Source organism: Bufo gargarizans, chromosome 11 (genome assembly GCF_014858855.1).
Source record: "Bufo gargarizans isolate SCDJY-AF-19 chromosome 11, ASM1485885v1, whole genome shotgun sequence".
Classification (NCBI taxonomy): Eukaryota; Metazoa; Chordata; class Amphibia; order Anura; family Bufonidae; genus Bufo; species Bufo gargarizans.
This window is the reverse complement of record NC_058090.1, coordinates 86,301,885-86,373,973: the sequence shown is the minus strand read 5'-3', so window position 1 is coordinate 86,373,973 and position 72,089 is coordinate 86,301,885. Positions and strand designations below refer to the sequence as shown.

The 72,089-nt window shown below is 42.8% G+C and overlaps 1 protein-coding gene across 1 annotated transcript; it reads left to right on the top strand.

Annotated features, from left to right (window-relative positions):
* Nucleotides 1–18,119: 18,119 nt before the first annotated feature.
* Nucleotides 18,120–66,603, top strand: LOC122922031 (serine/threonine-protein kinase PAK 6-like). Its single transcript, XM_044272445.1, has 9 exons — nucleotides 18,120–18,239; nucleotides 34,439–34,651; nucleotides 36,157–36,759; nucleotides 43,140–43,604; nucleotides 46,314–46,447; nucleotides 49,158–49,284; nucleotides 55,015–55,140; nucleotides 55,669–55,803; nucleotides 58,512–66,603. Exons 2-9 carry the CDS (start codon nucleotides 34,448–34,450, stop codon nucleotides 58,677–58,679), a joined length of 1,962 nt encoding a protein of 653 aa, XP_044128380.1. The 5' UTR covers nucleotides 18,120–18,239; nucleotides 34,439–34,447; the 3' UTR covers nucleotides 58,680–66,603.
* Nucleotides 66,604–72,089: the final 5,486 nt, after the last annotated feature.

Below are 72,089 nucleotides of genomic sequence, written 5' to 3'. Positions count from 1 at the left end.
ATGGATAGAAACTGACATGAACAGAACACGGACAGAAGCCAGAGGCACTACAGGACAGACATGGGACAGGATACATCGGCAGCAGTTAAGCGCTGCCAGGCTCTCAGACGCAGTTACGCACTGCTAGGCGAACAGGGAACAGACCAGGAACATAAAATAACATAATACAGGGCAGGTACAAACAGAACAGGACATGGCATAAACAAGATACAGAATACATCAATAAAAACCTAGGCGGAACCATACAAACGAGCAGATAGTAAGACCCCCTGGGTCAGCAGCAAGGAGCTATACCTAGAACGGAACAGGACAAACTGACCCCAAGCCCCACAGCACACAGGAACTTAAGGCTGCATAATAAGTCACCTGAGAAGCCCCACCCAGCCACAGAACAGGGGAGTTAACCCCAACAGAACCAGAGTCCAGAACAGACCATAACAGACAACCGGCATACATGGAGACACCTGCAGCCAGTATGCCAGAGCACAACCAACCCGTGAAACCACAGACAGACTGACATGGGGATAGCAACATCCACAGGCGAGTTCACTGACCCCGCAGCCAGCACGCAGTCCCAAGAAACCAGCCTGCAGCCAGTACGCAAGGGTGCATGCAGCCAACGTACACGGAAAGCACTGTGACACTTCTCTTCTAAACTAAGGTAACAGACAAGGGCCCAGATTTACTAATGTGTCTGCACAAAAGAAAACGGTCTAAAATGTGGCACAAATTAGCACCATTTGGCACATCTAGGGCTTCTGCATTTGTTTCTAACATGCTCGACAAGGTTTCTGGGGCTTTGAGGAAAGGAACGGGGCCTACTATGGACCGTTTTGCACCAGAATTGTGGTGTAAAAATCTGTCTCAAAGTTAGTCAACCAATAGTCGGTACAGAGTCAGAGAAAAGTGCCTATACCTTCACCACATTATTCATCCAGCCTGATCCCCTGCGGTAAATCTGTGGTAAAGAATAAATCACAGCAACAATTCTTTCTTTGTTCACACTGTGTTTCTCATTTATTTCGGAACAGTAAGAAATGCGGCAATACGTGTAAACGTTTTCGGCTCGCAGGCCTTCATCAGACAGTAAAGACATAGAAAAGAACAGTACACAATTGGACCAAAATTAGGTATAAATGAAAAATAATAAAAAACGTACTACAATGACTGAAATAATACAAAACTGAAATAAAATAAATGACATAAATCTACTGTCTCGTAAGTTAGGAGGAGAGACCTTTAAAAATGTGAAAAAGATAAATACCGGATTTGTTTTTCCGGATGACAACCGGAGAGACTGATTCGGTATTGCAATACATTTGTGAGAGACAGATCCGCATCCGGAACCATCTACAAATGGTAGCCGTTTGCACACAAATTGCTGGATCCGGCAGGCAGTTCCGGCGACAGAACTGCCTGCCGGAATCCAGCGACGCTAGTGTGAAAGTACCCTTACTGAAACCAGCCTTAAAAGGGTTTTCCGGGATTTTAATATTGATGAACTATCCTCAGGACACCCAGCACCCCTGCCGATCAGCTGTATGAAGAGAAGGCCATCGAAATCGCAGCGGTGAGCAGGTGTAATTGCAAGCCGTCCTATTCACTTCAATGGGACGGCTCGTTCCTATACACATGAATAGGATGGAGCCGTTCCCTTTCTTCCCTTGGGGCACACTCTAAACTTTTGGGTTCTCCTGCCTAGTGGTGGCTGGGGTGCCCCTTGATAGTGGATGGTTGGCAGGGTGCAAGGCAGGAGGGCAGGTAGAGGGGTCAGAAAATGATGGTTACAGCACATAAAGTCTCTCTTTACTGACCAGATCATAGGAGTTGCAGTAAATATAGCAGCAACAGGCAGTGGTCTGAGGTATATCACAGAGTAGGCTTTTCCCAAAAATCCTCCCTGAGACACTTTGCAAACTTCCCAAATAACCACAAGCATGCAGTTCCGTTCTCATTAACACTTTCTGCAATGTCCATAATGCACCGTTTGTCGTCCGTGATCCGTGGTTCCAGTCCGTCAAAAAAATATAACCTGTCCTATTTTTTTCACGGAAAACGGTTTGCGGACCCATTCAAGTCAATGGGACCGTGAAAAAACGCGGAGGCACACAAGATTGTCATCTGCGTCCATTTTTTTCCTATCATTTGCATGGCAAACTTGACTTAGACTTTTTTTTACTTTCCTTCATGTCTGGTGATCTTCCAAAAATAAAGGAAGACATACGGAAACAAAAACGGAAATAGATCACGGAACAACTGAACCGCATTTTCCGGAACGGAACACAACAACGGTCGTGTGCATGAGGCCTTAAGAGTAGTCTTTCAATTCAGTTGTTCCTGTGGCAGAATTCAGTCTCAGGGATGAAGATTCCCTGGACTGGGCCTAGCTGTGAGTAACTCACACATGCACTTCCTCTAGGCCTGCTGAGCAAAGACTAACTAACCAGGGGGCCCCCGGCAACGTAAGACTGACAGTTTTAACTAATTGCTGCCCATATTACAACCATTATGGATTTATAATGCACAAACAAAAGATAATACTTTACCATTAGCATGCTTAGACAAGAAAATCACAACATTTACCCCTCTAGTAGAGAACTAACCTTTTAGCAGTGATCCACTGGGTCACTGCACCTTCTGATCTACGGAGTACTTACCCCAGGGTAAACAGTGCTTTATGACAGAGTGCATGAGTTATGCCAGTAAGATACCGTATTATAATTCTAGTATGGACATAAGGCCTCATGCACACGACCGTTGTTGTGTCCTGTGTCCGTTGTTCCATTTTCTGTGATTTTCTGAGGACCCAATGGGTCCGTGGAAAATTCGGAAAATGCACCGTTTGTCATCCGTGTCTGTGATCCGTGTTTCCAGTCCGTGAAAAAAATATGACCTGTCCTATTTTTTTCACGGACAACGGTTCGCGGACCTATTCAAGTCAATTAGTCCGTGAAAAAACACGGCTGCACACAAGATTGTCATCCGCGTCCGCTTTTTTCCTATCGTTTGCATGGACACGGATCACGGAACAATGGAACCCCTTTTTGCGGTCCGTGAAAAAATACTGTCGTGTGCATGAGGCCTAAGGGTAAGGGGCTGTCAAAGAATATAATATGATGGCCTGTCCTGAGGATAGGACATCAATGTCAGTTTGGTGTCAGAACCTGCCCCAGAAGTCTATGTCAGAACTGTACAGCTCCATCCAATGTGTAGTAGATGGAGCTGGTAACTGCAGTGCTGCACCAGTGTACTTCAACAGTGGACAGCTCTGTCCACCACACCGTGGACAGAGCTGTGTAGTTCTTGTATAGACTTCTGGAGCCGGAGCTACTGCATAATAGCTGATCCCTGGGGTGCCGGGTGTCGGACCAGAAAACACCTTTAAAGGGCCTACCTCACTTGTGACTTCTGGCTGTCTTCGCTATCTTAGAACATTACATTTCCCTTCTGCTGTGTCAGTGATAAGAGTATTGACCAGGTCTATGGATTTATCATTAGCTCGTGTGACTATACTGTGTCTATGTGCCCAGTGATGATAACTAAAAACACTATCAATAGCAGTTGCGTAGAGAAATAATGGAGCGGCATGGCACATACTCTGCCCGCAGGGGTCCCAGCGGTCGAACCCCACCGATCAGTTAATTATCCCTTATCCTGTCCCCTTTCTGAATTCAGCGCATTTGAGCTACCTGAAAATCAATTTTGTTAAATCCTTATTTCTGCTGAGACTCTGAAACCTGATTACTATTTGACGCCTGTTCAGCGCCTCATTTACCCCCTAGGCAGATGAACGCATCAGCTGTACCTGGCACATGGCCTGTTTCCTTCACACAAGCGTACTGCGGGCACATTGTGCCTAAATATGTAAAGATACATTCCCAGCATGGAAATAACTTTTTCTAGTGTTTCAACCCTGCAAATTGTGGATGTCAATGGCAGCACAACCACATGAAAATTAACCCGCAGTGATGTGCTCACAATGGGGAACACCTCTACCATTGTATGAACGACACCTTACAAACAAAAAATAAGTTTAATTTGGCATGTATTACATAATACATTTGGCGTGCCGTACTCGACATACTCCAGTTGTACGTGTATGCTAATATTTTATTATGCAGGTCAATACTAACTTTGGCAGGACCATCACAAGCTGTCCAGAACAAGTTAAATTCTGGTTATTATTTAAAAAAAATGTTCCTAATTTCTCTCGTATAGTTTTGTAAAATCAAACGTCAGCATTTTTTTTGTTGCAATTGTTACCTAAAGGGATTTGGCCATATGGATGTTATACAGGGGGTGGGGAGGGGTGTCACACATGAGCACACCTATTTATATTTCAGTGTCTGTCATTTATTTCAAAGGGGGCTATGTAATAACCCAGTTTCTCCTGCAGGTGGCACACCAAGTTTTATAGCTGATTCACAGAAGTTGGCAAGTTGGCATTCATTTTACACTTTGGCGCCTGTTATGTAATGTTATGGATGGCTTTATAGTGAATTGGAGAGATTATCAAAATTGGCATAATGATAAACTGGCTTAGTTGCCCATTGCAACCCATCAAATTCCACTTTTCATTTTCAAAATGAGCTTGGAAATATGAAAGTTGAAAAACAGTTTTCCTCCTCACCAGTTAATAGAACTATACTGAAGCCATGCGGCAAACATATAAATTAATTTCATATTTATGGCATTTCCCTCTACACCTGCCAGGCTAGAGGAGCCTCCGTGTTCTTTACATGTGCACATTACATCCACTCGCCCAGGGCAAGGGGATACGCACATCTACAGTATATTACTCATTTAAATGGCTGTATTTGATCTCTTCATGTATTTTTAAAGGGTAACTGTCATGTTTTCATCAAAAAATCAATTTTACCATATGTTACTGCTGCAGTAGCATTATGCATAAAGCAATCTTTAGTTTCTTTACATACCACAGTTTTTCTTGAGTTTTTCCCTTAGTTACGGCTGTTTGAACATTTACAATATGAGAACCTTCTCAAGATGGCTCCTCTGCCAGTTCTCTGAGGCCAAAACTGCTTTCCCTCACTTCCCATACACACTTGCTGTAGCCAGCCAATCAGATTAGATTACTGAGAGACACGCCTCCTCACTCTGAAGCCTAATGCAGGCATGCAGTGTGAAGGACCGCCCCTCCGTCTTCCTGTCTTTTTAGCCAGAGACAGACAAGCCATAGCAACTGTCTTTTAAGGGGGCAGAGGACATTAATGAAAGCTGTTATTATAAGGTAATTACAGATCTTTTGTTAATCACAGACCAAGGCTCCATTCAGACGTCCGTAGAATGGGTCCGCAATTATCCGGAACAGGTGCGGACCCATTCATTCTCTATGGGGCCGGAAGAGATGCTGACAGCACACTATGTGCTCTCCGCATCTGCATTTCCAAAGCGCGGCCCCCATCTTCCAGTCCGCATGTCCTGAATGGAGCCTAACTCTGTGACATGCCTAGCTCTAATAAACTAGCAAATAAAAAAAATATGACAGTTACCCTTTAAGCTAAAAACAAAATTAGAGGAAAACTTAAAGGGGTTTTATGAGAGTACAATTTTGATGGCCCATCAACAGGATAGGCCATCAAAATCAGTGGAGGCCCGACAAAAGGCACCGCCACCAATCAACAGTTTGAGGAGGCAGGCGCTCCGATCATTGCTGTGGCCTCCTGAGAGCATACCAAGCAATGCGCCGTATATTGTATAGTGGCGGTGCTTGGTATTGTAGCCCAGACACATTCACTTGAATAAGACTAAGCTGTGCCTAGCCCAGTGATGGCTAACCTCCGATACTCCAGCTGTGGTAAAACTACGACTCCCAAGATGTACACTTGTTTGGCTGTTCTCAGAAGTCCATAGAAATGAATGGAGCATGCTGGGAATCGTAGTTTCACCACAGCTGGAGTGCCGGAGTGTAGCATCAGTGGCCTAGAGAGAGGTAGTGTCGCTCACCAGAGTGCTGCAGCCTCTTCAAATAGCTGAAGCCCAGAGTTGATCAGATATTAGTGACCTATCTTGAGGATAGGGCATCAGTATTTTATTCTTAGAAAACCCAAACTGCAGTCCAAACCCCTTTAATAATGTTTTTCTTCTTCCATCTGCCATGATCTACACCTGGTTGTAACGGTCTCATCCACACACACACACAGGGGGAAGGATAGTGACCACTGCGCTCCATCCTCACCCCTGGCCCTGCCTACTTGCCTCACGAGTCCTGATGATAGAGGACAACTGGACGACAGTCCCTTACTTAGGATATGTGCAGGGAAGACAGACAAGACAAAATACGGAACGTGAACGGACCGGGTCAGAACGAAGAGAGCTACGCAGTACAAAGGGTTAAGCAAAAAATACCAGGAGAGTAGAGAAGTACCAGAGGAGTCCACAAAGAATCGTCAGGTGGGAGCCGAGGTCACAATACCAGGACGGATGCGCAGTACAGGAGGAGCAGGCAAAGGATCGTCAGGGAACAGGATCAGGGGAGTATTCAGTAGTCCAACAAATAGCCAGGAACCTAGAATTAACAGGCAACCTGTGGCCAGCAGGCTGCCTGTATTTATAGTGGGGAGTGAGGGTCATGTGACGTGGCCAGCGTCACATGACCGACAGACCAACCAGTCGAGCACCGAGTGATCAGCTCGGCGCTCAAGGCAGACCTAGGAGCAGGGAGCCTCCCAGCTAGCAAAGCTGCCCTGGAACGAGGTCAAACACAGATCCTCGCTCCCGAAGCTAAGCAGCAGGTCTGCGGCTGATGGGAGATCGAGTGCGCCTTCGGCACCCCGTTACACTGGTTTTGAGCTCCTATGGCTAAGTACATGACCATATATGTGGATATTCTGGTGGAACAAGTTGAGCCATTGTCAGATGGTGTTTTTTTTCTGCTGCATCCCCTGTTGTTTTAGAGTCCCATTATCATAGCAGAACATGGGCCCTCAGACTCTTCTCTGGCCTTCTGGTGGGCCAATCCATTTGCCAATGTTACCATGACATGTTACTAGGACACCAGCTTGACTTTACCATTAATCCTTTCCTGTATCTTCTAGGACTTGTTATGCTATCTCACGATCTTGAATAGCATCCGCCTGAATAAGAAATTTTGCTTTCTCCTTCAGAATTTATTAGATTTCAGGATTAGGCACGTGGACCTGAGTCAGAAGGAACAGGTACAACAAGTTAATACAAAAGATTAGATCCTAGTAAGGGATAAAAGCCTGAGTCACTCTGGATGCAATTTCACTCTATGAGGAGTCAGCAATCTATCCAGTCACCAAACTGGGTCATCCAGATCAATTCTAACACCAAATTTCATAGTGTTCATGTGAGTCACCAGAGAACGTGATGCAGAGGTAGAATATCCAGCGGGAACGGATGACGTGGGATCAGTGGAGCCGTTAAGCAGTCACAGCAGATTATTACATTGCTATGTTAAGGTGCAAACCCGTGAATCTGAGACCTGTAGAAAGCACATGTTCTGTTCACAAATTCTGGGTATATGCTCCATAAAGCCAGGCAAAGACTGCCGACCCAGTGATTATTCGACTGACAATGGTCTGCCCCAACTTAAAAAAAACCTCTGAAATACTAATGCAAAAAAAGCAGTTTTCCGCTATGTTTTCACCCTTTTTAGTTTTACTCACAGTTCTTTGTTTCGTCACTTTATGCGGGTGGGCAGTAGCTCACTGTATGTCACAATCAAGCACCTGCATCTCTGTGGTTTTGGAAGGTCTTCCTACATCCTTACACCACATAGAAGATAGTCCATCACATATGGTCACAGAGATACATATGGAATGTAATCGGACCAACATTTCTTTCTATACTGTCTAGAGAGAGATATAGCTATATATTTCTATGAATTTAGAAGTAGGGACGAATGAAAGAATGCTTCACTATGAGATCACTATTCTGGTACCAAGAGGAGGAGAGCAGGGAAGCTACTGAGCATGTCCACCTCTGAATGCAGGAGAAGTGTGGATCAGAAGGACAAACAGCAGGGGACATTACCAGAGAAGAAAATGTAATGTACGTAAAAAAAAAATATCTGTTTCTTTATTCCATGTATATTGAAATAATACTTCATTTCAAAGGCCCTAATTCATTTCATGGGATAACTCCTTTAAGTTAGCCATATACATTTGATGTATGGTGGATGAACTTGCAGGGGACTTGCTGACCATCTAATGTGTGTATGGGGGTCTCCTGACTCTTCCTTTTTGGAAAATATCAGTGAAGCTAAAGATCAAGCATGTTGAATTTCAACTGTTAAATCCTATTGTTCCTGGGGAGATAGTGCTGAATATGGAGTTGCTGTATTGTAAAGAAGCTTTTATAAGGGCAGATCAATGATATAGGAAGTCGATCGCCGATCGTTTACTTTCATTTTCACTGGTGTGGGGATTCGCTCTGGTAGTTATGATTAGCGGGTGCAGCACAGAGGCAAAGTACAAGTTCTTGGTTCAAAACATCAGTGTTTATTCACATGTGAAAGCAAAACAAAAATGCAAGTTGCTTGGTGATCGTTCACACACTTGAAAAGTTCATATACAAAACAGTCACCTTTTCTCCTGGGTGTTACTTCACACCCTGTTGGAAGTTCTGCTTTGTCAAGTCAACAGGCAGGCGTTAGGCGGCCTGTTCACCCTCACAGAGGTCTGAGACCTCCAGCCCGGCTCAAGCCGCGGATCCCAACACATCCCTCAGATCACAGCACACAGACCTCCTGAGCTCCACTGTCAGACAGAGGTAATCCCCCCCACCTGGCAGTGCTGGCTGGTTTTTATGCCTGGCAAAACCCGGCCTGGAACATGGGGAGTAATCACCCACCCAGCACTTTGACTACTCCTAGTAAGAGCCATCCTGGATCAGCTATTACAGCCATACTAAGTATCAAGGTGTCTAACAGCAACTTCTGCTGACACATAAAAACCAGCTCTTACTCCACCGAGGCCAGGAACCTCGGTGACACGTACCTATCATCCACGATGATTCATTGTACCTTCTTACAATGGGCAATTATTGGGATGGGTTTGAAAGAACGATCATTCTTGAGATTATTCGTTCCAACCTCTTTTCTGTCTGTCAGCAGGACATCCCGGTTTATATAGGGAGATATGATGTTGTCATAAAATATGCAAACAACCACAAAGTAGTGTTTGCTGATATGTCAGCTGATTGCTAGGCATGTGCTCATCTCCTTATTTAGGCCTTCTGCACACGAACGTGTGCGCCTTGTGGCCGTGCTGCGGGCCGCAATGTACGAACACCGACCGTGGGGCAGCCGCAGTGGATCACGGACCCATTCACTTTAATGGGTCCGCGATTTGCCGGCTTCGCAAAAAGATAGGAGATGTTTTATCTTTTTCGCGAAACAGAAGTACAGAACGAAACCCCACAAAAGCACTCTGTAGTGCTTCCGTAGGGTTCCGTTCTTCCGTTCCACACCATTCCACATCTCCGGATTTGCAGACCTATTGAAGTGAATGGCTCTGCATCCGTGATGCGGAATGCCTACGGAACAGCGCCCCTGTATTTCGGATCCACAAATGTGGTCTGCAATGAAGTGCCTTTTGCGCTGTGGCATTAGAAGAATTTTGATATCTCTGACTTTTTACTCTAACCAGACTGTCTATTACTCTGTAATTCCTCTAGCGCCGTTCTATGGAAACAGTAGGTTTAAAGAGCACACCAAATGCTTGAAATAACTTCTTTGTCATGTTAAAGAAACCAATTTGAAATGATTCGAGCTTTGTGGCATGGTGCATTATCCTGCTGGAAGTAGCCATCAGAGGATGGGTACATGGTGGTCATGAAGGGATGGACATGGTCAGAAACAATGCTCAGGTAGCCCGTAGCATTTAAACGATGGCAAATTAGCACTAAGGGGCCTAAAGTGTGCCAAGAAAACATCCCCCACAACATTACATCACCACCACCAGCATGCACAGTGGTAACAAGGCATTATGGATACATGTTCTCATTCTGTTTACGCCAAAATTCGGACTCTACCATTTGAATGTCTCAACAGAAATCGAGACTCATCAGACCAGGCAACATTTTTCCACAGTCTTCAACAGTCTTCAACAGTCCAATTTTGGTGAGCTCGTGCAAATTGTAGCCTCTTTTTCCTATTTGTAGTGGAGATGAGTGGTACCCGGTGGGGTCTTCTGCTGTTATAGCCCATCCGCCTGAAGGTTGTGCATGTTGTGGCTTCACAAATGCTTTGCTGCATACCTCGGTTGTAACGAGTGGTTATTTCAGTCAACGTTGCTCTTCTATTAGCTTGAATCAGTCGGCCCATTCTCCTCTGACTTCTAGCATCAACAAGGCATTTTCGCCCACAGGACTGCCGCATACTGGATGTTTTTCCCTTTTCACACCATTCTTTGTAAACCCTAGAAATGGTTGTGCGTGAAAATCCCAGTAACTGAGCAGATTGTGAAATACTCAGACCGGCCCGTCTGGCACCAACAACCGTGCCACGCTCAAAATGCCTTAAATCACCTTTCTTTCCCATTCTGACATTAAGTTTGGAGTTCAGGAGATTGTCTTGACCAGGACCACAACCCTACATGCATTGAAGCAACTGCCATGTGATTGGTTGACTAGATAATCGCATTAATGTGAAATAGAACAGGTGTTCCTAATAATTCTTTAGGTGAGTGTATTTCTCTCTTCAGTATCTGTACTCTCACTTTAAGTTATTTAAGCACTTTATGATCTCTCTGAGAGGTATATCTGAGGTCTAACTAATAGTTCACTTGCTGAATTTGGTCGCAGTTTGCAGTATGCAGTTTGCAGTAACTATTTGCAGATTGGTTGATTATGATCTGGTATGGTTGTCTGCAATTTGGATTGCAATATGGAATTAGAATTTGGATTGTGAACTTTGTAGTTTGCAATTGAATTAGGTGGAACTGTAAGTAAACAAACATATAACTGGTTCAGTATACAGTTCTAATCACTATATAAAGAACATTATAGGAACATTATATAACTGTTTGAAATACCTATTTTGGCCTCTCTGCTTCCATAAAACACAGCTCTTAGTGGAGTGAATGTCTGTTCAGCTTCTCTCTCTGGTGAATAATGATTCCAGTAGCTCTTGTCAGGGGAATTTCCCACACAAGCTATGTGTGAGGCTGGCTGTAATTGGTCAAAACTCCTGGGCTGTGTGAGGCTGACTAGGATTGGTCTAGACTCCTGCCCAGCAACAACAGTTTAACTTTATGCTTTCTGTTGTTTCTGCTGTGTCATTGAGCTTACCTCACGTCCATATAATGAATCTTAAAGGCATATTATATTTTCTGCTTCTGTGAACACAATATATAACAGTTATATGACATCCAAACATGATGTCACTGAAAATAACTCTTCTTTTGTCTTTAATACAAACATAGGAACTGTATTAAGGTTATTGGCAGGTTTAGCTGTATAAAAATATAAGCTATATTAGCAACCTAGGACAGGTCTTAGCTGGCCAGCTACACTCCCACCAAAATTACCTATAATTCTATGTTCTTAGTGTTAGGACTTGAACATAAATTTGAGGAATTTTCAATCAGGTTCTCAACTTCCAAGTGTCTTTTATCACTGTCAAGTAGAACAACTAACTTCTGTATAGGACGTTCCAACTTCAATGGAGTAGTTAGACGTTTTCCTTTTTTGTCAAGTTTTGAGTCTCCTATTTGTAACAACACTCTTCTTATTAGTTTGTCTTCATCCTTTTGAACTTCTAGAACTTTGGCCTCAAATTTTCAGGTATGAACTCGTCCCATCCCAACTTCTGTCTGCATAATTCTTGTAGTATTTCTTTTGCTCTGAGGATTACTGGGGCCAAGAATCCCAATGGATCATATATAGAAGCCACTGCGGAAAGAATGGTGCGTCTAGTTGCAACTTTCTCTTCAATAGATAATTCGAAGAACCTGTCGTTCTCTACATTCCATCCCAATCCAAGTACGTTCTTAACTGGAAGATTATCATAATTGAGATCTACATTCTTCATTGTTGATGCACGTTCAGAGTCACTGTTGTTTGAGATAAATTTGTGAAGGCGCAGGTTTCCTCTTGCACATAACGCTTGTCTTTCTTTCACAAGTGCAAGATTTCTGTTATTTGGCAGACAAGGTCGGTCTCTAAAGGTAAGGGCATTTCAAGATGACCTTGTTGATTCTGCTGAATACTTTCTTCTAGAGTGTGTACGAACTTTATGGGATAAACTCTTTCTTTAGAACTTATGTCTGAAAAGTCGAATTCAAGGATATTGATTACTTTTGCTGGACTCACAATTGGTAACTCTTGGACAGATATTCGATGACACAATCCTGTCACCTGTCTTGAGTTTGCGATCTGCTGTTTTCCTCCAACAACACCCCATCCTAGATCAGTTTGAACAGTGTAGGGTTCATCCTCCTGTGATTACCTTTCATGGTACCAAGGCTTCGGGACAATCATAGCCTTTCAACAGTCCAACACCAAACTCCTTCAATTGGGGACATTTCATGAGATATAACAGATAGGTGTTCCCATTTATTGGCTGTTTCACAGGTAGGTATGCGATCTCAATCTAGAGGTATATCGTCTTTTGTATAAGCTGGAGGTAGATCTAATGTGAAGTTTGAATGAAGTCCTCTAACTCTCAGTCCTTTGATCCCTTTGACTGTTCACTACTGTGTCTCTCCCCATCATTGTGGTGAATTTGAGCTTCACTGGTTCTGGAGCCACTTGTAATTTCTTGAAGATTTTTTCATCAATGAAGTTAACGACACTCTGGGCATCCAGTAGCGCATAGGCGTATACCTTCTTGTTCCCTCTTTTTGGATTTGAAATGCACACTGGTACAACCATTGATGTGCTGTTGCTTTCTCCTTCCGTCACTCTGCAAGAGAATACCGCTACTTTCTTTCCTTCCTCAGTATCCTTAAGTATTGAGGATTTATCTTTCTTTGGACGTTCTTCATGTAGTGGTGTAGGATGGTGTCCTTTGCAAACGCTGCATGTGGACTTTTCCTTACACTCCTTAGTAACATGGCCTTTTCTTAGACATCTGAAACACAGTTGGTTATCCAGTACAAATGTTTTCTTTTCATCTGGGGACTTCTCCTTCAATTGTTGGCACTTGTGTATGGAGTGGTTCTCTCCACAGAACATACATTTGAAGATAGTCTGAAGATATGTTGGTTCTGTCTCTCTACTGATCCCAGTAGTGACTTTGGACTTGTTTTCATAGGTATCTGGACCTTTATCTGCTGTGTAGGTTGCAAAGCTAGTTGCTCTGGCACGTCTTAGCTCTCTTGCAGGCCTTTCTTCTAAGGATTGTAAGATGTAAGATGATGTTACTGGGTTACATGCTATCCTGTGCTTCCTCATTGAAGAACTCAGAAAACTCTTTAAAACTTGGGAAGTCCTTACCTAGATATAACTGTTTAGTCACATAGCGATTCCATCTAGAAGCCACTTCTTCAGGTAGCTTAGTTAGCATCCTGTGGTTTTCTAGATAGTCGTTCAGTACTTTCAGTCCTTAAACATGTGAGATGGCATTGCTGCATGCTTGCAGGAAGTCACCATACTTTTAGAGTCTGAAGTGTTCTTTAGGACCTATTTTAGGCCAGTTATTCAGTTTCTCTCTAAAGGCTCTTTGTACTAAGAAAGGATGACCATATCTTGCATTTCATTTTTCCCAAGCTTGCTTGTAGGCTTCTTCGTCTTTTCTATAGAAGTTACCTTCAAGAACTTCCTTGGCTTCTCCACCAACATACTTCTGAAGGTAGAATAATTTGTCGACTGGACTAAAGCAATGATGCTCAATGATAATTTCAAAGCTTGCCTTCCACTCTATTAACTTCAGTACGTTCTCCTGAAAATACAGTGGGTTCCGGAACGGGAAGTCTACTGAGGACTGTTCTCTGTGGTCTTGCTCGGACAATGGTTGTAACATTCTCTTGATCGTTGCAGTGACATCTAGGAATAGAATCATCCAGTTCTATTTTATCACTTAGTTCTGAATAAGGGGAGTCCTCTTTTTCATTTTTTCCATTAGAGATAGAAGGTAGGTTCACACACCTTTTTCCTAACACTAAACTAGGTCTCTCGTTGTCTTTCTGAGCAGGGATGGAAGGATAATGACTTATTTCCTCACTAAGTGCTGGAGATTTCCTTCCAACTGACTTAGTTGCCCATAGCAACCAATCAGATTCCACCTTTTATTTTCCAAAGGAGCTGTCAAAAATGAAAGGAGGAATCTGATTGGTTGCTATGGACAACTAAGCCACTTCCACTTTACACCAGTTTGATAAATGACATGCTGTGTGGGAAAGTGATTTCCCATTACGGACACTGCTTGTTTCACAGGACCACACATATAATGATTTATAATGCTGTGTGTCTCTGCCTAACCTGCATTAGGGCTCATGCACACAAATTTATTTTTGGTACTCATTCACTTCAATGGAGCCGCAAAAGATGCGGACAGCACACCATGTATGTCTATTCCGTGGCCCTGCAAAAATATAGAACATGTCCTATTCTTGTCTGTTTTACGAAAAAGATAGAACAGTTCTATAGAGTTCAGGGCGTTCCATTCCGCGTTCCATTCCGCAAAATGCAGAACACACACAGCTGTTATGCAGATTCACAGTTTGCGGACCGCAAAACAGCCAATGGTCATGTGCATGAGCCCTAATCCTGCATCAGATCCACATAAACTGACAGGCTACGGTTTTGCATTGTGTAGCTGATTCTTTGAAAATTGAATCTACTTAGCTGGTACTGTATTAGGACAAGGATTTGCCATGTGTAATAGGGAATGTGTGCATTTGCTCCTAAACTTTGTATGGACAGAGGTATTGCCCCCTAGATACAGTGCTTTGCAAAAGTATTCACCCCCCTTGACTTTTTTCATATTTTGGTGCCTCACAACCTGGAATTAACATGGATTGTTTGGGGATTGGCATCCTTTAATTTACAGAACATGCCCCCAACTTTGAAGAGGTTTTTTGTTTTTGTGAAGCAAACAACAAATAGGACAAAATAACAGAAAAAGTCAATGTGCATAACTATTCACCCTCTAAATTCAATACTTTGTAGAGCCACCTTTTGCGGCAATCACAGCTCCAAGTCACTTTGGATAAGTCTCTATGAGCTTGTCACATCTTACCACTAGGATTTTTGCCTATTCCTCCTTGCAAACCTGCTCCAGCTCCTTCAAGTTGGATGGTTTGCGCTTGTGAACAGCAATCTTTAAGGCCCCATGCACACTGCCGTGTTTCACAGCCGTGTGCGGGCCGTGGAACCGCGGCCTGGATCCCTCCTGAGAGCAGGAGCGCACGGCGTCACTGGTTGCTATGACGCTGTGCGCTCCCTGCTGCCGCCGCAATACAGTAATACACTGGTATGATCTATACCAGTGTATTACTGTACTGTGCCGGCAGCAGGGAGCGCACGGCGTCATAGCAACCAGTGACGCCGTGCGCTCCTGCTCTCAGGAGGGATCCAGGCCGCGGTTCCACGGCCCGCACACGGCTGTGAAACACGGCAGTGTGCATGGGGCCTAAGTCTGACCACAGATTTTCTATTGGATTGAGATCTGGGCTGTGACTCGGCCATTCCAACACATTTACATGTTTCCCCTTAAACCACTCAAGTGTTGCTTTAGCAGTGTGTTTGGGGTCATTGTCCTGCTGGAAGCTGAACCTCCATCCTAGCCTCAAATCACGCACAGAGTGGGACAGGTTTTGCTGAAGAATATCCCTGTATTTAGCACCATCCATCTTTCCCTCAACTCTGACCAGTTTCCCAGTCCCATCCCCCCAGCATGATGCTGCCACCACCATGTCTCACTGTGGGGATGGTGTTCTTTGGGTGATGTGATGTGTTGGGTTTGCGCCAGACATAGCATTTTCTTTGATGGCCGAAAAGTTCATATGTTCCTCCATACATTTTGGGAGACTCCCACATTTCTTTTTGCAAACTCACAACGTGCCTTTTTGTTTTTAGCTGAAAGTAATGTCTTTCTTCTGGCCACTCTGCCATAAAGCCCAACTCTATGGCGCGTACGGCTTATTGTCGTCCTATGTACAGATCCTCCAGTCTCTGCTGTGGAACTCTGAAGCTCCTCCAGGGTCACCTTAGGTCTCTGTGCTGCCTCTCTGATTAATGCCCTCCGTGCCCTGTTTTGGTGGGCGGCCGTCTCTTGGCAGGTTTGCTGTTGTGCCATGTTCTTTCCATTTGGTTATGATAGATTTGATGGTGCTCCTGGGGATCATCAAAGATTTGGATATTGTTTTATAACCTAACCCTGACTTGTACTTCTAAACAACATTGTCCCTTACTTCTTTGGAGAGTTCCTTTGTCTTCATGGCAGTGTTTGGTTAGTGATGCCTCTTGCTTAGGTGTTGCAGCCTCTGGGGCCTTTCAAAAAAGGTGTGTATATGTGATGACAGATCAAGTGACACTTAGATGGCACACAGGTGGACATCATTTCACTAATTATGTGACTTCTGAAGGTAATTGGTTGCACCAGAGCTTTTTATGGGCTTCCTAACAAAGGGGGTGAATACATACGCACATGCCAATTTTCTGTATTTTTTTATTTCAAACAATAGTTTTATTTATATATTTTTCTCATTTCACTTTTAGATTATTGTGTTCTGATCCATCACATACAATTCAGATTAGAAAAACATTGAACTTAAGGCTGTATTGTAACAAAATACGAAAAAAGTCAAGGCACTGTATATGTAATGCATGGATAGATTTGAAGCTAAAAATGAAAATTCTGGGGGAGATTTAACAGAACTGGTATAAAGTAGAACTGGCTTAGTTGCCCATAGCAACTAATCAGATTTTGACAGCTCCTTTGGAAAATTAAAGGTTGGATCTGATTGGTTGCTATGGGCAACTAAGCAAGTTCTACTTTACACCAGTTTCATAAATCTCCCCCTCTGACTTTCCAACCCAGCCTGGCAGCTAGCGGCAGACTGGAAAATGAAATTGTCCCTGGAAAAAATAAAAATAAAAAAAAGTGGCCCCATGTTGATGCGGAGGATTGACAGAAGGTGGGGCGATACAAGTAGGCGAGGTCAGGAATACCACAACACAAAAACTTATACACCACAATGCATAACAATATATTGCCCCAAAACCTGTCCCTCTGTGGTGGCCATAAATTGTCCTCCTCTTCCAGTTGTCTCTAAGATATGGAACAGGAGCAGTGTCGGACTGGGGAGTCTAGGGCCCACCAGTAAAATTACTTTGGCGACCCACCGTATGGATACATTAAAATATTACCTGCTCACACTGCAGCAAGAGTCTACCAGATGATTAAATATGGGGGTCCCTGCAGCAACGTTGAGAAGGTAGGTCCTGGGGAGAAGAGGACACTGGTCATCTCAGCTCTGACAGTGTCTATAATAACAAACTAGGGAGTTTCTTTAATAATCTATCAAGTTTTTATATGAACATAGGCTGGTTGAGGTGCTGTACATTAAATACATTTATGTAGTACACTTGTGCAAGGGGTAGGAGACTAGGGGCCCACCTTGCACAGGGGCCCACTGGGGGATTCAGGAGGTTTAGGAGATGAGATGTGGGCCATAGCAGCTGAATTCAGGAGGTTATGTGTGGTCACTATCTGGGTACATCAGAACCTGATTACCACAGTCAGTGGCAGAGAGGAGGGCTTCGGTGGCACCCTGGGCATCGGCCCACCGGAAAATTTCCTTTGAGGGTCTATGGCCAATCCACCCCTGAATCTTGGTTAGGGTATGGCTACACGTTCAGGTTTCCTGATGCAGTTTTAGAAGCCAAAGTCAGGCATGGATCATAAAAGGAGAAAAATTAGAAAGGACAGATAGGACTTCTCCTCTATTTTGAATTCACTCCTGGTTTTGGCTTCCAAAACTGCATCAGAAAACCGGTGTGGTCATACCCTTATAGATTATAATGCACTAGTAATCTCCCCTGAGATCTTGTGAAGCCCGAGAAGAGTGCAGCATGCATGTCAGTTTGTGAGACATCTGCAAACCTCCTATACCTGTCTAAGATACGCCCCACCCTGTAATCAAACCTAGCGAGGTTAAAAAAAAAAATGTACAAACATGTCAGGTTTCCTCTCTCCACCCCACTCTCCCATGCTCTCTCCTTCCTTCTCCGTCTTCCTGTGCCCACATTGCCGGAGTGAGTGGATTATTTTATGCCAGTGATCAGGTGCCTCCTGCTGTCCTCAGGTAAGTGACTACTTTCCTTCTCAGCAGGGTGGGTTTGTCTTGTTGGGATTTTGCCTAGTTCCTCATTGTCTGCCCGGTGTATACTTTCATTGTCTGTAGGATTTGGGCTTTTTAACGCCAGCAGCTCCAGAGTGCAGTAGAAGCACGGAGAGGGCACATGGCATCCCGGTAGAAAGATCCTAGTCTGGCTCACGAGATTACAGGGGCCAGAGACGTGACATCCAGCTATACTGCCTGTTGTAACATGCTGGGTCTGTCTTGTAGGTATTTAGTGTCATCAGTTATACCGCAACAGTTATGCATTTTCTGCTAAAAGGTTGTGAATCTAAGGGCTGATTTACACGACCGTCCTCGTTCTGGGAAACGCGGCAAGTGTGTCGGACGCATCTCCTGGAATGACCGAGGCTCCCCTGACCTGACCTGACCTGAATGCATCATAGTCATTTATGATACACTCAGTACATATCCGATGGTGGGATTATTGCACATGACGATGTGAGTACAGTATAAGAGACCCGCCACCAGACAGGAACTGACTGTATCATAAATCACTATGATGTAGTCGGTTCGGGTCCAGGAAATGCTGCCTACACACGTTCATCACTACACCAACCGGATGGGTGATAAATGATGGATTGTGATTATCCGAATGCTAGGACCACCTTCGGATCCTGAGGGGCCCACGAGTCCCTACTCTGAATGGGGCAGTAGTGTGCATGTCAGTCCACTGCTGTGTTCATGTCTATGGGGCCATACCTCCCCTATGGGGCATGACCGTATGTATTTTGCGGTCCGCAAATTGCAGATCTGCAAAACATAGATATAGTCCGTATTGCATTCGCATCTTATGCGGACCCATTGACTTCAGTGGGTCCGTGGCCTACATTTTGTGCTCAAGTATAAGACGTGTTCTATCATTTTGCAGAATGTCCATACAGATGCAAAAAGCACACAGATCATCCGCACGCCTTTTCATAAATTAGACAAATCTTGTGTCGCAGGGGAATCTAAGACCGGCGTAAATGTGCCCTACTTCCTTTTTTTTTAAGTGCTTTGTTTTGGCATGAATTTTGCACCCAAAAAATTAAAATAAAACGCACAATCATGCCGTTTTCCAGACTGCACCAAAAAAGGGTATGTCATATCTTGCCATGGCTTCCACACTGACAATGTTGGAAACCGCTGCAGGGGTCTGCTTGCAGATTAGCCCAACTGTACGAGGCTATGGGTACATCCACATGTACTGGAAATTTCCCAGTAAGAAGCCTGTGTGGCAAAACGGCGTTGGGAGGAGGCGTGTGCTGTCCGCATCCATTGCTCCATTCTGTGGTCCGCAAAAATTATGAATCCGGTCCTATTCTTGTCCGTTTTGCGGCATTTCTATAAAGGGCCGTCTGTTCCGCAAATTGCGGAAGGCACATGACGGCATCCGTGTTTTGTGGATCCGCAAAATACGGCACGTTCGTGTGAACAAGCCCTAACGCTGTGGATTTTCTGCACAAAAATCTGCAATGGCAAATCCACAGCTAATCAGTCAGGTGTGCACATGAGCGCGTGCTCCCCTGTGCCCATGCTGCGCAAATTGCAGACCCATTCAAGTCAATGGTTCCCCGGATCGTGGAACCATTGACTTGAATGGTTCCACGATCCGCAGAAAAATAGGGCGTTCTATTTTTTTTGTGGGGCAGAGCCACGGACCGAAATCCCACGGAAGCGCTCTCTAGTGCTTCCAATCTGTGCCTGTATCTTGAGGATTGCGCACCCATTCAAGTCAACGGGTCTGTGATACGGAGAGCGCACAGTCGGTGCCTGTATATTGCGGACACGCAATATGGACACGGGGCACACATGCTTGTATGCATGAGCCCTAAACCTCATTAAAAAATTAAAATACATATGGTATATATACTCGTGTGTCCTGCATTTCATATTTCACGTAAACCTTCAGTTAACATCTGAAACTGGCATTTTTACCACAAAAAAACCCTAAACTAAACGCTAAAAAAATGAAGAAAATTCCAGTAAAATCCTGCGAGCAGCCTCGATAGTGTAGGTGTCGGGGCTCATGCACACATATTTCAGCTCAGCTCTTTTATACAATATCGGTGTATACACTTCAGTGTCAATAGGGTGTGTCCTGGTTTCAGACCTTTGCTCCTTATGTATATAAAAGATAAAAACTGCAGCGTAACCACAGGAGAACAATTGTGCGAGACACTTTTTCATTGTGCAGTTTTAACGTGGGTGACTTTTGTAGAATAGCGACAAACCCGTCACATATTGCAATACGCGCATAATACCGTGCGTGATAATATTATATACATGATTCGCTTGTTTTCTATCTTTGTGTTTTACTTTCGTACCTTAGTTCCTGTACACGGCGCAGCAGCAGTATAGCTGTAGTTATGTCGCTCTTGGTTGCTAAGCAACCATTGTACGCAGCGTTGTGCTGGCAGTTCTAGCTGGCCTGCTATGCTGAAAAGTAGTTTTCAACTTGCTTAAAGCGGTTTATTTTTTTTTAAACATTATTTTAATGTAAAAATGCTGGTTTTCAGTGTAATTTTCAGCTTGTTTCCTTTTTTTACACTGCAACTTTTTGTAGCGTGACTGATTGATTTTGCAGGGAATCTGTCACCAGCGACCCCCCCCTTCCCTATCAAACTGTTTGTATGGTCACAGAGCTGTGGTTCACCTGATGAAAATGCTGTTTGTTTTTTTTTGTTGATACAAGGTTCCGTTCCTGAGCTAGGCTACTTTTTCTTAATATGCAAATTGGATCTTTGGTGCAACGAAGGTGTCACCGTTGCTCTTGTTGCACACAAGCTCAGCTTTTTGCTGTACCACTGTTTAATCAAAGCAGCGAGGGAGGGGATAGATATAGAAAGGAGCAAAGCTTGGGTGCAATGAGAGCAAGGGCGACACCCTCATTGCACCAAAGGCCTAATTTGCATATTAAGAAAAAGTATGATAAAGCATTCTTGTGAACTGCAGCTGTCGCTTAATAGTTAAAATTAATCAGTCATGCTAAAAAAATAAAATAAAAAAAAAGGTCAGGGTGTAACACTAGCCTTAGGCCTCATGCACACAACCGTAGGCCGTCAGTGTCCGTGCTGTGGACCACAATCCATTTGGACTTCTAAAAAATAGGACATACGCTATTTTTTTGCAGTGCGGAGGCACGGCCAGAAAGCTCCAGAAGAGCTCCGTAGTGCTGCCATGGGCTTCCGTTCCGTGCCTACGCAACGCATCTGGCGGTTTGCGGACCCATTCAAGTCAATGAGTCCGCATCTGTAATACGGAGTGCACACGGCCTGTGCCCGTATATTGCAGACCTACCGTTTGCGGTCCACAATCCGGACAAGGACTGCCTTAGTCTCATGCCTGTTCACACAACCATAGATAGTACATTTTTTTCATCTCCCGTCTCTAGCAAAAATTGTACATGGACTGGATAGTGGGCTGTGTGAGGATGGAAGATCTCTACTGTGAATGTTCATTCTCAATAATTATTCTCACAATCTGGCAATGTGAGAGGGCCCAGTCTATGTGTGGATTCATTTCCCTTGGTGTGGTTTTCCACCAAGCTGTGAATACATCCAAATACAAGATAGTACTATAAAATAATTAATGAAAATTATCAGTATTTCAGCATTTCTACCTTGCAGGACCTTTCCTCAGGCCCTGCTGTTGCTTGACAAAGGCCCTGTGAGGCCAAAATGTTGTAATTGCATCAAGATGAGATAAATATTGATATTTTGCTCAGACTACTTTGACTTTGGGACCAAACGTAAACAGTATGGGGACAAAAATCGTATTAACGATCATTCGTTCCCAAAGAGTACAACGATTGGCAAATGTAAATGGCAGTTAATGAGCACCGACTGGCTTGCTATATTGGTGTTGATTGGTGCTTGGTAGAAGCAGAAGATCTGCCCCATGTAAAAGGACTTTTAGGGTACATCCACATGATCAGGTTTTTAGATGAGGTTTTGGAAGCCAAAACCAGGATTGAATTAAAAAAAAGAGAAGTCTTATCTGTCCTTTATACCCTTTTTCTCATTTTTATGATCCACTCCTGGTTTTGGCTTCCTAACCTTCATCCAGATACCTGACCATGTGGGCGTACCTTTATGTTGGCCCATACAGTAGAGGTTCCAGGTCTCTAAATGTATTGTCCTTCACGGTTATACATTATAAAGAGAAACTGAGAAACCCCTTCCTCCCAGAATCTGGATGTAGCTCAATGGAGGCTATTAGGATATTCTTCATAACATATGGCACTAATAACTTTTTAGCCCTAATGAATCTGATGAAGATACCTTCAGCTCTGAACAGATCACTCATTGTTTGCTTTGTTTCTATGCTTCTCCTCAATCCTAAATTCCAGAGGCTGGGTTATCTGAAGCTTTCCTGCATTTTCCCTGAGTTGGCTGTTGTGATATGGAGTAGCAAGATTAATTTTTGGTCAGCCAAAGTCAAGAAAACATAGTTATTCAGTGGGCTAGTTTCATAGGAATTGCTGCCTCTTACCCCAGCTGTCCAGCAAGACATACCATAGTCAATAAGGGTTTCTGCTCAGTGTCAGCGCTCTCTATGTGGGATTGGTTCCCTTCAGAACATAGCAAGGAACCTCTCCCAAGCTTTTTTTTATTTTAATAAGGTTCTAATGAGAGGTGATATTGTTCATGGCTAAAAATATATACTTCTCTCACATGGAGCCATATTACAGTCAACTGAAAGTGGTCTGTCTCCAGTGGTTTCTTACGTTGTGCCTAGAGGTCACTTGGCCATAGGTGTACTGTAACTACAGTTTTAGCAGACATAGCTACTTCTACAGACCAAGAGGTTACGATGTTGAAGGAGAATTGCCATTTTTCATCTTTGGACAAACATTTGGAACCCCAACCTTAAAATGCCTAATGTTCTTTCAAACACTGACTTTGCTTTGGTGGTCCTATGAGTTCTTGGCCTTATGCACTTGCATGTATCTGCCTGTCTGCATCTGCTTTGTTCTGAAGACGTCTGCTGCTGTTTTACCCCTGCTATTAAAGAACATCTGTCACCCTTTACCGTAAATAAGAATTGGTGGTCACTACAAGTATATTATTATAGCAGTGGTTATCAAGTACTCCCTAGTGACTGAAAATTCAAACCAAGTACCCCCAAGGAATCAAACAGTGATAAATAAGGCTATTCTCATGCTGCTGTCATAGCCTATTCTGCAGTTCTTTCAGATTTAACAGAAAGAATAGCACAGCATGCATCACTAACCTTCCTATCAAAATGACAGACAATGAATGATGAATAACTTACTACTACTACTTATTCTGCACTACCAAACCTACAGGAGAAAACAGTGCTGCATGCCTCTTACATCCAGTGATGTCTTCTCTGATATACATGTTCTTTTTCCTCATCTTCTCCATTCGGACCAGACCACCATGATGATTTCTTTCAGCCATCTCTTGTCTCTACAGAGTTTGTCACACAGACATTTTAGGTTTCTACTGTTCAATCATCATCCCCACCTTCTGTACACCCCATCCTGACACCCCCAATAGTATACTGAAGAAACAGGTAGGTTGCCTAAAAATACTAGTACCACACAGTTGGTACTTGCCTCACAGTGCCCCCAGAAATAATTGCGCCCAGCAAATAGTAATAGTGACAGTAATAGTGCTAAGCTGAAACTATGCCAGGGTGTCCCCACAGTAATAGTGCTCTCACAAGTCAATAGTAATAATTATCTCCAAATGACTTTAGTAGTAATACTGCCCCATACAGTGCCCCCGATAGTAATAATGTCCCCCATTCTTCCATGGAAGTAATAATGCCCCCCATATTAGTAGTAATGTTCCCCATAGTCCCCCAGTAGTAATAAATCCCATCACAATGCCCCCAAAAATAACTATTAACTTTGCTAGCACTCCATAGTAAGAGGTGCAGGCAAAATTAATATGACTGTTGAAGTTGGGGGCTGGTGTACAGAGTTTCTCTGAGTTGGGGCCCAGCAGTGGGGATAGAGGTGCATAATGACAACAACACCGACTTGGGCAGCGAGCTGAGTGGGGCAAAGATGGCTGCTAGAGAGCAGCACTGAGATGCTATTGTTTTATTATTGTATTGTACTCATTTTGAGCTAAAAATAATTTTTTCAAGTGGTCTTTATTAAACATTTTCAGCCCCTTTCTCTGTACAGACCTGAGATTCTCTAGTACTAGGCTCTGATCTCCTGACTTCATAAACACTCATTATAGTTCATGTCTTATTTGTCTGGTAAGAGTATGGCTTAAATAAGTGTTTATCAAAGATGAGAGCTATACAACCAGTGGCAGAAAGGTGCTCACAGCTAGGCAAGGAGTTAATCATTTGAGACAAAAATTGCAGAAATTTTTTGATAAAAAATTATTTTAGCTTAAAATTAGTACAATGCATTCATAATAAAAAATTGTCCCTGAGGGTTAAAAGAGGGAGGGTAGACTTAACTGTTAAGCCTGCCGTCCCTTTAAGGCTCATGTGCTGAAATTCCCTAACAGCCAGTAAGGAAACTTGCTGAAGGCTAGGGTGAGCCGTAGATGAGCAGTTTTTTCTTCAGTTCTAGTGTCAGCACAGACCCCTCAGGGCTGTGGTTGTACCACGCCTTGAGAACCACTGCTTTATAGCAATCAGCACTTCTGTTGACAGCAAATGATAAAAAAAATTGCGACCCTCCAGGGGGCCTTGCAAAGGCTTCCTGTAGAACAATGTCATAGTCTCTATAACTATCAATATCTCTATGAATGTATAAAGTTGACCCTACACATTGTATAATTGTTGACTGGATCCACCAATTTCATGCAGCAATTGTATGCTCAGCTTTGGTTTATGTAGTATATCAAGCCTTTCTAGTTGAGCTTTATTTGTTCTTCTCCAAGTTCATTTGTGCTATCTGCTCATCATAGAGATTACGGTCAAGGAGATGACTATTACAAATCACGTGTGTCCCTGGCATTTGTTACTGTGAGTACTTTGGCTTGGTTATTATAGTATGACTAGAAGCCCGCTTTCACGTGTATAGCAGATAAGTGCAAAAGTCTATCTATATAGTGCTCCAGACAAGATCTGAAGGGACATTTCTTGGTGGGCCGAAGCCACCTGAGTCCTCCTCACAGCCGCTGGCCAGGTACATAACAATCTGATGCACTCAGCATTAATTAATGGTAGGGTCATCAGGTACTTATACACCTGGCCAGTGGCCATGTTTCCTCCTGAATTCAACTGTATCACTGTCATCATAGTGCAGTATTTTGTGTTGCACTAAGGTATTGCTGGCCCCCGTCTACTTCTGTTGTCCCTGCCTACCTGTGGCTTGTGTTGCCCCACCTTCTGTCAATTTGGACTTGCCTACGACTGTGGGCCACTTTTAGGTTTTTATTTTCTTCCAGGGCCACTTTAAGTTACTAGTCCGTCCCTGGCAGAAACGACTGCCTCCTGAGCAGTAATATGAAGAGAACTGATGCAGAAAGGGCACCCCCTGAACTGTTATAGGAAGAAAGCTTCAGCATGAAGGACATTTGAGCAATGAATGTGGAGATCTCTGGATCCATGTGAGGTACAGGGCTGGTTCTAGCTTTGTTAGGAGATTTTCATCTACTATATGATGGCATTTTTTACATTAATCATGGGATAACCCCCTTTAATTTAAAAAGTGCAGCAGCCATATATTACTTTAAAGTCTATAGTAAAATACTGTAAAGGATCTGGTCCCATTTTTGCCACTAAGTATATGGCTCCCACACAGAGCTGTAATAAAGACTGTACAAGGTCAGCATTTCAGATAAGAAAAGTCTCTTTCCCCTTGAAATTTTCAGTTTCCATGGCAATGCACTGTGGTAAATGCTGAACTCCTACTGTATGTATCTTCTGTGCAACAGAATTCCCATTAGAGGTCAAATAAGTCTTGTCCAAATCTAAATATTTCTGTAGAGGCGGATTCTTTATATTCCTGATCCCGGAATGATATATTTATGTATTTGTAGCAATGTCTATGACCTCTGTACAATGTGTGTGTGTATATATATATATATATATGTGTGTATGTGTATGTAGAGGTCATTGTCCTATAGATAAGGTCGGAAATTGTGTAGATTGTTGTGATTAGCATTGGCTTTATAGTCGGTGGTGTTGGGGACCATTGACATGGGTCAAAACACATGGAGTGGTTGGGAACAAACTGTTTGCTCCCCATGATTGCCCCCTCCTTCCAATGCATTCATAAGCAGCAATCCTTCCCTCTGTATGGGAACGAGCTAACCCTACTAGGATCACTTATCCCCACTTATCATTCGTTGTCGGGATCAGATCCTTGTTTACACGTGGCAATGTGGTGCCAACAAACAATGATTTTAAATGAAAGATGTGGAACAGTATTACAAGCACTCACAAAACAGAGTAAAGTCCAAACTTTTAAAGAGATTTAATAGAAAAATGCTAGAAACCTCCCTCCCCCACCAGTCCCCCAAACCTTGCGAGGCCGAAGAATCACACCGACAGAACCACAAAGGCATAGTTCCAGTAGTGCTATAAACCGAAGTATAGCTTACTATGCCATTCACTACCTAAATCAAGCTAATACAAGTCTACCCTTATAGAAATATTATATTTGGACAATAAATCTCTAAATATAAATACTATAGCACTATAGAAGTCACCAACCATGAGCTATGGATACTTGAAGTATCTAACCGCCAAGCCCATATTGCCTCAAATTTTGATCCATAATTTCTCTTAAGGTATACTTATTTTTCCAGGCGAAAGAGAAACTCTGTTTAGGTAGGAGTAGAAGGCTCTATCTAACGAGCCGCTATAGTCTTTCTTGCCTGATACAACAATCTCTGTATACCCAGAACAGTAACTCATCCAATTGTTCATTTTCAAGAAGGCCCAAAAGGCATAATCTAGAGTGGGTATGGCCAACCTGAGGCTCTCCAGTTGTTTCAAAACTACAACTTCCAGCATTCCCAGACTGCATGCTGGGAGTTGTAGTTTTACAACAGCTGGAGAGCCGCAGGTTGGCCATCTTTGATCTAGGGGCTACCTGGAATTGAGTACTATATACATTATTAACAATATTTATTATCCCATGCCAATAAATACGCAAGGAAGGACAGTTCCAAATCATGTGGTACAGATCAACCCTGTCCTCCCCACATTTAGGGCAACAAGAATCACCTCTGATCCCAACTTTATGCAGAAACAGTAGAGTCTACTCTAGTATACTCTTTGAAGAAACAGAAGCTGAGGTAGTCGAGCAGTTTCACTGATCAACAAGTCAGGAGTTAAATCTAGGATATCTTCCCACTGACCATCCGACAAGCCACCAACATTTTTCTCCCACCTTTTGTGGATACCCAGGGGAAAGTCCTTCAAGAATTCTAGCAGAAAGGAGCAATATGTTTAGAAATATATCGCCTTTAACTGCTCCAGATGCCACCACGAAGTCCAACGTTTGATAAGACCAATATTCCACTGGGTTGGACCTAGATTGCTCATCCACTGCATGCCTCAAATATTTCTGAAAATGCTGAAAGTACATGAAGAACATATGCTCATTCATCGGGTGACTGGCAGCACCTTTACGAGATGCAATTATCGTTCCTGACGATATAGCATGTTGATTGGCGCTCATCTAGCTCCAGTGACCAAATAATAGCTAATGCGATCATTCATTTTAATTATTCTTTCATTACAATTCCATTATAGTTTATTGTTGTTGGCATCACATCCCCGATTACACAGGATGATGTACTAATCACAAATGACTATCTTAATGTCAAGTGTTTGGTCATTTGCTGTTTGATTATTGGACATGTTTACACTGGGCATTGGTATCAGGAACCAGTTCATAAGAACAACCATTAGCCTTAAAGGGTTTGTCCGAGACTTTGATGTTCATGACCTGTCCTCATAGGGCATCAATATCTGATTGGTAGGGGTCTAATTCCTGGTATCCATGCCGATCAGCTGTTAGAAAAGGCTCCGGTAAGCACTGGGGCCTCTTCCTAGTCCAATGACGTCACCTCCATCAGTCACGTGGCCTAGATGTAGCTCAGTTCCATTGAAGTTAATCGGTCTGAGTTGCAAAACCAAGCACAGTCATTATAAAATGTGCCGCCTCTTCAAACGAAGAGCTCCTTTAACTTGAAGCTCTTGGGCCCCAATGCAAAATCTGAAATGGAGCCCCCATTGGTCTTCTTGTGTGTCAGGTGCATTTGGGCCCCCTCAGGCAGCAGGTTTGATTAGTACCTTAGCACCCTCTATAGCTACTCCCTTGTATAGAGTCTGTAAAAAATGCTAACTTTGGAGAGTATTTCTCATTGAAAACAATGGGACGCTGAATTATATAGCTTTTGAGGTATATTACAGAGCGTAAGATGGGCATTTTACGTGCGGAAATACACGGCGTGTTTTAACAAGGCATATATGAATTCGCTGGTCATACGTCAAACGTGTTATGTTTTAATAGCTAATATTGGCCATATATGAGGTTACAAAGTGATATCTATCTGTTCTTTAGAATTCGCACTTCTCGCCCGGATAAAGGGTTCATTAAGATGTAAATGTTCTGTATGTAACTGAGCGCTCTAGGACATGTCCTTTTTTTTCCACGCAGGGTTACATGGTAATGACAGAATTTGTTGTCACTTGTCTTAATGGCAGCTCGCCATACAGTCCTGAGCATTGCAGCATCTGGATTGCTAACAGGATGATTTCTTTATCTTGTCTACGTCATTGTCTGCAAAGAAGTTCTTCAAAGCTATAAATGTAATTTCAGATATTTTAGAAAAAACAGATGGTAACTTGATCTTTAGGACGAAGTCCATTGTGTTGAGTGCTTGAGGGGGGAGGGTATCTGGTGTCATCACCTATCTGTTTAGACTGTAGTCAGCCTATTGACAGGCATAAAGGATTTCCCACAAGAAACATCGATCACATACCTGTAAGATCTCCCAGAGAGGAATGGAGATCACCCACATGTGTTCCAAGCCATTAAAAGGTAATGTGACCTCTATAATTAGTGGGTGTCCTACTGCTGGAATGACACATTTATCACATATTCCATAGATCATGGTCACTATTAGCACCTGAAGCGATTCAAGGGGTTTTATGAGACTTCCTCTGGATAGGTCATCACTATATGATTGGTGGAGGTCCAGCAATGACCATGAAGACTCTATTCAGAGGATAGGTCATCTGAATGAAAGTCTCAGAAAAAACCTTTTACGGTAAGTCTCTATAAAATGGATAAACCTTAGAGCTGCTTTCTCCTTCCTCATTGAACGCACATACATGCTCAGCCGAGCCCAGGGTGTATGGTGAAGTCAGGAGAGATAACTGTTGGCTCTGAGGGAGCCTGGACCTTCTAAGCTCTCAAGCACTTAATAGCTTTATCATGCGGCTGACCTCATGCATGTAGATGTTTTCAGACTGTGATTACAAAATAGTTTGATGTCTTGTGGCTTATTAGGTCAAGGCTATATGGCGATCTTGACTTGCAACTCCAGAATTGCAAAAAAATCCAGCAGGGTTGGATTTTTTGGTGAATCTCTGGAGGCTTCAGCTTGTGAGTCGAGTTGTGACCCCATTCATTTCTAAGGCTGCACTGCTACACAGCATGGCGGGTGTCTTGGCCAAGATCGTCCTGTAGACCCAGCTTTAGGGTCACATATTTAAAGGTGGTTGAAGGCACTACAAAATAAGTTAGTTTAGTGTCTTCACCTTCTAGAAGTTGGTAGCTCACCTTTCTCTTCCTGCAGGCTCAATGTAAGTTTTTTAAAATCTCTTCATCTCCAATAATAGTTATAAAACATAAAACACTGGATAGAAAACGCAATAAGAGGAACACGGCTGCAATATTTCTTCTATAGTGTCTATGTGAGACACCTAAAAATTTGACCTGAAGAGGAGGCTGGGGTCTAAGAGCCATCTTAGGAGGGCAGTACATTTCGAAAATTGAAGTAACACTTGAATAAGTCAAATTCCAATATTAACAGTACCAGCCACTTGCTCCGTCAGTAGTGCCACCATCTTTCATTCAGCCGCCTCATACTAAGCTACCAATATTTAATGATAGGGGTCAAGGAAACAGTGCATCCTCCTACTGTCACATTTTGGGTCATACATCCTGATACTCAGGACGGCTATTGATACGATACGAGGAAAGGGTTTTTCCATTATTAGCTCTTTGAGCTTTTATGTAAAATCCTGCTTCATCAGATAATATTGATTCAAGAGCAAACTCCCTATGGGTTGTAGTATATGGTGGGAAAGTCAATATGAAAATACTGATGGCTTTGTATAGATTAAGTACAAATACTAGAGGCTGAAGAAAATTTGTCTTGATGGACCTTTGGGAAAAGAGATAATTAATCTGTTGAATACATTGGGGCAGATTTACTAAGCCTGTAGATGGTGTAAACTAAAAGCCCTCATACACATTAGTGTATTATCACTGAACCCACCAAGAAAGGGGAGTTGAGCCGACAGTCTAATGTGTATGGGGAGCTCCCGACTCCCAAGGTGAATATTTTTGCCCAGTCCTTATGTTCCCCAGTAAGATATGTCACCACCAGAAGTGTCTGGCAGTAGCTTTCTCCCCTCTCCGCACTGAATGCACATACATGTTTGGCCGAGCCCAACACGTATGTGTATAGGGGAGCTAGGAGGAAGTTGAGAGAGAGAGTGGTCAGCCGAACGGCTATTGAATGTGTGTGGCTACCGTTGGACAGGGTGTCTAGACCTGCACCCAATTTATCACAGTGGCTCAGGCTGGATGACAAATGTGGCGCAGTGATAGACACTGTCTAAAGGGCCTATTAGACTGGACAATCTTTGGGCTAATTATAGGGAACGAGGGTTTATAGGAATAATTAACCCACATAGTTGTGCCACTGATCAGCCGATAAACAAGCTGATTTGCATCCTTCATCAGGATTCACTTTGTGTTGGCGTGTGTAATAGGCTGATGCAAACGAGCGCTAATCAACATTTATCATCAATCAGTGCTTGTCCTGTAATACTGGAGCAGTAAAACTATACGTAAGGTATTCTCCGCTCTCAAGGGCTGTATGGTGCCATCATGAACAATGCTTCTACGGTAGGGGTACCTCTACATTATGACGTTGTTACGGACAATGGTTGTGGAACCGGTGTGCCAACTAACCGGTTTGACTTTAGACTAGTCCTGAGGGCGTTATCCTGGCAGTCCCCTAATTTTCACCCTCTAACCCCTATACAGGTATCTGGGCTGAACCAGGCTCTGGACAGGCAGACAGAGTATATGCAAAACCAAGAAATAGATGTATGGCCAAGGCAGACAGAACTAGGTTCAGGGTACAGGAAATAGCTATAGGTAAACAGGTGGTAGCAGGTGCTAATGGTTGAAAAACACACTGCACTGCAGCGTTTTTAGCCCTATTTGGTCTTCTTCTGTAAAATGGTGGACACTATTTTGAACGATTCGTAAGGGATGAATCAGAAAACTTTCAGATTTGCCAAAATTAAATTTTGGGGGGAAATTCATGACAAATGAAGTTTGCATAGAATCGGTTCGCTAATGGTATTATAGGGAATTACACTGATTCCATAAGATAGAGGTGTGATTGATGGGGTCTCATATAGCAGAACAATGGGCAGCACGGTGGCTCAGTGGTTAGCACTGGTGCCCTGAGGTGCCGGGGTCCTAGGTTCGAATCCGACCAAGGACAACATCTGCATGGAGTTTGTATGTTCTCCCCCGGTTTCCTCCAGGTACTCCCACACTCCAAAGACATACTGATAGGGAACTTAGATTGTGATCCCCATTGGGGACAGCGTGGTGCTAATGTCTGTTAAGCGCTGGAGAATATGTCAGCACTATATAAGCGAGTAAAATAAATGAGTAAAATAACAGAACAAGGAGACAGCCTTGCTCACCGATGCACGATGCATTGATGTCCAGTCATGTGAGGCTGTGTATAGTATTCTAGCTCAATGTTTTTCACGTTAACACTATGTGTATGCAGCACCCGAACATATTGCGGAATGACAATTGTCCTTTCTATTTTAAAACAGACAGACCCACTTGCTCTGTGGTAAATGTGAAATATGTTTATGCGCCCCCTTCCCCCAGCTCCATTGCTAATGGCATATGCAGTACCCCAGAATAGGGTCATTGCAAAAGGTTAATTGATATTTTGTGGTTTGCTATAGTTGTGTACCTAATGGCATTGTATGGACAATTAAGGGTTAGCACCTTGGGCCATCTTCAGGTTGCCAGGAGATGAACCTGAGTTTGCCTCTTGGTTGGTCAGTAGGCAGTGGAGAATCTAGCTGTGCTACATTAAGTGCAAGCTCCTCAATGCTAGGCCCAGCTTAGAGAACCTTCATCTCTGAAACTTATACAGCCAAGGAAGCTACTTTATCATAAAAAGTGCTCTGGAGAGAAGGAAAATAGTCAAGAATCTGCAAGGCCGTGCATTGGACAACAAGGTATTGTGCTAATCGGGCCCAGTCCGGCCCGGGATGGGAGTAAGAAAAATTACAAAATGCACATGGAAGGGAAGCCATATTATATGGATCCATGGTTTGTGAATTGAAATACTAAACAGTTGTGTGCATGAGGCCTTAAACTCATGACATAATAATATGCTTGACTCACCAGGCCACTTCTGTCCTTTTTTTTTTTTTGCCTGCAGCATCTACTATTTGGGTGGATTAGGCAGTCATGTAATCCATGATCATTGCTTGACAGATGAAATTTGAGCAATTAATTCTACTATTACTAAAACTGCAATTTTCTGGAGGAGAGGTTTTCCCTTGAAAACAAAAGGCATTATATCATTATCTCAACAATGGTGTGATCTGTGGGAAAGGGCTGTAAGACTGGTTTACAGGACTCTTCCCGAAGCATTTAGCTGAGTCTCTCTGAAGGGCTATCGTAAACCCTGAAGAGCTCTCACTGCTATTTTGGCAGTATCTCATCTATCGTGACTCCCCCAGGACTGATATATTTCGAGTATTGACTTATTTTTTTCTGCTTTTAGACACTGAACTTCATTGTTCTTGATATGAATTGTCTTCTTTTGCAGACCAATTCTCAAGCTGTCCATGGACATCACATTAGTGATGTCACGTTAGGAACAATTATGGGGCACGAATGTTCGTATAAACACTTATTCCCTATAATTGCCCTGTGTAGAGGTGCTTCTGTTAACTCCATGAACGCAATCAAACACTTCATCGGGTGAAAGCATTGTTGACGTGGACACCAAAGCCATAATTTCTGGTGGCTTCTGATTGTCCTGTGTAAACAGTGATCTGCTGCCCAGAAACCACAAATCTGTAGGGGACGAGCAATTGTAGTAGTGATCATGGGTCTCCATGCATAGAAGATGATGGCCTCATGTAAAGCCACCTCTGATGAGCAGTCAGTGATCAGTAATGAATTTCCTGTTCCTGATAGTCGCTTGCTCAGTCGGGCATTGTAAATGGACCTTATTCTGTAAGACACAACTTCTCCATTTTTTCTGATGAAGGGAGTGCTGAAAATAACAAGCACTTGGCTATCTCCGATGGCTCCTCAGAGATAAATGAAGCAGTAGACTGCATGCGTGACCACCACTTTATTCAAACGGGGAGAATGGCCTCCCATTCTTGTGATCAGCTGGGGTACCGGCTCACAGACCCCCACCAATCAGAGACATTGGTGGCATATTGCTGGAATATACCATCAATGTCAGACAGATGTGGGTCTCAACTCTAAGACCCGCACCTATCTCTAGGACAGGGCCCCCAACGGAAGGAGAGAGCACAGCCTATGTGAGTCGTGCTCTACATTCATTTCTAAAAGAGCTCCGAAAATAGGCGAAAATGGGATGAGACAACCCCTTTAAGTTGTTGTAATGGGACAACTCCTTTAATAGGGGACAGAGGGATCCCCTCAGGCTTCATGACTGCAACCTCTGAACTTGCTCTGCTTACGGTCATTTTGTAGCCTTTGGTCTGGTGGTTAGGTCATATGAACCAATGTTAATGAAGGGCCGTATACAATTTCAGCTCTAGGACTATGTCCAATTTGTAACCCTGGAACTTGCTTCCTAATGCTTGTTGTCGTGGTGATGGTACTTCCTGATGGTGTTTGTATTTCTTTAATGTAATAGATTATTTCTTTTCTCCTTCAGTTTAACGTCATGTTTCGCAAAAAGAAAAAGAAACGACCCGAGATCTCCGCTCCTCTGAACTTTCAGCATCGCGTGCATACCTCATTTGATGCCAAGGAAGGCCGATTTATTGGCCTCCCTCCACAATGGCAAAATGTCCTGGACACTTTGCGGCGTCCAAAACCTGTAGTGGACCCTTCCAGAATTACTCCAATGCAGCTGAAACCTATGAAAGTGAGTACTGAGAAGTTCCCTATGGCTTTCCTGCTACCTATAGACCCTGTAATAAGTGGTCAGTATCCTGTATATTACTAAGGGAATGTAAGGGCGTTTAGATTCAGATTTTCTACAGTTTTTGCAGACCACCCCAATTAATGTTGGATGGTGGTCTAAAAGATGTTTCATAGTACTGTATCTTGATTACTGCGTTTTTGAAATACTGCTAATGGTCTCAATCAGTCTTAACCCCTTAAGGACCTATGACGTACATGTACATAATCTCTGGACGTGACTTAAGGACCAGAGAAGTACATGTATGTCATGGTGATCAGGCGGGTGCAGGAGCTGCGCCCGCCCGATCAGCGGCAGAGGTCCGGTAGTCACTGATAGCCGGACCCCTGCTATATGCGCCGACATCGGTGAAATCACCGATGCCTATGCATTAACCCCTGCACGGCCGCGGTCAGCGCTGACCGCGGCACGTGCGGTTTTCAGACATGTGCGAGATGTCCATCGGGTCCCCACGCTGCTGTGAAGGGGACCTGATAGCAGGAAAGGCAGCCAGATGCCTTCCTTAGGCATCGTGGCTGCCTTTCAGGAGAGCCTGTGAGATCCAGCACCCTGGATCTCACAGGCAAGCAGGCTGTAAGTGTATTACAATGTTTAATACACTTACAGCCAATGCATTACAATACAGAAGTATTGTAATACATTGTAATTGGATCAGACCCCGAAAAGTCCCAGAGTGGGACAAAAAATAAAGTGAAATAAAAATTTTGAAAAAAAAAAAAGGTGTCCTTTTCCCAAAATAAAGTAAAAAAATAAAAGTAGACATATTAAGTATCGCCACTTCCGTATCGACCGGCTCTATAAAAATATCACATGACCAAACCTCACCGCAAAAATAAATATAAACTGTCTCAAAAAAGCAATTTTTTGTTACTTTACATCACAAAAAGTGTAATAGCAAGCGATCAAAAAGTCATATGCACCCCAAAATACTGACAAAAAAAGGTAAAGGGGTTGTCTCACTTTAGCAAATGGCATTTAACCTGTCGACAAAGTTAATACAAGGCATTTACTCATGTATTGTGATTGTCCATATTGCCTCCTTTGCTGGCTTTTTCCATCACATTATACACTGCTCAATTCCAGGGGTTACGACCACCCATTCAGCAGTGGTGGTCGTGCTTGCACACTCTGGTGGCCGGAACCGTATGAGTGCATATAGGCACGCATGGACAGCAGCTCTGGTCCTGGCCACCTAATATGTGCGCTGCAGCGAAGGCCATAACCCCCTGGAAAAGAGCAGTGTCTGATGTGATTGAAAAATTTATGGAGCCAACAAAGGAGGCAATATGGACAAACACAATACATTAGTAAGTGCCTTGTATTCACTTTGTCTACGTGATAAATGCTTTTTTACTAAAGTCAGACAACCCCTTTAAGTAGGTTTACCAGCTAAGGCCTCCAACTTCATTATTGTCTAAATATAATGGGTTTGTCTCTGTCCTTCATAGACCGTTGTTCGTGGCAGCACCATTGGATTGGAAGGATACATCTCAGGGATATTGCTTGACATTCAAAAACTGTCCGTAACCAGCTCTAACACACTGCGGGGAAGAAGCCCCCAGACACGAAGGCGAGCTCAGTCTTTGGGGGTGCTTGGAGAGGAGAGACCAAACAATGGACAGTATGTTGTACCAGAGCCAAATGTACCAGACAAGTATTCCAACTACATCAACTGCAATGGTAGCTCTAAAGCCAACAGGAGGCAGACCATGTGGCCGGACTACAAGCCTACAGACGACAGCCCATCCAAACCCAACGGTTCTGTTTGTAAAGCAAAGTCCTTGGATCCTGGAGACTTTCAGGATACAGTGGATCGTGTGAGTCAATCCAAATCTCCTGGTGGCCTACGCAAGAACATTAATGGAGGTTGCAGCTTTGACCAAGATACACGTGCTACAAAAAGACAGCTTTCTCACGAGACTCTGCTAGAAGAGGGTCCTGTCTCGAAATCTGCAGAGAGTCTTACAAAACAGGGACTTTTAAGGAGTGGTTTTCAGCCTTCGGGCAAAGAGAAATGTTCAGAGCAGCCTGTCCCAGCACAGGAGAGAAAGGTAGGATTGTTTTCTTTAACGGTATAACTAAGCTGTTTATATAAGACTGTTTTCCCAGGTTTCTTTTTTATGGTTTGTGGTGGATTTAGAAGAATGCACAACAGCACAAGAAGACTAGTCATGCAGTGTTCAGTATGTTTTAAGGATTTCCTTAGCTTAATGCATGACTGAAAATGTGAAAGTTTTAAATCCCCAAAGCCGACAGGGTCTATGATTTTTACATTCCGACAACTATTTGTGGGTTCTAGAACATTATCCATATCCATACGTGTGTAAAACATAAAACTGATCTGTCTACAAGTGGATACTATCGGGTGGAAACTTTTCCCTAAGGTTGTAAAGACTGTAAAGACAGTCACGCATGCGGTTTCGGGACATACAATATGTCTATAGTATGTGGATGAGTCACAAGCCATATGATGCTGAGAGTTCAGTTAAATCCATGGTCGGCCTGAGACACACTTGAGTTAAGGCATTGCATTTTAGGTCACTCCTATACCTTGAATGGACAAGTCTGATCCGCAAAAAATGGGAATGGAGTCAGAATAGTGTCTCTTGGACTGAGGTCTCAGATCCACAAAAAAAAAGGTTTTGTAAATAGCCCCATTGACTTGTATGGCTCCACATGCTGTTCATTTTTAAAACGGACACCACACAGAAGAGGAGAAAAATGTCATCATAGAGTAGTGTGTTCTCGGGATGGGATACCGGTTGCCTGGGTGAGAAGCTTTTGACAAAGCTCCTGATGGGAGAGGTTGTGATGCTAAAATCTTCAAGGATCTTTACTGAGTAAGATAATTTACAGGGTTGCAACCTATAGCTTTACAGAGACAGTGTTTTTCCCTTCTGAAGGAGAGCTAATTTACATACCTATTTACAGGAAGAATTGCCTATAAGACACAGCTGGCAGTCTGCGCAAGGGGACTGTAACCCCGAGAAGCTATGTAAAAGGCTTCTCAAATAGCCAACCAGTAGCCTGCACTGTACTGATGAGGGACAAGAGCCCCAAAACAGCTGTCTATAGAAGGGTGTCTCTCCCCCCAATGCAGAGCTGATCTGGGTCTGCTGAGATCCAGAAACTCATGCAATTACATGATCACTAGGACTGGAGCAGAAAGCAGTTTTGTCACTTCTTGATATCAAATATAGAACATGGTGTATGCAGTGAGCTGCAGAGGATAGGTGTGGTAGTGGCCCTGATGAGAGGTTGTGTTACGGTGTAGTCCCATTGAACCCTGAGGTTCGCTGCAGTGAAAAGGTGATGTGAAAGAATCAGATAGACGTAAAAGAACATTAAACATTTTTTCTTTACTGAGTGCACAGGATACATTACAGTACATTCAGGTGTTGTCTGTACAAGGTGCAATGTCTATATCCCCAGCTGATAAGGTATGGTAGCAGACAAGATGGCAGACAATAGCACTCTAGAGTAGTCCTTTTCCCTGTCTCCTGATTTTACTTGATAACAACAATAAGCTGGCACTTGTGGCTATAGGTGCTCATTTGTGAAATGCAGGCTTTTGTATGTGTCTGTCCTGAACTGTGGTGATGGGTGTCTTAATGTGTTTTCCCCTCACCTGCAGTGGAGTCTGTATAGTTGTAGTTCTGATCACTCTGCTGACTTGGTATGCTTTAGCTTGCAGATCTTCTGGTGGCCTGGGACCCTGCAGTCTCCCTGGAGTAGTGGTCCTCACAGATTAGCTGTATTTAGTCTCAAGGCCCTTGAAGAGGAAGCAGATGGACGTGCTCCCTCATTCCAGGCTCTAGAGTGCCCCCTTCTAGCAGAAAGTCGTACCAAGCCACTCCCACCAGGAGTGGAGGGATAGAATGGTAAATTCCATTCCTTATGCCATCCATAGTTTATCATTCTGAAGCTTAAGGTAGATACATAAAACAATATGACATTACAAGATATAATAAACTATTGCACACACGCAATCTGGGGCATTGCATGTATAAGTGATGGAGAAGGCAGTAATGGTTAAAGGGGTTGTCCTGACATTTATATTGATGACCTATCATCAAGATAGGTCATCAATATCTGATTGGCGGGGGTCCAACACCAGGATCCCCTGCCGAGCAGCTGTTTGAAGAGGAGGCAGCGCTCCATGAATCTGTAAACAGCTGATTGGCGAGGGGATTGATTAGTGTTAAGTGAACTTGTGTTTTAAGTCCGGCGTCTAAAGTTCAGGTTCGGGTTATCGAAGAATCGTGTTATGGATTCTAAATTCCGTTATGGTCCGTGGTAGCGGAATCCATAATGGGATTCTTCGATGACCTGAACCAGAATTTTAGACGCCGAACTTAAAACACAAGTTCGCTCAACACTAATAGTCATATCCCCACCGATCTGAAATTGATAACTTATCTTGAGCATAGGTCATAAATATCCCAAAACTAGATAATTCCTTTAAATGCGTAATGATTGGATGTCAACGAGGGGTCCAGAACAGGTTAAACCATGCCGTTCTGGTCTACAATGTACTGGAACCACCATGGGCCATAGAATGGCACAACAATATACCATCCCTTTTATGGCAAAACTAAAAAGTGACTTCTTAAAACCCTTGGACTACATTCATTACATCAAAGATATCCTCATCCTCAGAATCCTACCCAGTCTGACACTGGACCAAGTCCTGTAAGGACACATCCCCAACTTCTAACACACAGTTTATTACAAGATTTCTAGCAGGAGAAACAGAGGAACAGCACATTGCAGACCTCTATGAAACTATGCTCCATAATTTATATCATATTGAATATGATTAGTTCTTAAAACTGACACGTCAGAAGAGTTGACAGGTCCACTTTAATACTGATGATTGAAAGAGGTATGCACTGTATTTCTTGTGCTGTGCGTCCTATCCTCGGGGAAGAAATTCTATGCTTTTCCAGTAAGAGCAGTAAAGCAGGTGTCTATGGTATCTTTCCAGTTTAGACAGGTAGTCTCCATCTTTAAAAAAAATAAAAAATATTTAAGATGTTCTAAAAGTTAGGACGTGCACCACGACTGCAAAGCATTTTCTGACAGATGGGTTATATCTGCTTTGCACAATTCTTTTCATGGTCATCTGCAGGCAGATAAGACCTCAAGGCCGTACCCAGCACACAAAGTGCTTTGCCTCAGTTGGCCCGTCATCTCTCAGCCTTGATTTCAAATAAAGATGAGTTTTAATGTAAATTCCATTATGGTAAGATAACTCATTATCAATCCTTTCAGTAATTACACCATTTCCTAAAATAACTTAATTACTAGGTATATCATTGTGAGGACATGTTTTAAACTGTGAATACTATGAATGGGTTTGTTATGATGCATGGATAATTTATAGTAATGGCCTATCCAGACCTGAGATTCATGTGGTAGAGGATAAGGGCACACGTTTCTAATATAGTAAACTGGTTGGCTGGTATTCCCATCTGGACAGTTATGGCATATCTACAGGAGAGGTGTGTGTGTGTGATGTGAGAACTTCTCTCTCCTCGTTCAGTGGAGGTCTCAGCTCTCAGACCTGATGCGATGAACACCTGAAGGCTGTCCCTCTACCGGAACACGTGAACCTAGCCTAAAATCTCAGCAATTTAATGTGGCTATAGTATATACAATGGCAAGCAAAAGTTTGGGCACCCCTGGTCAAAATTACTGTGAACAGTTAAGATGAAATGATCACGAAAAGGCATAACGATGACACGTTCCCTTTGTATTTTAAGCAAAAACAATTTTTTATTTTCATCTTTTACATTTTCAAAATAACAAAAAAATAAAAAAAAAGGGCCTGAAGCAAAACTTTGGGAACCCTGCACGGTTAGTACCTAGCAGTACTCTCTTTGGCAAGTATCACAGCTTGTAAATGATTTTTGTAATCAGCCTAGAGTCTTTCAATTCTTGTTTGAGGGATTCTCATTGATTCTTCCTTACAAAAGTCTTCCAGTTCTGTGAGATTCATGGGCCACCTTGCATCCACTGCTCTTTTGAGGTCTACAGATGTTCAATGATGTTCAGATCAGGGCACTGTGAGGGCCATGGTAAAACCTTCAGCTTGCGCCATTTGAATAGTCTATTGTGGATTTTGAGGTGTGTTTAGGATTATTAATTATCCATTTGTAGAAGCCATCCTCCAAGTTGTGTTATGTTTTCTTCCAGAATTTACTTGAATTTCATTAAATCCATTCTTCCCTCTACCTGTTAAATGTTCACCGTGCCACTGGCTGCAACACAACCCCAAAGTATGATTGATCCACCCTTATGCTTTATGGTTGGAGACGTGTTCTTTTCATGACATTCTGTGCCCTTTTTTATCCAAACATACCTTTGCTCATTGTGGCCAAAGAGTTCTATAGTAACCTCATTGGTCCACAGGACTTATTTCTAAAATGCTTTAGGCTTGGTTAGATGTTCTTTTGCAAACTTCTGACACTGAATTGTGTGGTGAGGACGGAGGAGAGGTTTCCTTCTGATGACTTTTCCATGAAGGCCATATTTGTGCAGGCTTTTTGGGACAAGATTATAGGAGTCTGGGTATTTATAAAGCTTTGACATTTACATAATCTGGCCTTTCCTAATGAAAATTGCGAACAAGCCTTAACCCTAACAGGCTATTTAAGGTCTGAGAGTCATCTGAGCGCTCAAATCTCTTTGGTTCCCATACTTTTCCAAGGTACTCCTTTTACTTTTTTTTCACTTTAATGTTGTACAAAACCAAAATATATCTATCTTTAACAGAAAATGAAAAATGAGCTACTGAAAAACTTAATGTGAATGAGCTGAGATTGACAAAGTATAAACTGCTTGTGGTGCTTGATCACACAACTTCAGCAGGTTAGATGTTGAGGCAGGGTTATATTAATAATGGATGTCCTCTCCACGTGCTGTGATACAGGCTACTCTGGCATGGTAATGGTCATACAGATGCTGGGTGTCCTCCTGTGGTATGTCATGCCAAGCTCTTTCAACTTCGAACCTGTAGTTCAACCAAGATGTTTGTTGGCTGCTGTGCATGAGAGATCTGTCTCCGCTTCCAGTCCCAGACATTCTCAAGGGGGAAAAGATCTGGTAGTCAAGGTGTCCTGCAGTTTCTTTTTGTTGGACCGCGCTGCCTCAGGATTAGCAGAAATTCCACATTCGAAACCAGTCAAATAATCGCGGACATGGGAAAGCAAACAGGCCAGTCGAAGCCTTTCCTCCTCTCCCTTCCAGGGTGATTGATCCTTTGTACACTGCTCGTTTTTACCTGTGTATTGTGAGTATAAAAAACCCTGTTTTACTCCAATTCATGTGATGGTATTTCACTATTGGCTGCATCCTTGGTGTTCCATAGAAGCCTGGAAGGCATAGGAGGAAAGGCTTCGATTGGCCTGTTTGCTTTCCCATGTCCGCGATTATTTGACTGGTTTTGAATGTGGAATTTCTGCTAATCCTGAGGCAGCGCGGTCCAACAAAAAGAAACGCATTTACCTGTGAGAACTGCACCCACTTCACCACTGGGACCTGCAACGCTATTAGGCAACATACTTTTTGAGGCTGTTTTTATTATTATTTGAGGTGTCCTGCAGAGCTGCTGGATGCCCTATACAGCAAATTGTATAGCGCAGGCAGTGTTTGGGTGGACGTTATCATATTGGGACACTACTAATCGTGAGTCAAAAAAGGCAGTAGGATTGGTTCCGCAATGTCCTAGACATACAAAAGGCTGGTCAATGTCACCCCCCTTGCAAATACCAGACTGGAACAGGCATAGTAGTTAATGGTACCCCACACCATGACACCTGATGTTGGTTCTTTGTGTCTCCACACATGAGCCCTCCTGCAAACTCTGTATGAATGTTACCATGCCAGAGCAGCAGCCTGTATTGCAGCAAGGGAAGATGTCACCATGTATTAATATGACCATGCCTCACCATATACCCTACAGCAGAACCAAAAATAAAAGGTGCTCCACCTTGGTTGTGTGATTATTGACCAAGAACCACTAGCAGTTTATACATCTTCAAGTGAGCTTTGAAATAAGGTAAATAAGAGAAGAGTATTGCTTGAAGTAAAAGAACAAAACTGACCAATCCTGTTTACTTGAATGGCCACTTGAAGCACCCACAGACTTCCAGCATGGTCATGGAACCCAACACATCAGTCCATTCATTCCAGAAAATACAAGTTAACATGGAGAATACAGCAAGGTTGCCAAATAAATAAATCCCTGGGTTCACTAGATTTGGGGAGGGGGCTCTATTATTTCTTGGGTAAACATGCTCTATTCTTGTCAATCTAAGGAAAAAATACTCAAGGGGTCAACTGTGGGTCTGTTGCCAGAGGGACCTAATTGTAGGTAAAATTTTTCATGATAGTAATTTACTGGAATGTTTCTCTGTTCTTTTCGCAGACCGAGGAATATCAACGCCCTGCATTAACTGCAAGAGGAGTTTTGACCAAAGCTGTTTCTCTTCCACCTGACCATTTATCTCCAGATTTCACAAGGGTAGTTTCAGGAATACCATCAGAGCAAGTATCTCCTCTCCGGCCATGCAGACCTTCTCCTGCAGGTTCACCACGTAGCCGCCCCATTCAAACCAGCTCCACCAACCTTCATTTATCTCAGGACTCATTTAATAAAATTCCACTGAGTAATCAGGACACGGCGGTGGTAACTCATGAACAGTTCAAGACAGCACTTCGAATGGTGGTAGATAAGGGAGACCCACGTCTGCTTTTAGAGGATTATGTGAAGATTGGGGAAGGATCAACTGGAGTTGTTTGCATTGCTCGAGAAAAGCAGAGTGGGCGCCAGGTGGCAGTAAAAATGATGGACCTAAGAAAGCAACAGAGGAGAGAACTTCTGTTCAATGAGGTGAGTACTGCACATCCATAAAATCCAACGTCAAAGGTTTGTCAATATGAAGAGATGCAAAAATGTTGAATATGAGGTATTAGTTTATATTTTGGTCAACCTTAAGAAGCTCCCAATCCATGTCCATGGGTCATCCATCTCTTGCAAGTTCCTACACTATCTCTAGTGTAGGGAACTGAAAGATAATGAGACCTCTTAAAGGGGTTGTGAGCGTGTGTATTTTGCCCAAAATATCAATGATAGTTATCATTTTTGCAGGATGCGCTCTTTTTTTAGGAATATTACGGGAAAATGGGGTGTCAGTACTTAGTGGGGTGTGTGCCGGCATACATACATAATTCCTCTGGGTAGCCATCTTATATGCTTCTGGCCTATGTAAAAAACCAGTGAACTCTCATCTTCTTGAAGCCTGGGTTACCTATGATATAGATGGACACTTTTATTACCACTACTCTGTAAGGCCAGCAATAAAAGGTCATAAAAGCTATACCAGGCCCAGCTCGCTGTCAAGCCTGGCTGGAGCGTGACGTCATTAATTTCCAGGTCTGGTTTGAGGAGAGCTAATAGCCCTTAATTAGCTCTGGGCATAAAACCAGTCCACTTTCATATTTCATTTATGAATCAACTTATGCCCTTTCTGACACCAGATCCAGGCTCTACAGAGTATTGTGGTTAATTGGGTATCAAACATGACTAGAGGATGTGATTCCTTAGCTGACCTATGGGTGGTAGAAGAACTACAGGTCCCAGCATTACCGTGTGTGGTCTCATTCTGTAGGTAAATAAATAAGGATCGCAAATATGTATTCTGTATAACAATATGCCGATGTATCAAGGAGATACGGGCTTAAGTATAATCCTCATTGTAGGAACTGAACTTTGATGGGGTCATAAAACACTTGGGGGCAATCCCTAGGATTGACAGTCGCTCTGCTGCCATTGGCTGACAGGAGTAAGTCTCCTGCCCATGGCAGAGTTCATAAAAATCCATGCACAAGGACAGAGGAGAGAGACCCATGGAACATCACCAGACACTTAATTGGACATTGACGGCATATCCCTGTATCAGAAGAACTTTGAGGGTCTCCCCTGATACATACTGAAAAGGGGTTTGCAAGGATTCAAAAAGGACATATGAACGACCATCTGAAACCCTCCAGAGAAACTAAGTATTCTTTCATCTTTTTCCCTTTCATTTGAGCTGTCGTGATTATTTATATTGTTATTATTCTGTAGATTTATAGTCATTTTCATTAGACTTGTCTGCACTGCTTTTTACCGCTTATTAAAGATTATAAAATCTAAGTGGCCAAGTCTTCCATATTCTAAGCTGCTGAACAACGTACCTTGCCTTTGAAGAGACGTTACCAGGTAGTTAGTTAAATTGCATTTAGGAATTGTAGCTGGGGGTGATTGACTGCGGTTGGTCAGTAAGTGATATCCGGTTCATCCACTGATCTGTGTGATAGTGAATGACCTGGATAGTCGGCTCGTGGACCGGGAACCCACGTGGTGGCAGTTACCGAAGTGTAGTGGGGGGTGTTAGCCGAGTGGTAATACCCCGGTCACGTGAGGTCTCTGTGTGTGCGCAGACTCCGTCACAGACCACTACGTCACAGCTGTGGGATCCGGAGCGGTCGGATCCATAGTTCGTGACAGGGTGTACATAAATGGTGCTTGGCAGCCTGCCTGATCTAAATACAATGGGCATGACCAATATGCTGTTGCTAGCATGGAGCACCACATGTAACCGTGTGAATGGCATGATATGGAAGCCTTATTTAGAATACTGAGACCCCTCTCCCATGGATGATAGATGTGTCAGTAGGCATCTATAGGTATTTTGCCCCTGCTCATCCTCCCTTATAAAGTATACCATTGTGTCTGCATCTTGCTGGAAACTAGTGTTTTAAAGGGAATGTCTAATTTTTGGCGATTTTGTTTTTCTCTCATTGCGCCGTTTTCGCATTGGGCCACTAGGCCTAATATGTCAAGACTTGATGTTCTGTAGAGGTCACTTTTCACATCACATTATCACCAGCAGGATTACAATGACAGTTATCACCTTTGTACAGATAACACAGGATCCATCATTCACAATAGGTGATATCACAGCTTATCTACTCCTGCCTGACTTCTGCACAGGTCACAGAGCATGCCTAGAAAACTCTCCCTCAGAAGTCAATGAGGTCTCCACCAGTCTATTGTGTCTATGGCCATAGTGGCTGCTTTTTATATAGGAAGTCTTGATGTTTTTTAGACCAATTAGCCAGTGCGAAAACTGTTGGGTTTTAGGACATTTTTTTTAATTTAAATAACTAAAAATCTTTTTCAAAATCCCTGATATCCATAAGGCTCTTTTCACACAATATTTTACATGGAGAATGGAAGTAGTTACTAACCCAGACAGGAGAAGGGAAAGCTCCCCTTTTAAAGTAATTGTCCAAAATGATTTAAAAAATGTTAAGGGAAAGGAAACTGTATGAAATGAAGAAAAAGTATTACTCACCCTTTAGATATAACAGTTTACACTGTTCCATTCCAGTGTATTACTCATAGATTGTCTCGTTTCTCCTCCTCCATTGTACTATGCGGTCATGGTTTGACTGACTTGTATAGCTTTTCAGAGCAGTATACCATCAGTCAGTGCATTTGCCTTTTTCCTTTATGTTTCTGTTGACACAAGCCCGTTCTTTGTGTGCTATGTAGGTTGTTATCATGAGGGATTATCATCATGCAAACGTTGTGGAGATGTACAAGAGCTATCTGGTGGGAGAAGAACTGTGGGTAATGATGGAGTATGTACAAGGAGGTGCCCTGACTGATATTGTATCACAAACCAGGTATGCGCCAATTAATATCAGATAATCTCCAAGTACTCAGTGACTCAGTGTTAAAACATGTAACTCCATAATTTGTGTATGATTATCAGATGGATACTGGATTATAAAGGGATCTGTTTATACAAGGTTGATGACAAAGGTGCAGATTAAACCCGATTCTCTGCCAGCCCTTCATTCAAGAAGATCCCAGCACCCAAGACATCCAATCAAATAGCCACAAATACTAGTTTCATCTTGGTATCATCTATACATGGAAAGCTTCAGGTTCTAGGTAGTGTTGAGCGAACTTGTGGTTCAAGTTCTGCGTACAAGGTTCGGGTTTGGGTTATCTAAGAATCCCGTTATGGATTCCACTACCTCAGACCATGGGCCGTGGTAGCGGAATCCATAACGGGATTCTTAGATAACCCAAACCCTAACCTTGTATGCAGAACTTAAAACACAAGCTTGCTCATCCCTAGTTCTAGGTTCTTGAGGAGACACTTATGTAATAAAGAGCAAAGCAAAAGACCTCCAGTGGTGGTTGTAAAAAAAAATAAAAAGGGGGACATGTCCACGATCCATGAATAACATGGAATCCACTGCTCAAATGGAACTGATTTGTGGTAGGTGGACCAAGAGTGTGAAGTCCCAATGCCCTTGTGGAAACCACTAGGTTGCTCTGCATGGCATGGCGCTGGTTCTTCTACAAAGGGGTGGTGTTTACGTGGCCCCTGCTTTTTCATTGCCACCATTCGAGGTATGTTCTCTACTGTGAGACCCACAGAGCCATATTTTTTTGGCGGGAAAGGGGAATGAATAAATCATTTTTTTTCCTGCTTTCTTTTTCACTGTTTACCATGATATAAAAATAACAACTTTCTGTGGGGCAGTACAATTGTGACGATACCAAACATGTTTTTATAAGGGAAATATTTTTAAATATATATTTTTTTTATTGGAAATGAGATTAATATTTTTTCCTACAATTTGTTTTCTTTGGGAAGAGTTTTTTATTTTAATTTTTTATCAATATTTATCCAACTTAAATGGGTTGTCCGGCATTGGAGCCAACAATGCTTGGGATCCTCTCCTGTGCCTCTAAACATAAAAACAGCTCACCTGTCTGCGGTCCCTGCCGCTGCTTCATTCCCGGCTGGTTCTGTCCCCGCACGGACCAGGAAACGGCATGATCCCCTGACCACTGCAGCCAAACACAGACCTCAAAAGTCACAGCAGCTTGACCACTATGTCACTGTTGTGATGTACCGTCCAAGCCACCGTGACTGCTGAGGCTTGTGATTGTCCACAGCGATCACCGGTCTAAGCTACTTCCTCGTCCTGAGAAGTGGCTGGGAATGGAGCAGTGGCTGGACCATGGACAAGGGGATGGAGGAGGACCTTAGGGGTTTCTGCATCCAAGGCCAGACAATCCCTTTTATTTTTCTTCCCACATCCAGGGACAGTACATTGCTGCCTGTCTGTGTTACAGTAACAGAATAGCCATTAGGTCATGTCCCTGGCAGGGTCTAATAGGCAGATGCTTACGTCAGACCTGAGGGGCCTTTGTTAGGTCCTCAGATGCCTGCAAGTGCTGATGAGCTGACCTCTTTCAAACAGCTTGGATGATGTGGTTGCTTCTAAAGAGTTAAACAGTCAGGATCAAAGGTTCCTCTGATCCCATGCTCCCTCGGTGATCAATCAGGCACAGCTTCTGAGCCTGTGCCATCAGCATGAGCTATGAGTACAGCATGGCGCCCAAGACTAACATGTACGTCAGGGTGCAGGAAGGGAATTTAACCAAAGCAAATCCACTCCACCGCCTTCGGAGTGACCCTTCTGCTGCCAAGGTTACCTTTGGGGTTAGAGTTAATTAATTATTTTGAGCTGCTTTACCAAACTAGGCTTTTGGCTGGTTTGGACAATTTTTTGGAGCATTACTGCTCCATCTCCCAGAAGCTGATCACAGGAGTCTTACTGCTTTCGTGCTCTTTGAGCACCTCACCCCATGAGTGGCTTGTGGAACTGGAGTTGCATGAATAATGCTGCTTCAGCAAAGCATAGCAAGACACTACTTAAAGAGGACCTCTACTAACATTTACTGACTACTTCCATTCCCCATGTAATACCAATTCTGGAGCATCTGTACTCAGGACTCCGTTGTGCCATTCGTTTCTTATTCCTGCTAGAAGTTATGAACACATTAATAGCAGTTTGCACTGAAGGTTCAGATGGATGTTACCAGTTTGTGTCCCTGCACAGTCCGACTCAATTCTATCAGCGCTGCCAGTGTCAGTCTGTGCAGGGACACCCCCATCTGGACCTTCACTGAAACTGGCAATTCATTCAGGAATAATAAAGGAATGGTACATAAACAAGTCATAAGAATTGTTATTACACTGGTGAATACAAGTAGTTGCTAAAATATACATGTCAGGATAGGTTACAAGTCCTCTTAAATATTTAGTAAAATGGGTCTTGTAGGCAACGTCTACTTGCCCCTGTACTCGGCACCTAATACATTTTAGCATCTTCCTTCTGTATCTGAATTTGAGGCACGGTGCATTTTCTGAAGGAGGGGGGGGGGGGAGCTCTTAGTATAGTATTAAAGGGGTATTCCCATCCCAGATATGTATGGCATATCCTATGTCTTCTCATATACAACTCGGTAACACGCAGTCCTACCTTGTTAACCACCTATAATCTTCACAAGATTCAATCCTTGTTTCAGACTGAATGAGGAGCAAATCGCTACCGTGTGCAAGTCTGTGCTGCAAGCGCTAGTGTACTTACACTCGCAGGGCGTGATCCACAGAGACATCAAGAGCGACTCCATCCTTCTCACTCTAGATGGTCGGGTGAGTCTGTAGCCACTGTAATCTGTAGATTTAACGTTTCTTCTTTGATAGCTGCCGCCAATGACCACGATGCAAATATACGAATGTGCCGATTCATCTCTAATATATTTATCTATCTAAAAACAGCAAAAAGGCAGCACCCAAGGAATTTATTCACCTACTGTATGTGGATACGTGATGTTTCGGCTCAACCTTAGAGCCTTTTTGTCAAGCAGTTGAGAAAGGCTCTACGGTTGAGCTGAAACGTCGCGTATGCACATACAGTAGGTAAATAAATTCTTGCATTTTTATTTTTGCTGTTTTGTATACTGGGCAATCCCCTTCAGGCGTGGACCTACTCTTCTTATTTTATCTACTGATTCTAGTGCTGCCATATATTTGCTTTTTTTTATCTATGTGTGTGTAAATATATACAGTGGATATAAAAAGTCTACACACCCCTGTTAAAATGTCAGGTTTCTGTGATGTAAAAAAATGAGACAAAGATAAATAATTTCAGAATTTTTTCCACCTTTTAATGTGACCTATAAACTGTACAACTCAATTGTTAAACAAACTGAAATCTTTTAGGTGGAGGGAAGAAAACAAAAAAAACTAAAATAATGTGGTTGCATAAGTGTGCACACCGTCTAATAACTGGGGGTGTAGCTGTGTTCAGAGTTAAGCAATCACATTCAGAATCATGTTAAATAGGAGTCAGCATACACCGGCCATCATGTAAAGTGCATCTGATTAACCCTAAATAAAGTTCAGCTGCTCTAGTTGGTCTTTCCTGAAATTTCCTTAGTCGCATCCCACAGCAAAAGCCATGGTCCACAGAGAGCTTCCAAAGCATCAGAGGGATCTCATTGTTAAAAGGTATCAGTCAGGAGAATGGTACAAAAGAATTTCCAAGGCATTAGATATATCATGAAACACAGTGAAGACAGTCATCATCAAGTGGAGGGAATATGGCACAACAGTTGTGACAGACATCACCAAGAACTGGACGTTCCTCCAAAATGTATGAAAAGACGAGAAGAAAACTGGTCTGGGAGGCGACCAAGAGGCCTACAGCAACATTAAAGGAGCTGCAGGAATATCTGGCAAGTACTGGCTGTGTGGTACATGTGACAACAATCTCCCGTATTCTTCATATGTCTGGGCTATGGGGTAGAGTGGCAAAACGAAAGCCTTTTCTTACGAAGAAAAACATCCAAGCCAGGCTACATTGGAAAACAACACATCTGAAGTCTCCCAAAAGCATGTGGGAAAAGGTGTTATGGTCTAATGCAGGCATCCTCAAACTGCGGCCCTCCAGCTGTTGCAAAACTACAACTCCCAGCATGCCCAAACAGCCTACAGGTATCAGCCTACAGCAGGGCATTGTGGGAGTTGTAGTTTTACAACAGCTGGAGGGCTGCAGTTTGAGGATGCCTAGTCTAATGAAACCAAGGTTGAACTTTTTGGCCATAATTCCAAAAGATATGTTTGGCGCAAAAACATTACTGCACATCACCAAAAGAACCCCATCCCCACAGTGAAGCATCATGCCAAGGGGCTGTTTTTCTTCAGCTGGAACTGGGGCCTTAGTTAAGCTAGAGGGAATTATGACCAGTTCCAAATACCAGTCAATATTGGCACAAAACCATCAGGCTTCTGCTAGAAAGCTGAACATGAAGAGGAACTCCATCTTTCAGCTTGACAACGACCCAAAGCATATATCCAAATCAACAAAGGAATGGCTTTACCAGAAGAAGATTAAAGTTTTGGAATGGCCCAGCCAGAGCCCAGACCTGAATCCGATTTCAAAATCTGTGGGGTTATCTGAAGAGGGCTGTGCCCAGGAGATGCCCTCGCAATCTGACAGATTTGGAGTGTTTTTTCAAAGAAGAGTGGGCAAATCCTGCTAAGTCAAAATGTGCCATGCTGATAGACTCATACCCAAAAAGACTGAGTGCTGTAATAAAAGCAAAAGGTGCATCAACAAAGTATTAGTTTAAGGGTGTGCACACTTATGCAGCCATTTTATTTTATTTTACATTTTTTCTTCCCTCTACCTAAAAGATTTCAGTTTGTTTTTCAATTGAGTTGTACAGTTTATAGGTCACATTAAAGGTGGAAAAAGTTCTGAAATGATTTATCTTTGTCTCATTATTTTACATCACAGAAACCTGACATTTTAACAGGGTGTGTAGACTTTTTATATCCACTGTAACTGTGTGTATATATATATTCATATAAAACATTACAAAACATATGGCAGATAAGGGCATGCACCCACACTAATGTAGTGATGTCCAGGTAGTATAGTCATGTAGTGCATAATTATTCAATATAATAAAGTGCTTTAACCACACACAAGTAGTAATAACTGCATTTGCGCATACGCCTGCTTTCCCTCATGTGCAAACTACAGCACATGCGCCGCGTACTGATGTCATGTCACTATGTGAATCATGTGATTACTGCCCTTATTCTGGGTTTACTTGGTCACATGATTGCCGTCCCACTGTTATTGATGTTGTATACTGGGAAAATCACAAAAATGGAGATCCAGGCAGGTCCTTTATTAAATCCGATGGAACGGTTCAGCTCAGTGTTTGCCTTTCTCAGGTCTGCTGAAACTCCATTGGGTTTAATAAAAGGACCGTTCACTGAGTGTTGCCTGGATCTCCATCTCCATTGTGCTGCCCGCATCAGTAGTTCCGCGGCCCCGCAAAAAAGATAGAGCATGTCCTATTCTTGACTGCAATCGCAGACAAGAATAGGTATTTCTATATAGGGCTTACAGCAAAATGCATAACGCACACAGCCAGTACCCGTGTTTGTTGTGGATCCGCAAGGTCCACAGCCAGGTTGTGTGAATGGACCCCCAGATAAAGCCTGGAAGTGAAATGAGCTTTGGGTTGTGATACTGATCTGTGAACCAAGTCACTTTGAGGCTTGTCCAACTACTATTTTTACTTGATTAATTGACTTAACTGCTATCTGTAAATATATTTGTGTGCCCATTCTCTGATTATTAATAAAATAATATTGAATAATTGTGCACAATAAGGATATACTGCCTGGACATCAGCTGATCGTTGTGGGTGTGTTTTTTTTATCTGCCATGTTTTATATGCAGTAATCTAAAAAGCTGAATTAGTATAAAAAGCTGAATTGGTATATTTGTATGTAGTTCAATGACAGAGCTGATCTTGGTCTAAAACCCAGGCTATGCCAGGAGACACCCTGTGATCACATTGGTCCAATAGACATAGCTATCCAAGATGCAATAAAGAAGCTTCAGCATCCCCCACTGTCTATCTCTGATAGCTGAGGAGACCAAACCTACTTCTGCTTGATTGCAGGGTCTTTAAACCCACACTGTGGACTTACAATGGTGCAGGTTCAAAGCCTAAGGCTAGGTCTACACGACGACATTTGTCGCGCGACAAAAAGTCGCGCGACAGATAGGGCGCAACAGTTGTCGCGCAACATTTTGTTGCACTAATGTCGCGCGACAATTTTTATAATGGCAGTCTATGGTGTCGCACTGCAACATGCGACATGTTGCGACTGCGACGCGACAGTCGCAGAAGAATGGATTTTCTGCGACTGTCGCGTCGCAGTCGCAGCATGTCGCATGTTGCAGTGCGACACCATAGACTGCCATTATAAAAATTGTCGCGCGACATTGGTGCAACAAAATGTCGCGCGACAAATGTCGTCGTGTAGACCTAGCCTAAGACCACCTATGTGGTTGTTATCAGGTTAAAGGAACAACACAAACTGACATTATTGTATAGACAGCCTTGAATTCTAAATTTATAATGAGGGCAATACTGCATGGATAATTATTCAAGGTGGTCAACTGAGACTCCACAGGGTGTATGAGATATGCAGCAAGGTTGCAGTATCTATGTAGCTCTGTACATAGTGGTAATTCTAGAAGATCATTGTCAAGCGCAGACAAACTTTGCACACTGAGATGACATTTGGCACCACTGTTCCACATTCACCCATTTACTGGCAGGTGGCCCACCTTATCTCCACCAATGACTAAGAATTGCCCAGTAAACTGCTACCGTTTGGCCTTGCTCAACTGTATTAACACATATGTATGTTGCTCAGATGACAGTGAGTGGTACCTCTATGTCCTGAAACATTTACCAGTCTCGATTACAGAGTTAGGTCACACAGGTGAGGTCATCGTAATGTAGGAGGGGAATTTTCTGGCGTAGGAAAGCCATTCATTATGGTGCAAGTCTGTTTTGAGCCAAAATGTTTGACTTTTTCCCTTTTCTTCCATGTTTGTCACTTTTCTAAAAAGTAGGCAGGATATAGACGGGGCCTCCATGGCCTGACACATTTATCAATAAGTGTGCACATTACACCTGCTCTTTGCTGGCGTATATTTCATTTTCTGGTGCACGGACCTCCCAAAGATCCACCAAAAGTATTAAGAGGCATGAGTCTTTTATTAATTTTGGTGCATCCCTTACTGTAAGACTAACGTAACAAACACCAATCTCAAATAATTTCCCCCCCAAAGTGTCCTTGACATCACTATATGAGACTAGGAGTGGAAAGAAGAGGCTCTGTACATGCTGCACCTGCAGAGTCCATGTTGGTGCAGTCATTTAAAGGCATGTCATCTGTGCTCTTTGTAAAAATACCCACGGCAAATATTTTTTACTGGATGTCTCTGTATTGGAACCCTGGTGGATGCCACCAAATGGAGGCAAAATGGATCTATTGTGACATGTGCCAGTATAATGGGAACCTATACAGGTACATCTCAATAAATTAGAATTTTAGCTTAGCAAAAAGTTTCTTTGAGAACTGCTGGATCTCAAAGCCAGAATTAAAAACGCAGATGTGAAAGTAGCTCATTTTCTGCCACTGTCTTCTATCAAATATCCAAAATGCAGAGAGGTATTACCCTTCTACAGTACTGTCAGCCAATCCAACACGGGTACTGGTTGAGGGGAGACCTTTTAAGAATATGGGTGAGTGCTGCTCTATTTTATCTGGTTCAGAAGTGGGAGGTGGCAAGAAGGATGATGAGATGTTGGGAAGAACTTGGTGCTCAAGCCTTCGATGGACTGATGGACTTACTTGTCTTCCATCTGGTTGATATGGAGGCATTCTGCAACTCTATGGCACTGGTTTAGTCAAGCATCAGAATCCAAAAATGTATGTTCCCAAGAAGGCTGTGCTTGTGCTACAGGTGTGTTTTGGAAAAGGAGGCATGGTCCTTAGATTTCTCAATCTCTGCACCACAGAGCCTGCAGAGGTAACAGTGGACAAGAAGACAATGCATATGCTTAATCATCCGCCGTCTTGTTTTAGTGATGAATGCCTCATAACCCTAATGTGTGCAGTCAATAAAATACTAGTGTAGAAGAACTTTTATTTAAATAATGGAGTCTCTTTAAGGCACGTGCAAACACTGGAAACATGGAATATTCTGAATTTCCTTACTGCTATTCTTACTATATGTGAAAATGTTAAGCTCTTTGTGCAAATTTTTGATCAAAATTGTGTTGAGCCCATCTACCAACTTGTCGTGGCTTCTACAGGTGGGACCTATCATAATTGCCTCTCCTAGGCATAAAGCCTACAACATTCAGGGCCGTGTAGGATTCAGCTAGAGTATACTCTATTTATATACAACATTTGCATTCTGAAATTCGATAAGTGACCATTGGGGCACGGTGTTCCTTTATCAGAGCATAAATGTGTGGCTTTTTTATTTTGCAGGTCAAGCTTTCCGACTTTGGGTTTTGTGCTCAAATTAGCAAAGACGTTCCAAAGAGGAAATCCTTAGTGGGTACTCCATACTGGATGGCACCAGAGGTCATTATGAGGTCGGCATATGGCACTGAGGTAAACCTGTAATAATCTAGCTAAAAAGGAAAAAAAATTCAACCATTCATCCGGCTGTAGGAGCCAAATTGGTGGTGGACTCGGCCTGTCCATGTCTTACCTCTCATTAGAATAATTACGATTTAATACAAAATTATCCTACAGCGGTTAAGGAATTGTATTATATTGAGGCAAAAAATTAAAAACCACAACCGTTAGACTAGTCCTAAAGTATAAAAAAAAATACAAAAACATTCTTTATTCCATATTGTTTCCTTATGGTAACTATTCCATCTTCATGATGTGCTTTATCTGTTGAGACCTATCCTCCATGGTCCTTGTATCATGGGGTATTTTCTCTTGTTAAAGACCATTAACTGCGCCATTAGTCTATGGTTGCTTCATCTGTCCTGGGACTCAGATCCTAGGAGAAACCCAGGAGGTTTATCTAGGACATTACATTTAATCACTAGTCTCTGTAGATTCCTAATCATCACTAAACCAATTACTTGTAGTCACTTTGTGTCGTCATTCTTCATTATTCTATAGGTGGATATCTGGTCTTTGGGGATCATGGTGATTGAAATGGTGGATGGTGAACCTCCTTACTTCAGTGACTCTCCTGTGCAGGCCATGAAAAGGTTGCGAGACAGCCCTCCTCCAAAACTGAGGAACTCTCACAAAGTGAGTGACAAGCACAATTTAAACGTCTTTTTCAAATATACCTTAGAGGTGTTCACCATGAATAATTTCCTGGATTTCAGGTTTGTGAAATAAAGCATATTGCTCATAGTGATCTGCCAACCATGATGACAGAGGAAGTTGTGGTCTGCAACTTTGGCCATTAAATACAAAGGAAACCAATCCTTGTTATTAACCCTTTACCCTCTTAAGGCAGTGGCCTAGCTTGGTACATAAGAACGAATTTTATTCTTTCATCTCTGCTTTTCAAAAGCTCTAACTTTTTTTATTTTTGAGGGCTTGTTTTTAGCGGGACAAGCTGCATTTTTAAAAGTTTTGTGGTACAGCAAATGTAATAAATGTACTATGTGATTTTATAAATGTTTTTGTGGGGACATGGTTAAAAAAACACGCAAATTATTTCATAGTTTTTAATTGGTACCTTTTAGAGTACATGTGACTTTTTGATAGCTTTTTATTGCTTTTTGTGTAAGGTGAAATGAACAAAAAACTGCAATACTGGTGTTTTTTAGTTTATCATAAAGGTTAAAAATATGATCATAATGGACATGGTGATACTAATTATTAATATTAAAATTTTTGTTATATATTTAGTTTTTTTCCTTTTTTTTTAAACCCTTTTTTTAAATCTTCATTAATATGTTTTCTATGTCTCAGTAGCGGACTTTAACCTGCAATCTTCTGATCGCTCATATAATACAATGTAATACTCCTGTATCACAGTGTATTATGTCAGTTACTGTAAAACTGACAATGCCTATTTAGCCCTGTCTAAAAGCTCTATCCATTTAGATGCTGTTGTCAGCATTGACTGCAGCATCTAACGGGTTAAACTGCCAGGATCAGAGTTAAATGGAATCTGTCACCACATACCCTTCCATATAACCAGCTGAAATGAGCGATGTGCGCTTGTCAGCTGAATTTAATGCTGTTGGTCCTGTCTCAAAATGTGACCGCAATTTGGAGAAATTGCGGCCCAATAGTGCAATGAGGGTGCTGCCGTTGCACCCAGAGGCGCTGCTCACTTTCTTCTAGGCCATGCTCCTGCTACTTTGAATGCCAAGGTCAGGCAGTGGAGACGTAATCACACTCGGCCCCGAAACCTCCCAAAGTCTTGTGCCTACATGTTCACTTCGCTGATCGGCACAGTACAGAAGCTTGTTTGCCAACGGATTCAGTACTGCGCTGTGTTCAGCTCAGGTGCACTACTGAATCCATCGGCCAGCGAGCTTCTGTACTGCGCCTATGCCATGTGGAATGAGTCACAATCCGACTTTCCAACAAGCCTTGGGACATGACAACAGAAAATAACCAGGCCAGATATCCATCCGTAGCCGGAGTACTTGCCCCACATCAGTACGGAGCAGGATACTGGCTCTCCTGAGTGTGATGCCCTGGATGCAGCTTAGGCAGAGGGTACTGGCTCTCCTTAAAGAGACCAGACCCGAGTGGAGACTTGCTGGAAGTGCTCCCCAGGAGATACCTCTTGACATATGGTATTCCCATGGAGCATTACCAATTAGTCTCCATATCATGGAGCACTTCCAGTAAGTCTCCACTCAGGGCTGGTCTCTGTAAGGAGAGCCAGTGTCCTGCCTAAGCGCCCTCCATCTACAAAAGACAATATTCAAGCTTTGGCATTTTTCTGTGTAAATGACCAACTCCTGTCAAAATGCCTGCTGTTAGCAGCATGTGTGTGTGTGAACACTGCACAAAAGGTCTGGCAAATTGAATGTAGGCAAGCATGTCTACTTTGGGAAATCTGCTTTTAAATGAGTGCAACCATAGCTGAAGTCTCCTGGGGGGACCTGACAGGAAGTGGTCAATTCACATGCAGCACCACCAGAGGTTAAACGAAGAATTGCACAACTTGTTGGAGGTCCCATATAATGGGTTCCCCTCCTTTAAAAGGGCTTTCCCCACAACAGAAACGTATACCCTATCCACAGGACAGGATAGGGGACAAGTATCTAGTGGTGGTCCAACCACTGGAACCCCCAATGATCATGAGAATGAAGAATAAGTCGAATATGTGCTCTGCTGATCTAGTTACTCTCCATGGGACTGCTGAAAATAGCTGAGCAAGGGCTGCAAAAATGTTAAAAGGAAGGACCATGGGTAGTTGTTGCAGCAATTTAGGTGGGGTATGATGAGAACATGTACAAGATTTTACCACCTCTCTACTCAAGCTTAAGGCTTTGATGTGTGCCTGAAGGACAGCGCACAATGGAAGGTTGTAATATGGCAGCGATCTTGTGAGACTAAGAGCTCATTAAGACGACCATATACAGTACGTTTTGCGGTCTGCAAATTGCAGTTTACGGAACGACCAGCCCTATGATAGAAATGCCTATTCTTTTCCGCAATTGCGGACAAGAATAGGACATGTTCTATCTTTTTTGCAGGGCCGTGGAACAGAAGTAAGGATGCGGACAGCACATGGTGAAATGAATGGGTCTGCATCAGTTCCATAATTTTGCGGAGTCCTAAGGGAAAGTGTAGAAGGGATAAATGGAATGGGTAAAATATATAATACATTTGGTTTTGTCCATGTTTAGTTTAAGGAGGCAGAAGGAAATGGCCAAAGAGGTAAAATTTACTTTATTTAGAATCGGAGCACTTATTCACTTGGTCAATATTTGAATGAGCTATAACAGTACATCATCTAATGGCTTTCACCTTTCTCCTAGGCATCTCCAATTCTACGGGATTTCTTGGACCGAATGTTGACACGGGAAGCGGCAGAGAGAGCCACAGCCCAGGAGCTCCTGGACCACTTTTTCCTGCTCCAGGCTGGCCTTCCAGAATGTTTGGTTCCGCTGATCCAGCAATATCACAAGAGGAACTCTACCTGCTGATTCTGGGAAAACATAAGTACTAGATGTATGGGATCTTGGAGACCTAATCATTTATCTCGCCCATCTTGCCTATTTGCTCCCAGAAGAGTCACAAATATACAATGCAACATATAAATCTGACCCTGCACCCCGAAGGGAGCCACGTCACCTCCCTCTGTAGGTATAATTTATAAAAGATCTTACAAATGAACTACTTAAACTACCCAGACTGCATTGCTTCACTGGCCTCCCTACGGGAATTGGATCAAATGTGATCGTTTACAGTAGTTATTAACCATTTCACTGCTGGGAAAGTGCAGTAAACCGGATGCTGGCGGTGCCAGCAGGAGAGTGGTAAATAATTTATTTTTTACACTGGAAAAGAAATTCGTAACACTGGACCACGACAGAAGCACCTTATCGTCTTTTTTCCCCCTAAGATCTGGCTGTAGTAGCACTCGCGACACTTCCTCAGATTACCAGCAGGGGGAGCTGAGAACAGCACAAGGACAATCATTCCAACATTGTTTGCAGAGTGTTTTAAGCCACTTTTTGGTCTTGCAAGGGTTGATAATGCAGTCTCATCGGACTGCGCTCCTTAAAGGGACATTTTAAAAGAGAAAGTCACAGGTTTTAGTTTAGAAATATTGCAGACAAGACACAAAAGAATAGTTGACGACGTACATGACATGGGTGTGGTTTTGTGTGATTTGGCGCGCACAAAACAATTGCGTAACACCACGTTGTGACGTGAGATCCTTTTACAGTAGAATCTAAATTTGTGAAACTTTGCAGGTTTCTGACATAACGTCCGCTCATGTTGTGCAGCTGTTCACAGTGCGTATGTGTTTGGTTTTTTATTAGTGTCTCTATAAATGTGTCGGGGGTTAGAGTTAGAGGTGTTTAGTGGTGTCCTAGATTACAGAACACCCACGTGGCTCCGCGCAGTTTTACTTAGTAATGTGTTTAAATTAGATTTGACTTGCTTTTATATCACTGTGGCTACAGAACTATTACAAAAACTTTTACGATGACATTGCTTATAGGGAATCTGTCATCAATGCTTCACCTATATAACTAATGCTAAGGTGCTCTGCACCCGAATATCGTTTACTTTTACTATCTTTTGGTATCTTTATGTGCATTTCTGATTGCAAGAAAATGAAGTTTGTATGTGCCCAGCAGGGTGTTTCCAATCTTTCAAAAAGTCCAAGCCCGCTTCTTCTTTCGCTCCCGGATGAGCCCCTATTTCCGTTTGACGTCAGAGATGCCTGTGACATCACCTCTCTGTTTTGTCCATATCCTGCGCAGACTGGTAGTCTGACGGGCACACCACAGTACATACTGTGGGAATCCCCCTCCCTGTATGTACTGCGCATGCCCCGTGCCCCTGACTCCACTGTGGGACCGCTGTTATTCCACTTGTGGCAGTGCTGTAGTGATAAAGCCAGCAGCACTGCGCATGCGAAGTACATACAGTGAGGCCGAAGCCTGCAGTATGTACTGTGATGCGCAGGATGTGGACACAGCAGAGAGGTGATGCATACCTCCCAACTTTTTGAGGGACAATCTTGGTTCACTGTGTGAAAGATCCATTTCCCTACGTATCTATACACTTCAATAATTTTCTTTGACAAAATAGCGCAAAAATTATCTGAATATAGAAATTTCGAAAATCTGAATTGCTTCAAAAAACGAAATAATATACAAGGTGGGCTCTAAGATGTAGATGGGAACCAGACAAACACTTTCAGGATCAATATTGTAAATCTATACTTCAGATCAAAAAGAGGGAGATTTAAAGAGCAAAGAGGGACCTGGGTCCAAAAGAGGGACACTTGGAAGGTCTGGTGATGTCACAGGTAGAGGAGGAGAGCATTGCTGACATCACACGGAGCTAGGTGATGTCAGGTAGGTAGAGGTAGGCTTAGGCTCTGATAGATTGGAAACGCCTTGCTGGGCACTTTGTACCTCATTTTCATATCATACAAATGTCATTTTACCAAAAGTATGGTTTACATGATGTCTGAGTGTACAATAGCACCTTAGCGTTAGTTATATGGGTGAAATATTGGTGACAGATTCCCTTGAAGAGGAACCACTTCACTTCTCAGCACAATGGAGCATTGGTGATGTAAGGAGTCAGTCATCTGCAAGAATGGATCTGGAGATTTTTTTTCTGGAGCTGGTATGGGCCATGGGAGCTGAAGTTCTGCTCTTGGGAGAAAATTGTCCTTGATACATGTTGTTCTCCTGTGATATAGATTCTTTCAGATACTAAAAGATGGCTTCCATTCTTTGGATAGGGCCCCACCCATCAGCAGAACAAAAGGGGCAGACACCGTGGCACCGCTGTACAAAATATGGTGCCCAGTTCTGAGCTTATTCCCATGAATGGAGCTGGGTTACATGCCCACACGATTGAGCATTAATAAGCAACTCTAAACATAGGCCTTCAATGAATATTCCTTGAAAATTAATTTAACGGGCTACTGACAAACACGTTTTATGACCAGTCAATTTGATAAGGCAAAAAAGCCAGGGACCCCAAGAGATAGCAGTGGTTTTTGTGAACAGATTGCACATATCTAGCTTCAGTGGGACTTACTGAAACCTAAAGGTGAGTTGGTTGGAAACCCGCCCCCCCCTCCTTCCCTTTAGTTAGAGTAATTTTCCCCAAGCAGAATGTGCATACAGTTGCATGTATGTAGTTGAATGTATTGTATGATACTAGAGAGCTACAAGATTTTATATCTGAAAATCTTACTTTTAAGTTAACTTTTTTAGTGTGTTTTTTATGTTTATTTTATTACCAGTCCAGTATATTACATAAAATCACATCCTAATGACATATAAAACTTAAAGAGGTATTGCGGTTTCTATATATTGATGATGTAACATCAGAATAGGCCATCAGATTGGTGGGGGTCACTACACATGGCGCCCCCATTGGTCAGCTGTTTTTGGCAGCTGCCACCGCCGGTAAAAACAGTGGATGGAGCTGGAAGGCAGAAGGTTCTGCCAACTATGTAGTGGCCGTGCTGGCTTAGTGGTGCTCTTCCCTCGTTTATGTGACAGGGAGCTGAGCTGCAGTATGTTGGCGCCAGAAAATACACAGTGGGCAGAGTCCTCTGTTTCCGACGTCGTCCACTGATCTGTTTCTGGTGCCAGATGGCTGATGGAACTGAGCTGATCCAAGGGGGTGAAGTGTTCTGGACCCCTACCAATCTAACGTTGATGAATAATGATCAGTGAATTTCTTAACATTTTTAGTTCCAATTCAGAAGAATTGACCATCCGATTTGAGTGCTCCCATTGCCCTGGAAAAGTCTCTTTCTCTCTAACTTCCCCTCTCACATTGATTCTTCTGAATCGAATGACGCATAATTCGGGTTCATTAGATTTAGAGCTTTTTGAAACCTTTCAAATTTAGAACTGATTTGCTAATCTCTATTGATCACCTGCCCTGAGGATAGGTCATCCATATTTTGAAACCAGAGAACCCCTTTATTACCAACTTTTTGACAGTTTGTATCAAATGTAATGTCTGTGGGTTAAGGCAGGACCGTAGAGTTGGCCATTGCCTTAAAGGAGCAGTTCACCTTTAGAGCTTATCTACAGACCCCACATCATGGTTGGACCCACAGCAGTAATCATACTAGCCTGATCCCAGCCTCTGGGTTCCGGATCCATTCACTGTCCCATCGGCTCTGCAAGTCTCGGGTCTCCCCGTGTCAACATCCGATTTGAAGCTGGGTCAGGTGACTTCTGCAGGGTCACGTACTGCATGGGTGGCTATTCATTGGCTGCAGTAGACACGTGACTCACATCAAAACAGATGTTGACATAGGGATATCCAGGACCTGCAGATCTGGCAGGGCACCAATGGAACCAGAACCCATCGCAGGGATCAGGTGAGCATGATGACCATCGTGGGTCTGGCCATTCTGTGGGGTCTGTAGAAAACCTATACAAAGGTAAACAACTCCTTTTAAAAATTCTTAATTCCTCATAAAAAAAATATTTTTTAACAACTGGATTTTTTTTCTAATCAGAACTTGTTAATTTATTTTGTGAAAAAAGAAAACCTTGTGAAATATAGTCTCACACTGACTGAATATTAGGAAAAGAACCCTCATCTAATTTGAGGATGGAATTAACATGACCGGCCTGCTATACTTCTAAAGACCAGGGAAGGTTACGCCACTGACGATAAGAAAGGAGCATGTGCACATACACATTAGACTGTTATGAGACACCTATTTTGTGCACTTATACAATGTACAGAGTATATACAGTTGAACATAGAGAGGACTGGTCAGTGTATGATTCTCTTTCTGTCTATATGAATATATGCATCGATCAGCCATAACATTAAAATTAACTGCCTAATGTTGTTAAGGTTCGCCTCATGCCACCAGAACAGCTATGACCCTTCAAAACATGGTCTCCACATGACTTTTGAAGGTGTCTTGTGGTATCTGACATAGCACAGCCATTCATTGAAGTGCTGTAAGATGTGAGGTGGATGAGATTAATACCTAGGGAATTTAGGGACCATTCCTGAACAAATTTTGCAGTACGGCCAACACATTATCCAACACATTAGTGGCCACTGCTATTAGGGAGTATTAGGGAGTACCGCTGCCATGAAAAAGAGTACTTGGTGTACATGTTTAAGTAGGCAGGTGGTACATAACATGCACATGAATACCAGGAACTGAGTTTTTCTAGCAGAACATTGCTTAGAAAAAAACACTACTTTGCGTCCTGGTGCCATGTCTTCCCCAGGTAAGGACTTTCTAACATGGCCACTATTAACCTTTAGCATATTGTGCTACAGTAGCTACTCTGAAGGATTGGACCAGGTAGGTCAACCTTCATTCCAACACACATCAATAAGCCTTGGGTGCTCCGTGGTTTTCCTTCCTTGGACCACTTTTGGTAGGTGAAGTCCATACTGAGAAGATCTACCATTCTGTAGGGCTTTGCTCTTTTGTCAATTTGGCCCTTGTCAAAGTTGTCCAGATCCTCAAATTTACCAATTTTTTCTGCTTTCCACACATCAACTTCAGATACTGACTGTTCAATTGTTGCTTAATATCTGCCAGCACTTGATGGGTGCCATTGTAACAAGAGGCAAGGAGAGACAAGCTCTCCCTGGCGCACTGTTGTATTGTTGGATAATAATGGTGTAAAAATCTCGAGATGCGGTAATCTGATGGTGTTGTACAAGGCATACGCACAACTCTTTTTAGGGCTTTGATCAGTACAGGGTTCTCAGCCTGCTGCAGCAAAATCTCAGAACCTCCTCACGTAGAATAGGAGACCAAACTGGAAGAAAGTGAATTCTCAATGAGAACTTCCGCTGCGTTATGGGCGCTGATGGCCCTATTCATGGCAACTTCCATTTGCACATCTTGCCGTAAAAAGCATCTAGTTTAAGGCTATACGTTTTTATCCAGCTATAGCATCTTCATCATCCGTGTTCAATAAGGAAACACTATTTGTCTTTAAACATGAAAATAGTGGAAACTGGGAAGTGTGCCAAACCATAAGATTTCAAATAACAAATCGGACAAAAGCCTTCAAACCTAATAAAATTGATATAAAATATATATAATCTTTAAAAAACAATGCATGGTCTATAACTACGGTGGCCAGAATGCCAATTATGTTATTTTGACTACCTCCTATGTTGTGGGTACAGAAGTTCAAGAGGTCCAATTAATATTAAAAACTTTTGAAACTATAGTGGCCTATGATACTCAATGAGAACCTTCTCATAGCTGTAATTCTGAAAATCCAACCAGGTATCAACCCAAATTATCTATACGGATGACTATTTATTTGTAAGTAATTTTTAAGAGTAAGAGGCCTTGATACTGAAAATGTAAAGGTGTCTTTTAGTTCACACACCTAGGGATTAACACTGTGAAGGTGGCCTATTATACACTAGTACGGAATATTATACTTTTGTGCTCTGATGGAAACTATTTGTAAACTAAAAGGACCAAAGAATACAAGATACCGAATTGCTGGTGTCTTCATATTCTCACGGAAACTCCTTCTGTCTAAAAGTACAGAAATTAAAGAGGTTCAAAAGATATAAATGTAAGCTCTGTATATTTGCCTTATAGATGTGATGTCTGTGAAGCTAGGTAGCTATCTATGAGATTTTTACGGATCTGAACCAATGATAAATTAGAACAAGATGTAGATACCAGTGCGTATATAAAGGAATTTAAATCAGGGAACAAAATAGTAAATGTTATGGCTGATCAGTGTTTATGTGGTAGTCTAGGGTAGTGTTTCTCCACTCCACTCCTCACGATGCCCTCAGTACTGGGGTGAACTTACCATAGACCCTACAGGTGCCTTCCTGAATTCAACTGGCTTGGTTCTGTGGCCTGAGTCTTACCTCCTCATCCCCCTCCTCCATATCTTTATTAGAGACAACTGGGGGAATAGAAGGACAGAACATGGCAGCTGGCCACCACTGAAGGGCATCTTCTGGGGAGGTAGTGTGTGCTGTTGGGACAGTGTTTTGTGCTGCACTATGGTATTTTCTGGCCTTGCCTACTTGTGTTGGCACTGCCTATATGTTCTATCCCCACCTTCTGTCAATTAGACATAGACCCACCTAGAACATGGGGCCACTTTTAGTCTTTTTTTTTTCTCCAGGGCCACTTGTAAGTTCCTAACCTGCCTTTGCTCCAGCAGGTCATGTTTTCAGGATTTCCTTAAAATTGAGCTGGTGATATTGTTCTTGTCAATGCAACAGGACTTACCACATGTATTCATTATGTGGGATCTTCTCAAACCAGGCCCTGAGGACTCAAGCTAAGAAACACTGGTCTAGCGTGACGATAATTTGGCTGCTGCTGGTGATAAAATTGCAAGATTACATAGACTACCCTCAACTTCAGTGCTACCATACAGGGAAATATTGAGGTATAGTTGATCCTGTGATTTGTACTTCAATTCATAGGTGTCGCTATGAAGCCCTAGCCTTACTGCATGGTTCTATACAGTCCTTGTACTTGAGAGGAGCAGATTTGTTGCGGTTAAGCATCTGCTGCAGTATCGTTTCTGGTGCTTTTTTGGTCAGTTTTTAAGTCTCTTTAGTTTGTGCCAGTGCACCTAATTTATGAAACGGCACACAGTAATAATGAATTTGGCACTAGTGCGATGATGTTTACGCCTATCTGATTTTTATTATGCCTGGGGCTTGCCTGGCATGGAGTTGCAAGATTTTTGCGACTTTTGTGAATGTCGCAGAAGATAAATGAGACTTAACAACTTGATCTAATCTCCAAATTTGGCCTTAATCCCAGCCAACTTTTAAAAGTGGGGCGGGGTGGTGCAGGAGGCCAAGAGTCTCAACATTTTGTGCAAAAAGTTGCATGCGCCAGCACTTACAACATTTTAACACTAGAATACTGGTGTATCACATTTCATAAATGATCCCCATTGCACCAGTATGGCACCAACTAGTTATAATCTGATAAAGGAAGATTTATGACTTGTACATCTGTACAATATTCCATATACATGAACTACATGGTGCTATGGTCAAAAGTAGAATCACCAGAGGTCCAAATGTTGCAGATGTACTAGCCTGTCCTATGTCTGTTTAGTGTTTACAAAGGACTATATATATCACGTAACCAAACAATTCACCTTGCAATTACGGTTTTTAAAGGGCTTTTCCAGGATTACTATGGTTTTGAACAGATATGCTCATGTACTTGCTTACATCATCTACATCTTCCCCATGCTCTTTTATTTATTTTTTAATTTGGACTATCCTCACCCAATCACCAATCACTCTGGTTTGTTTCCATCCTGTAATGTAGCACTTCCTGTTTCTGTATCCAACCAAACCCATGATGCACTTCTCCTTTCTCTGCCACACCTCCAGCACCGCCCCTAACAACGCCTAGATAGTTTATAGCTCCTCCCATCCAGCTAGTTATATAGACACTCCCCTATCACCGCCCCTAACAACGCCCAGATAGTTTATAGCTCCTCCTATCCAACCAGTTACATAGACACTCCCCTATCACCGCCCCTAACAATGCACAGATAGTTTATAGCTCCTCCCATCCAGCTAGTTATATAGACACTCCCCTATCTCTGCCCTGCCCATGGACATAACATCACAGGAAATAGGAGCTGCATGGACATGGTCATGCCAGAATGTAAAATAGGATCAATAAAGGTAAAAGAAATATATTACAAAATTACAGCTACCTTCAGTATGTACCTTCAGCTACAGTATGTTCTGCAAACTGGAAAACCCCTTTAAGATTTGTGGGGGATTAAGGCTACTTTAACACTTGCGGCAAGTGATCCGGCAAGCAGTTCTGTCGCCGGCAAAACGTATGCCAACCGATGGCATTTGTAAGACTGATCAGGATCCTGATCAGTCTAAAAAATGCATTAAAATGCCAGATCCGTCATTCCAGAAAAACGGATCCGGCATTCATTTTTTTCACCTTTTTTTCCGGTCTGCTCATGCGCAGACCGGAAGGACGAATCCGGCATTCTGGTATCTTGAATGCCGGATCTGGCACTAATACATTCCTATGGAAAAAAATGCCAGATCCGGAATTTAGGCAAGTTTTCAGGTTTTTTTGGCCAGAGATAAAACCGTAGCATGCTGTGGTTTTATCTTTTGCCTGATCAGTCAAAAAGACTGAACTGAAGACATCCTGAACGGATTACTCTCCATTCAGAATGCATGGGGATAATGCCTGATCAGTTCTTTCCGGTATAGAGCCCCTGTGACGAACTCTATGCCAGGAAAAGAATAACAGCTAGTGTGAAAGTACCCTAACTTCCTCAAGCTGTATTTATTGAAAAAAATTGTTTTTTACTATGAAAATGGTGATTTTACTTTGTAATCAAGGAAAGTTGACCCAAAAGGCAAGAGACTAGAGACCTGGATTTAAAAACCTGGTGAGATGTAAAACCTTACCCGAACCCACTAAGTTGTTTTTTTTTGACACTACACGGGTGACTGCATTTATATATTAGGGCAGGTTACACAAATTGCGTTTTTATTGAGCTTTAGTGCCAAATTGATCACAATTTTTGTTAGTTTGAAGGGTTCACTGTAAGACGTGTATCCGGTCGTCTCCTCCTGGAGCCAGTGAGTATAAATGCAAAGTCTGCTGTTCTGCTGCTATCACATGTAACATGTATGTGTTCAAACACCAAGCACTTTCTACAAACCTGTTTTAATAAAAGCATTGATGGTTTGACAGGGTGCGTTCTTTCTGATGATTGTGTTTACAGAGAGTCCGTCTCCAGTTCCCTTCTTTCCTGTGTGAGTTCTCTGCTTGGATGGAGACATTCTCCAGAAGGCATTTGTCTTCAGAACGTATTCCTCTTCTTCTACTGCTGCTGCACTGTGTGACCTTCACTCACAGGCAGGAAGTCTCACAGATTAGGATATTTATCTACATTCCACTGATGTTTGAAAAATTTCAGCTGGGAACAAAACTCTTTCTGCACAATACCATTTTTTTTTTCCTCATTGAAGGGATTGTCCAGTTTCGAAACAGGACAACCCAAATGCAACTAACCTGGGCCTCGTTAGGAAAAAAACAAAAACACCCACCTGTCAGCGGTCCTGCCACTATGTATGGCCGTTTCACAAAATATAAAGCAGGTCCTATTCCTTTCTATATTTGTGGGCGAGAATAGCCTTTTCTATTGATGGGAGTAAGAAAAATACAGTATCTTATCTGAATAGATGACTGAAATACAGACAAGACCATGTTCACGAGGTCCACACCAAACCATTTAACTCACAAAAGCCGCTAAGGCCTCTTTCACACGGGCGTCATTTTTTTTTTCCCGGATAAGAGCCGGGTATGCGCGATTTTCCCGTGCGAGTGCAAAACATTGTCATGCGTTGCACTCGTGTGAGAAAAATCGCGCATGTTTGGTACCCAAACCCGAACTTCTTCATAGAAGTTCGGGCTTGGGATTGATGTTCTGAAGATTGTATTATTTTCCCTTATAACATGGTTATAAGGGAAAATAATAGCATTCTGAATACAGAATGCATAGTAAACCAGCGCTAGAGGGGTTAAAAAAAATATAAATAATTTAACTCACCTTAGTCCACTTGATCACGAAGCCCGGCATCTCCTTGTGTCTCCTCTGCGCTGAGCGGCTGAACAGGACCTGGGGTGAGCTGCTCCATTAAATACAGGTTAAGGACCTTCGATGACGTCACTCCGGTCATCACATGGTACGTCACATGATCTTTTACCATGGTGATTCACCATGGTAAAAGACCATGTGATGACCGGAGTGACGTCATCGAAGGTCCTTAACCTGTATTTAATGGAGCAGCTCACCCCAGGTCCTGTTCAGCCGCTCAGCGCAGAGGAGACACAAGGAGATGCCGGGCTTCGTGATCAAGTGGACTAAGGTGAGTTAAATTTTTTTTAATTTTTTTTAACCCCTCTAGCGCTGGTTTACTATGCATTCTGTATTCAGAATGCTATTATATTCCCTTATAACTATGTTATAAGGGAAAATAATAATGATCGGGTCTCCATCCCGATCGTCTCCTAGCAACCGTGCAGTGCAAATCGCACGGCATCCGTACTTGCTTGCGGATGCCATCCGATTTTCACACACCCCATTCATTTCTATGGGGCCTGCGTCACGTCGAAATCGGACAATATAGAGCATGCTGCGATTTCAACTGAACGCACAAGTGATGCGTTAAAAACAACGCTCATGTGCACAGCCCCATAGAAATGAATGGGTCAGGATTTAGTGCGGGTGCCATACGTTCGCCGCACGGATCGCACCCGCACGGAAAACTCGCCGTGTGAAAGGGGCCTAAGGGTGCTGCCACATGTCTCGGCCGGGCTGCACTCTTTCTGCACAGCTGCAACGTATGGTGGCACCCTTGGTCATTGTGGTGCATTCAGCAGCTGCAGATAACAGTGTTAGCACACCCTGATCTGATATCGATGTCCTATCCCAAGTATAGGTCATCAATACCATTACCGTGGAAAACACTTTAAATAAAGCTCTCACTCTGGTCTGTCCCTATTTTTTTTTTTACAAAATAAGTGTTTTTATCTGTGTTCTTTACTGCTATAGTTTTTCTGCACACAGTGGCCCAAAGGGCGATGGGCCTCTTACCTAGGTGACATTTACAGCTCAGTGCCATATACAACGTATGGCGCTGAGAGGAAGCTGCAACGCTCACCAGAGCACCGTGTCGGGTGTCAGACCAATCAGATATTGATGACCGATCCTGAGGATAGGTCATTGATATTAGGCTACTTTCACACTCGCGTTTTGGGCGGATCCATCATGGATCTGCAAAAATGGATCCGTTACATACAACCGCATGCATCCGTCAGGAACGGATCTGTTTGTATTATCTGTAACATAGCCAAGACCGATCCGTCATGAACTCCATTGAAAGTCAATGGGAGACGGATCCGTTTTCTATTGTGCCAGAGAAAACGGATCCGTCCCCATTGACTTACATTGTGTGCCAGGACGGATCCGTTTGGCTCAGTTTCGTCAAGTGGACAGCAAAACGCTGCAGGCAGCATCCAAAGCGGAATGTAGACTGAACAGAGGCAAACTGACGCATTCTAAGCGGATCCTTTTCCATTCAGAATGCATTAGGGAAAAACTGATCCGTTTTGGACCGCGTGTGAGAGCCCTGAACGGATCTCAGAAACGGAAAGCCAAATAGCCAGTGTGAAAGTAGCCTTAAACTCCTGGAATAAACTGCAACATCTGGAATCTTGTTCATGGAGATTAGAAAAGTAAAATGTGTTTCTCATCTACTTCATACAGCGACCAGATTTCCGAGTCCCGTAGAGAGTGTAAGCTTAGAAGCGCGGTCTAGACCCAAACCAGATATCACGACGCTCAGACTGGAGGATAAATCTAGAGTCAGAATAGACACTTTTCTCCGACTCAATCTTGGCACATCTTAGACCAACGCCTTTTCCCAGGAAGCTCTGTCAAGTATGTTGAAAAAAATTATAGAAAGCTTAGATGTGTCAAGTTGCGCCACTTTTAGGGTCCATTCACACGTCCGCAATTCTGTTCCACATTTTGCGGAACGGAATTTCAGACCCACTTCCGGGTCCACAATTCCGATCCCGAAAAAAATAGAACATGTCCTATTCTTGTCCGCAATTGCGGACAAGAACAGGCATACTCTATTAGTGCCGGCGATGTGCGGTCCACAAAATACAAAACGCACATTGCCGCTGTCCGTGTTTTGTGGATCCGCAAAACACGTTGCAGACGTGTGAATGGAGCCTAATAGTACTGACATTTTTGGTCGCGGTGATACCGATAATGTTATGGGTATATTTTTTGTTATTTATGTATTTATATTTATTATTTTTGGTTCATTTTTTTAAAATATTTTTAAAGTTTTTTTTTTACTTTTTGGAAGCTCATATTTGAGCCTACAAAATCCAATTTTTAGTTTTCAATTCTGAACATTAGGCCTCATGCACACGACCGTTGTTGTGTTCCGTTCCGCAAAATGGGGTTCCGTTATACGTTTCCGTTTTTGTTTCCGTGTGTCTTCTTTTATTTTTGGAGCATCTCCAGACATGATGGAAAGTAAAAAAAAATCTACGTCAAGTTTGCCATGCAAATGATAGGAAAAAAATGGACGCGGAGGACAATCTTGTGTGCCTCCGCGTTTTTTCACAGTCCCATTGACTTGAATGGGTCTGCGAACCGTTTTCCGTGAAAAAAATAGGACGGGTTATATTTTTTGGACGGACTGAAACCACGGATCACGGACGCGGATGACAAACTGTGCATTAGCCGAGTTTTCAAGGGACCCATTGAAAGTCAATTGGTCCGCAGAAAATCACAAAAAACGGAACAACGGACACGGAATGAAACAACGGTCGTGTGCATGAGGCCTTAATGGATTTTTTACGTCCATTTAAATGTCAGAATTGCTCATTACTAAGAACGGAAAACGAAACAACCCGAATCAGCTTCTTTCCATCTTGGACATTGGAGGAATATTGCTAGGATATGCTCCCAATGTCTGATATGTGCGGGTCCCACCTCTGGGGCTCACACCTATACGTAGAATGGACCCTGCAAAGTGTCGGAGAGTGCGTGCGACGTCAGGACAGTACAGGACAGTGTGATAGAGGCAGAAGGGGATAACTGATTGAAATAACTGAAGTGTGAACTCAGCCTTAGGCCTCATGCACACCACCGTATGGCTTTTTCTGTGTTTTGCGGTCCGTATTTCACGGATCCGTTGTTCAGTTTTTTTTGTTTCCGTTTTTCCGTATGGCATATACAGTAATTACATGGGCTGGGCATAACATTTTCATCAGATGTTTCCGCAAAAACGGAATGCATTTCCATATGTGTTCCGTTTTTTTTGCG

Bases quoted from the DNA above. Each gene is read 5' to 3' on its own strand.
- LOC122922031 (XM_044272445.1), top strand. From the start codon at position 34,448: ATGTTTCGCAAAAAGAAAAAGAAACGACCCGAGATCTCCGCTCCTCTG. The intron at 43,605-46,313 runs GTGAGTACTGCA...TGTGCTATGTAG, and splicing joins GAGAACTTCTGTTCAATGAG to GTTGTTATCATGAGGGATTA. The intron at 55,141-55,668 runs GTAAACCTGTAA...ATTATTCTATAG, and splicing joins GGTCGGCATATGGCACTGAG to GTGGATATCTGGTCTTTGGG.